General features: G+C 34.7%; 3 protein-coding genes and 1 non-coding gene across 4 annotated transcripts in view; all 4 read left to right on the top strand.

Moving 5' to 3' along the window:
- Positions 1-18,619: 18,619 nt before the first annotated feature.
- On the top strand, positions 18,620-31,023 carry LOC119837120 (protein Cep89 homolog). The gene is made up of 13 exons (XM_038362625.1): positions 18,620-19,016; positions 19,510-19,720; positions 20,339-20,505; positions 21,162-21,399; positions 23,047-23,182; positions 24,107-24,240; positions 25,068-25,163; positions 25,598-25,891; positions 26,352-26,511; positions 27,402-27,590; positions 27,868-28,018; positions 28,866-29,053; positions 29,768-31,023. The coding sequence occupies exons 1-13, from the start codon at positions 18,987-18,989 to the stop codon at positions 29,913-29,915; spliced, it is 2,142 nt and encodes a 713-aa protein (XP_038218553.1). The 5' UTR covers positions 18,620-18,986; the 3' UTR covers positions 29,916-31,023.
- A 5,611-nt stretch (positions 31,024-36,634) lies between these two features.
- Positions 36,635-48,513, top strand: LOC119837132 (venom serine protease-like). The gene is made up of 10 exons (XM_038362643.1): positions 36,635-36,750; positions 42,038-42,109; positions 42,465-42,602; positions 43,280-43,406; positions 43,979-44,082; positions 44,598-44,799; positions 45,134-45,197; positions 45,868-46,001; positions 46,343-46,494; positions 46,964-48,513. The coding sequence occupies exons 1-10, from the start codon at positions 36,739-36,741 to the stop codon at positions 47,138-47,140; spliced, it is 1,182 nt and encodes a 393-aa protein (XP_038218571.1). The 5' UTR covers positions 36,635-36,738; the 3' UTR covers positions 47,141-48,513.
- On the top strand, positions 41,634-41,705 carry Trnac-gca. The gene has a single exon. It is a non-coding gene; the product is annotated as a tRNA-Cys (tRNA).
- A 534-nt stretch (positions 48,514-49,047) lies between the features above and the next one.
- Positions 49,048-60,617, top strand: part of LOC119837138 (centrosomal protein of 104 kDa) — an 18,880-nt gene continuing 7,310 nt past the window's right edge. The window contains exons 1-12 of the mRNA XM_038362658.1: positions 49,048-49,277; positions 53,311-53,469; positions 54,031-54,166; positions 54,663-54,750; positions 55,288-55,480; positions 55,917-56,128; positions 56,584-56,760; positions 57,280-57,439; positions 57,750-57,837; positions 58,273-58,417; positions 58,732-58,958; positions 59,497-59,634. Coding sequence (XP_038218586.1) covers positions 49,238-49,277; positions 53,311-53,469; positions 54,031-54,166; positions 54,663-54,750; positions 55,288-55,480; positions 55,917-56,128; positions 56,584-56,760; positions 57,280-57,439; positions 57,750-57,837; positions 58,273-58,417; positions 58,732-58,958; positions 59,497-59,634 — 1,763 coding nt within the window. The 5' untranslated portion in view covers positions 49,048-49,237. The remainder of the gene's footprint in view (positions 49,278-53,310; positions 53,470-54,030; positions 54,167-54,662; positions 54,751-55,287; positions 55,481-55,916; positions 56,129-56,583; positions 56,761-57,279; positions 57,440-57,749; positions 57,838-58,272; positions 58,418-58,731; positions 58,959-59,496; positions 59,635-60,617) is intronic.

Here is a 60,617-nt window from a genome sequence, read left to right as displayed (position 1 = left end):
GACAGATTCGAAATTCAAATGTAATATTTTTTTATAATTAAGTGTAACAGTATTTATGGCCAGACTAAGTAGATATACGTATAGCAATGTATTTCTTAAAATTACGTCCATATTCCAAATCAGATTTGTTAATATGAAAATACGCTATCATTTCACTGTAACCGCCTTGACCCTGAACTTTGGTTCGCAGGTGTGAATCACGAATGAAGACACATACCAGGCATGTTTAGTGTTTACGCAGCTCATTATACCCACCGCTAGCTCGAACTGTGTTATTGTATTTCTGAGTATTACAAGAATTTTTGGTTCCCATGAGAGTTGAATGGAATTATTTATGTATTAAATAAAAATGTTACAACTCTTATTTTTAATATGTAAAACGCAACGGTGACTGGCTGATCTACGCATAGACCAAACTATCCACGAATAAGATTATACCATACATATTATAATATTATACCCCAAAATGATCAAAGTTATAGTACTTGGTAAATTTATGGTTCACGCAATGAAAATTTATTTTTACCACGCAGTCGAAGCTGCGGGCAACAGCGAGTATGCTATGTACTAGAAAATATGTAGTTAATACACTTGGAATCCCTATTCCTTGAGTCGAATAAGTTTCTTTCCCACCAATCATAAATAACCCTTCTAATAACCATTCCAATAAGCATACGCAATAATACCAACTAAGCACGGCTAGCAAGTCAACGCTGTCGCTCGTCACAAAAATTTTATATCTACCCTCATTAAAAGATAAAATTCAAAAACATATATAGCGGTTGTTACAAGCTTGAATGAGTTTATGTTTTCATGCATATATCTTCTTTCGTTATGTAATAAATATGAGTAAATAAATAAAAAAAAAGTGGGCATCTTGAATTTAATGATACGTGGCGAGTGGCATTTATCGAGGCGCTTCTAACACCTAGCCCTATTTATCTATGACCTAACAACCTATGAGGTCAACCTAATCAATAAATCATAGATGACATCAGCCATATACCGCCTGCACAGTCGGGTAGTTTCCATCGAAATAGGCCGTTCTGAACTATTTAAGACAAGCTGCGCCCCGCGGTTTCACCCGCGTAAGTCTATATGCCGTAGGAATATCGATATAAAAGTTGCCTCTGTGTTATTGCAATTGTCAAGCTATCGACGTACCAAATTTCATTGCAATCGGTTCAGTAGATTTTGCGTAACGAACATCCATCCACACAAACTTTCGCGTTTAGAATATTAATTTAATATCTATTCAGATGTATCAAAAGGCTATTTTAACACGCTTTTATTAGCTTCATCTGTATGTTTATATATTACCAACTTTCTTAGACTCAATTTTAACCTACTTTAAGCGGATGGATTTAACTCAAACTTTGTACACTTATCAAGGATCATTGACAATACCATACAAACAAAAAACTCTTCAGCTTTATAATATTAGTTAAGCAATAAGGCCGCCTCTTGTACAAATAATGTTCTTTTTTCTATTTACTGTGTTCTTGTTGTTTCTTTCTAAGTTTATACACTAGAGCATTATAAGTAAATAAAAATATTAGTTATTTATATCACTCTTTCAATCAAAATCACCATCGCCTATACTCCAATATCGCTCGCAATATCACTACTCCTTACATTACGTCACCAATGACGTCACAACACCGCATCGACCCCACGTACAAAGGTCAGGATGTGTCTTTGACACTTGATCACCAGATAGCCTCAAATAAGCGTTCCATTATAGCGTTCTCAATACCTTTAAGAAAATATTGAAACGTATTTGAGGTTATGATACCGCATTTCAGGACACAGCCTATGTTTCTGTCCGCGGCTTCATTCGAGTTGACAATTCAAACAACGACATATCTAATCAGCGTTAAAAATTTGTTAGGTAACAAATAAATGAAACAGTTTATACACACTACAATATAGGCCAAACGCACGGCAAAACGGCAGGCTGGGTCTGGTTCTAGCTATATTCCAGGATTAACCAGTTATTCCATAACATACCTTCCAAAGAAATACCTCAAATACGCTCCATAAACATGCTAACAAAAACTCGCTCAACGAGTTCTATAAATATCCTCGTTTTGCGACAATCTTGATAGATCTCGGCTCCGTGTATACTGGTTTATTACAATGGACTGTATCACTTAATCTATCATACAACAGAGAAAGTCAGTTCTCCAAAAAAATAGACTTAAAAAAGGTAAATAATATAAACAACGATGTTTCTTCGTAAAGAACTAAGCGATATATTATTATATGAATAAAACAGATTTAGTAATTAAAGACTTCTTAACAGATTTTAAACGCGATTTATTCATAATATTATTCACCCGAAGTTTCGAACACTTTACAGCGAGCTTGAAAAAAGGAGAATTAAAAAATCGCGTTTAAAATCCGTTAAAAAGCATTTAACTTCTAAATGTATACTACTCGTGTAAAATCAAACACAAGAAAAGACTAAAACAGATTTGATTCAAAAAAGTACCTGAAGTGAGACAAACATAAATATAAGCTTTAATGATGGAATCAACTAAATTATCTCATTTGCTCTTAAGTAAGGATTATTAAATTGTGGCGATCCTGATCACTATAATAAGATAAACTCTTATAATTGTTTTGCCACCCATCCTTGATAAGCTTACAAAGTTTGAATTAAAATAAAATAGAATGATTTATTGAACAAATTATATATTTAGAAATTAAAAACTTTTTAACGGATTTCAAACGCTATTTATCTTATAAATTAAATGTTACATGACACATGGACCCCAGACTTCCAATATAGCTTTCGATGTATTCAGGAGTCTGTGTCTTCCCGATACAGTAGGTACATAAAAGTTCAATTTCAGATACAATTAGGTACATATAATTGCTGCTACATACATATGAAATTTAAATTCTATCAAATAATATTCTCGTGTCACATTTTTCGTTGCCATACCGTCCTCCGAAACGGCTTGACCGATTTCGATGAAATTATTTGTGCATATCGGGTAGGTCTGAGAATGGACCAACATATATTTTTCACACACCTAAATGATAAGAGCACGGCAGAACGTTTTTTTGCCGATAACGAACGTTTGCCGGGTGCAGCAAGTTATTTAATATAAATTATGATATCTTATTCTATATAACACGTATATTAACAATATCTATATTAACAATTATATTCGTCCGTTTAAAGGAATAGGTTTCATAGCAACAGAATACAAAAAGGTGAAGTTAATAAGACGTTTTAAAAACCCCAACACAAGACATATTCGCTGAAACCACTAATTGTTAGGCCTAATTCTTAGACAATACAATGGAGGTCAGGACCAGGACAATCAATGAGGGCCCCTCTTCTAACCTAGATAGCTTATCAATTAATTTAAATACATAGAAATGCACTTAGCGTGGCCTTTCATTATCGGCTCATTATCGCTACAAGGTTGACACAGGTAATCTTGTGTTACGTATTAAGTAATCTATATACAAAATAATAAAATTATTTAAAAAAAAGTAAACATTATTTTTGTATTATAGCATTGAAATCCTATCCTACTCCTACTATCCTATCCTATCCTACTTCCTACTAATATTATAAATGCGAAAGTTTGTAAGGATGTGTGTGTGTTTGTTGATCTTTCACGCAAAAACTACTGAGCCGATTGCAATGAAATTTGGTACGTAGACAGCTGGACAACTGGAATAACATATAGGCAACTTTTTATCCCGATATTCCTACGGGATACGGACTTACGCGGGTGAAACCGCGGAGCGAAGCTAGTATATACTACTACAAAGAATAAACAAACCAAGGCGTGGACACAGTCTATTTACTCTACCGTTTCCAAACTCTGACCTTCCAAGTTCAGTAAACACGTAACCACGGTAACAGTAAAAATCCATAAACGTTGATTAAATATTGACTAGACTAGCTGTCTAGACGTAACGTATGCACTAACTATACCTACCTATGCGCTTGGTAAACAGTTTAAAATTGTCAAATCCACTCATTTTTATTGTTGTTTACAATTGGAATTTATATCTATAGTCTGGGACTGCAAATATATTGTTTTAACAGATCATAACTATTCAGTAGTTCTTTATTACAATAAAAGGAGTATCCCAGTACTGATTTCTATTAACTGTCAATACATAAAATTTAATATAGTTTCGTTAATGTCATGATGGAAAGAAGGAATGGCCTGGGAGAAGTGAGGAAAGGGAAACGACTTATTAAGAATTACGTATGACTTTTAAATTAAATCCCTACTAATATTATAAATGCGAAAGTAACTCTGTCTGTCTGTCTGTCTGTTACGCTTTCACGACTAAACCACTGAACCGATTTTGATGAAACTTGGTATGAAGATGGGAGCTAATCGTGGGAAATAACAAACCATACTTTTTAATGCGAAGAAAATACTCCTTACCATGTCGCGCGATATTATAAGCGAATTCTACGCGGGCGAAGCCGCGGGCAAAAAGCTAGTATAATATATCCTACTAATATTATAAATGCGAAAGTTTGTAAGAATGTGCGTGTGTTTGTTGCTCTTTCACTCAAAAGCTACTGAACCGATTGAAATCAAATTTGGTACGTAGGTACATAGCTGGATAACTCGAATAACATATAGATAACTTTTATCCCGATATTCCTACTGGATACAGACTTACGCGGGTGAAACCGCGGGGCGCAGCTAGTATCATAATAAATTCCAAAAAATGCGACTATCATTCCCCACCTCACTTGTCTTTCTACATTTGTATAAAAATAAACCTTCAAAGGGTCCGATTTTAATGCAGTAACACAATACACTGTAATCAGGAATCCATATAATTGACTTAAGCAATACCTACTTGTGCTTAATGTACTGGAAAAAGGAAAATAGCGGTAGATTTAATAATTTCTTGTTTTTCTACGTTACTAGCTGACCCGGCAAACGCTTATTCTTATCATTTAGGATTATAAAAAATACACGTTGGCTGATTCTCAGACCTACCCGACACACAAAATTTCATTTGAATCGGTCCATCGGTTTCGGAGGAGTAACGTAAATAACACTGTGACTCGAGAGTTTTATACATAAGAAGGTTGTATGTCACTACTCTACACATGCAAAATATGAATTTATTATATAAGTTATAAGAGCGTTTTTATTTTGTAATATTTCAGTATGTTGGCAAAATCGTACTTAACAACAAGCTATAATATTTTTGAACACGATAATCTTTTTAAAGACGACAAATCGTCACGACGTATCGTCTCACGGGAGAGATGAATGCATCCTTTGTGCCCGAAGGTCGCCGCGAACAAATGCATTGTTATTATTTAAGTATTTCTCTCGTCTTTTGTTTAATCTCTTCTCTTTATGTATTAGTATACTTTATTTGAACCTTTCTAGAAACTTCCGAACAACATTTTATTGTTATAATAAAGAATAAAGACATTAGAGTTCTTTTAAAGGAAATTTAGTTGAATAAATATTTGCGTTTATTGTTCAGTGAATAAATTCTAAGTTAAGGATCTTACTAGACAATTGTAATTACCTGTGCGTTTAGATAGGATAGATTTCTGAACGGATCTAATACCTATACGGTTTGTTTGTTAATCCTTACTAATATCATCAATGGGGAAGTAAGTCTGAGATGCATGTAGTCTGTCTGTCAGACTGCATCTTCTTCACATCTAAACCGTTGAAACGAATTCGATGAAATTTTGTGGATAGAATTCGAGCTACAGGACGGTTTATATCCCGGAAATCCTGCGGGAATGGTTCTATGCGGGGTAAACCTCAGTCTTAATTACCCTTTGGTTACTTGGGCGAAGCCATTATTTAACATTATTTAACACTTTATTGTACTGGTATACAAATAAACCTTAAATATAAAAACTTAAAACTAGACCAGCACAGAGTGCGACCCTATCACTAAAGAGTGATCTCTTCCAGGCAACCCACTGTGTATAGAAATAGTAAAAAGCAGGAGGTAGGTATTAAGTACATAAATATTTTAACTTAGAATATCACATATACATATAGTTATTATTGTTAACAGAATTATTAACAGTGTGTTAGTTATTATTAACAGAATATATTGTGTCTGCTTTATTTGTTTCCCATTTTTACCATTACAGAGCTTTTTTTTAATCTCTACCGAGCAGCATAAGTTACATTGTTCAATGCCCGCGCGATGCACGTACCAGTACCAGTGCCTTGCTATTTATATAGCCAATATTATATTTAAAAATGTTTAGAGATGTAAAGGGGTACCTGGATGGAACGAAGTTACTTTCGTTTCTATAAGAGAGAGAGAGAGAGAGAGTCAGACATACGGAGAAACATGCGCAAGCCGCACAGCTTACAATAGCTTACACTAGCTTACTATAGCAAAAAGTGTCGTTTCAACTTTTCGTGAGATTTTTTTCCGTCTAGCCCCCTTTGACAATGCGCGATGAAGAACTTCGTTCCAAGAAGTAAGAAAAAAAAAAACAAAATTTAACAGTAACATATCATACAAAACGTTTCCACCATAACATAGACATTGATAAATAAACTTCACGGTACTAAATTGCGTTGCATATTTATAATTCGCTTTTTACGCTTCCCTCGCCCCATTAGCGATATAAATAATACATAATGTTACAGCCTACAGGGTTTCTCCCATCTTTCTATATTGAAAACAGTATTGTTGTAATTGTTTATGCAAATATAATTCAAATGCCTAACATTAGAAAAACATTTATACACTTCTAATATCGTAACTAATATTATAAACTAGTTTTTGCTCACGGTTTCGACCGCGTTTAATTCGGAGTAGTTCAATAGATCATATTATACGTAAAAACCTCTTGAATCACGCTATCTATTGAAAAAAAAAACCAACAAAATCCGTTGTATTGTTTTAAAGATCTAAGCATGCACACATACATACGTTCTGCCCCTAGGCAGACGCGGGAAGCGACTTTGCTTCATACTATGTAATGATGCGAAAGTTTCTGTCTTAATTTACATAACACGCTGTTACGTGAAATTAAGACACTATGTTTTAATATGATTTTTGTGTCTGGATAGTATAGTACGGGAGCTAGAGAGTAACATATTATGCTACTTTTAATTTGCGTGAAACATCTCATTACCGCTAGAAGGAAATTCGTTTAGCTATACGGGTGAATCTGTGAGTTTGCATACCTACCTGTAGTGTTTGTATCTATTAAATAGATATATACATTGTCTCATGTACACCAGTAGATGGCGTAGTTGTCGATCAGTCAGTCGTGTAACGTATGTGGTCGGGGATCGACGTGTGCCTGCGTTTGTACTGGGTGTAGTGGTGAGCCAGTGAATTCTCAGTGTCCCTGTACTAGATTCCCGAAGAACTAACGGCAGACGTTACACTACCAATGTGATACTTGATTTTTAATTTAATATGTAACTCATCGAAAGCAATATACAATGTAATCTTATTAAAGTTTTCATAAATTTCGATTGAAATATTTATGATCTATCCGTCGGCTAAAAAACAGTTTATAGTATATAACTTAACAGTTTTGTTAAGTTATATAAAAGTTCATTAAAACATTAACATTCCAGTTATTGTAGAATTCCTTCAAACAAAAGTAATACCACAAGTTACCACAAAGACTTATTAAGTCTCGTGTCCCCTTCTAAGGTTTGTATTATAGAATATAGGTTATGGATCTGCCCTTTATTACTGTTTCCCTGGTCAATTATTATATTCACCAAGCAGTTTATTCTAGAATAAGTGTTCAAACGTACAAACTTCTAAATTAGGTACGACATTAATCATTGCTTCCTCCCCACCAAGTAGGAACCCCGAACCACTCGAATAACCCACACGCCCTACCCACAAATGAACCTATCCATTTAGGAACATTTGGAACATTACTAAAAACAACATTCATTCAATCCAAAACATCCCTACAATAGAAATAATCATACAATTCAAATAACCGTCGTCCAATCGAATAAAGAACACACAACATAGCCTAGGGAGTTCCCAAAGTAGCTAATTTCCGGACGAAACAGGTCCTCACTGGCTAATGACGAATACCGAACGTAACGGCCTGCATCCGGCGCTAGCTCGGCCATAAACTCACCTGCTTTTGAGCTATTGTGTATCTTTCAATAACTAACGATTCATTGATAGCACTTGGCTAAATTCCTAAAGATAGAACTAGCTCTGCTTAGCCATAATATAATTAACACTTGTCGATGAGAATCATGATTGAACACGAAGCGATTGACTTGCTAAAGTGTGTAGAAAACACTTGGCTAAATTGCTAGATTTTAGAATACTACTTCGAACACTACTAGCGAGTGGCGTCAGTCTCCCCGTGACCACGCTAGCTGTAAAGTGTTGGAAGCGTCGAGTTAATAATATAATGAATAAATCGCGTTTAAAATCCGTTAAAAATTCTTTTATTTCTAGTTCTGACGTCATCAAGTTCACGATATAAACTTCGCTTTTTATTTCCTTAGATGCTGATTGCTCAAAAATCTTAAATCTCAAGTTGCATAAACACTAAATTTTTCTATACACTATATTTATATAAACAATAAACAAATATATTTATATACTCACGATGTTGTTTATTCAGATAAAACCTCATTCACAGCGCATGTAGTTGTATATATAGTGTGTTTCACAGCAGAAGCGATTACTTCCCACAGTAACGGTTCGACGCCATTTTACATCTCAAAATACGAATATTTATTGTTTGCAAAACACTTCCCACGATATTTAAAAATAATTGCCTTTAGACCATACGACATTGTACGCTACGACACGACTATTTTTTTTTTAATTTTATTTTTTGCAAAATACATAGACATTGTGTTTTTTTATTTGAATTTCACTTTGAAAATTTCAGCCAGCTCGCACCGGGAAAGTACCACAACCCCTCAGAAGACCGGCGTGAAATACTAGCATGCTACTGTGTTTCGTTCGGTGAGTGGGGGGGTCCAGAGGCCTGAGGCGGCCCATATCCCTTTCCTTAACCTTCCCAGTCCTTTCCTGTATTCCTCTCGTCAATCCTTTCTTAATTCCCTTCCAATGTAAAGTTGACAATCCTTTTGTAGAGGCGTATAGTCTGCAATCGACCTTACGCCTCACCAAATGTTCATGGGCATGGGTGGTAGCGCTTACCATCAGGCGACCCACCAGCTCCATTACCAACGATGACAATAAAAACAGGATTTAAATATATGAAAACAATATATTGCAATATAGCTTACTATCTTACCGACACGGAAGGGTCGTATCAATAAAATCGTACCTAATAAATGCTTGTACTAACAGGCTTAACATTTTCATTTAAGAGATATTAAAAAAACAGTATCACATAATACCAGTTCTCTAATTACCCAGAAATATGGCGTATTATTTACGTTTATTGCATATTTTAATTAAAACGTGTAACATTTGATAGCCATTAGAGACAGGTTTACGGAGTTTAATGTACCTATTTGGCATTTACTTGTTATTTACATTAAAGATCTTACTGGCTCCTAATCGCAGTATATTAATTCCATGATAAACCAAATTTCTATCATGTTTTGTATGTGGGAGTCGAGCACGACTTGGGCAACCTCGCACCGGGGAAGTACCACAACCCCACAGACAACCGGCGGCGGCAGACAGACAGACCGACGGATAGAGCGACTTTCGCATTCTTATTATAAGTAGGGTTCCATCACACTAATCACACTAATATAATAAATGTGAAAGTTTGTTTGTTAGGATGTTTGTCCATCGATCAAGTTGAAACTACTGAACGGATTTTGGTGAAATTTGCTATACAGACAGGGTATGCTGACTTGGGTGATATAATACTGTTTATCCCGATTAAATGTTCCTTTGGGATAAAACAGGAATTTTGATATCCGGGCGGAGCCGGGACGATAACAGCTAGTACTATATAAATGCGGCCAAAGACCTGTTACAAACTGTATGCGACTATAATATTTGTTCGCAGGTGTGAATTCCTTTCATGTAGTTACTTTCCATTAAACTGTATCTATGTACATATAATACGCAATTTCAAATTGATATGGAGTTCTTCTTTCGAACAATTACCCAACAAATCAAAAAAAGAGAAATTAAACATATCAAAGCTTTATTGCTTTAGGTTTTAGCCAACCTGAATGGATCCGGGTCCATTATGAATCATGCGTTATATTAATTTGAATAGGGTTTATGATCCGAATTCCAATAATTACCTCATTAACCATAAATTAGGTTTTAACACACTTGTAACATACCAGCTATTCGCCCCGACTTCGCTCGTGGTACATATATAGACAATAGGACATTTAAAAAAGAAAGAAAGAAACATTTATTTATCAGGGACAGCACAACACATCAACGAAAGAAAATATACAAATAAAAAGCAACAAATAGATGAGTACATAGATATAAAATTACACGTAATTAGGTTCGCGAGGAGAAGCCTGTGTTAGTTCCCTATTTACTATAATAATAACTTTATTTAGTGAAATAATCCTACTTCCCTTAAATTTGTAAGGATGCGTGTGTGTTACTCTACTGAACCGATTGCAATGAAATTTGGTACGTAGACAGCTGGACAACTGGAATAACATATAGGCAACTTTTTATCCCGATATTCGTACGGGATACGGACTTACGTGGGTGAGACCGCGAGATGCATCCAGTTTGTACATAAATCTATGTCAATAAGGAAATGTAGGATCAAGGAAAACCAATCACAATAGCACTATTACATCTATTGTTAATAGTCATTAAAGTGAAGTCATTGCGACATGATATCATTATTATTAAATATCTGACCTAGGGCTGCCACCCATACTTTATAATAGAATAGTGGCGTGGGGTGCCCCTTAGGCACATGAAATCGAAAGAGTAGAAGAAATTCGATTACTGTTGCAGGATCACGGGTGGCCGAGAGGCTAGGCATTGCTACGGTTAGGCAAAAAACGCAGGTTCGAATCCTGCCTCGTGATCAAATTTTTTCTATTCTTTCAAAATTTCTCATAGAGTAGTATTTTTTCGGGTAGTAGAGCACTTTATGAGAACAATAAAGGACTCAGATATAAGAATTTTTAAAGCTTCATTAAAGTGGACCACGCCAGTATCTTAAACAATGATTATTAGAAATTATTATTGATATATTGTTCTATGTTCAGTCTATTTCTAAAAACGGTTTAATAAATTTCAACGCGGTTCTCCATGGCATAACTAAAAATAATACAAGATAGACTTGGGTGATAGAATACTTTTTATCCCAATTATTTAATTGGGATAAAAAGTATTCGGTATTAAATTTAATTGACCGCCTCCTTGGCACAGTGGTTAACGCGTGAGCGTAAAACCGAGGGGTCCTGGGTTCAATTTCTGGTGGGGACGCAAAAAAAAAATGTCTCGGTCTGGCAGGACACAGAAGGCTAATCACCTACTTGTCCGTAAAGAAAATCGATCAGTGAAACAGATGTACATCATCTGCCCCATACCCCAGTAGGGGACACGGAACTTCACTTTTTTAAATGCTCCCTTGGGATAAAAGGAATCTCGATACCCGGACGGAGCCGGGACAAGCTTCTAACAATAAAAAATTTCTAACAATCAACTGCTTCAGAATAAAAAATTAACACACGAACAGCACAACTTTCACATGATCACATCACCTTGAGTCGTAACTTCATTAAGAGATAATGGTGTGTTGTGGCTTCCGCATGCTTAAAATACGCAGACGTTGAAAATCATTTAATACTCTCTCATTTACTTTTTGCGGCGGAGAAACAGCTGAAATTCCTGTTGCCAATCCTTTCCTTATCCTTTATCCCTTAAAAGCGAGCAACGCTGAATGCGCATAGGCACTACCTACTACCTCTGCGAATGTTCATGGGCAGTGGTGATCGCTTACCATCAGACGAACAGTCCCCTATTACGTAAAAAAATAAAATAAATAAATACTACCGGATACCAAGCCCTTAACTGTTATTGCTTTTATTAATAAATACACATCAACGTAATTGTTTTTTAACAAAAAACTACACCGCTCTCAGTGTCAACACTAGAACAAATTTAAATAGACCACATAGTAGGCACCAGCTTTCAAATGAAATAAGAAATTTAAAAAAGGTTCACCCAGTAAAAAATTATGGGGTCACAAACACAAAAAAAGTCAAATTAATAGCCTCCTTCCATTTTTCAAATCGGTTGAAAATGTGTGTTTTTATATTTCATCAAAAGCCTAAAAATCAAACCAAACCAAACCAAATTATAGCAATACCATCCGCTATTATACAATTTCCAAACCATTCAGTATCCTACTAATATTATAAACGCGAAAACTTGTAAGTATGGATTGATATATAGATGTTTGTTACTCTTTCACGCGAAAACCGCTGATCGTATCTGTATGAAATTAGGCACAACGATAGATTATAGTCTGGTTTAGCACATAGCCTACTTTGCACCCGGGTAGCACACGAATGACGCCGCGGGTTACAGCCTGTACTTCCATAAAACACATCACATTCACTTTAGCTCAACTGGTCTGTCTAGAATATAGATTCTAGCCCGTATGGCGTGGGAGGAATACCCTGCGAAAGCTCTCATAATGTACCCGATTACTATATCGTAAATTGGACTGCAATTCGATTTCACTTTGCAAGGTTTATTAGTTTCTTTTTATAATGCGGGTATTCGATGTTTTAAGCGGGGAGAAAATACTCCTGACATCTTTTTATTCTTAGTTTATATCATTTTCAATGATGATGATGATGATGATGATGATGATGATGATGATTTTATATCATTTTCAATTAATGATGCTTCATAAAAGAGAAAAACATCACCTGCGTCATATTTTCTTGTAATAAATTTTGAAATCAATATCGTCGACTAAGTTGTCTATATATCTTAATGTACTTTGTTTTGTTTTATAAGTTAAGTGTTTGATTTAATTAGCGAATTTGTATTTTGAGCTCGAATTATACGTAAGTGTAAGGGATGCCAAAGCTAGGGAAAACCCGTAGATCAATACTTCAGGAGGAGCTTGACACGGAATCATGCACGTGAACTACCTATATATTACAGACTAGCTGTTCGCCCCGGCTTCGCCCGTGGTACATATAAATCCTATGTCACTCGGTGAAGATGTAGCTTACAAATGGTGTAAGAATTTTTAAATCGGTCCAGTGATTTCTGCGTGAAAACGTATACACATACATAAATACAAAAAAAACTTTCCTCTTTAAAATATTAGTGTAGATTAGAATAAATTAAAGTTACATCGGTTATCATTGAATAAAATAAAAAAACACCCAGAATTAATAACAGTTTGTTCTTTCAAGCATTGAATCTTAAAAAGGCGAAATACACGAACAAATTATTTACTATCCTATCCAAACCATCGAGACTAATAAAATTAAAATAGATTTATTGTCCCGCAACGAAAATAGATTAAAAGAAAGTGCATTTATCTCCGGATCCTCTCTTGTGTCACACAGACACTGTTTACCATCGTGTGTACCTAAAATACACTTTAAGTGATCTAAATATATTTGAAAAGAAAGTCGTGTTAGCTATACCACTTATTATTCAAAACGGCCGAACTGATTTTTATGTGGTTTGTTGGATTTGGCTTCGCTTGGATTAGAATTATCCCAGCTACTAACTAACTACTAGTATTATTACTATTGATATTATAAATGGCAAAGTAACTCTGTCCGTTTGCCTGTCTCTTCACGCCTAAAATACTAAACAGATTTGAGAAACTTTTTTACCATGATAGCTTGAGATCTAAGAAAGGTCCATATAGGATAGGCTTTATCAACGGTTTTAAAAAAATACCACGAGAGCGAGTTTTCCTTTAGAAAAAGGGTAAAGCCGCGGGCGAACATCTAGTATATATAACTCATAAATTTCTTTTAAAAGGGTCTGATTTATAAAGCATTTAAACGTTTTAATACTAAAATTTAAAGATAGCAAATAACTGTTAAAATTTTAAAAACTTTACAAAATTTTATCTGAGCGCAGCCAGGGCGAGCAGCTTGTATAAAATAGAATTGATACATTTAACCGATTACAAATAGAAACAACAAAATATAAAAGTGATAAAATAAAATTGGATTATATTACAAGAATCGTAATTTAACTGAGCGATTACTAAATGTGTTGCAACATTAAATTGACAATATAATTACTATCCGGTCGTATAAATCAAGCAGCTGAATAGCTACTCGAATTATATTTAATTATCCTGGATAGCATCCTTCTACAGTCTAGATATGAAACCTTTACTAAGGGTCATCGACCATGTGATTGTACAATGAATACAAATTTATCGAATTTGTCACCCCTATTTCGTAATCGATAATTATGTAATTATATATACATGTAAAAGGGGAATCAGTTAATTGCCAATAAGTGTTACGTCTGGATTGTTGAATCTTGAATAAATACATACCACGTGAGTAAGAATTTAATATCAGAATCAAATATTTCTTAACAATAATAAATACTTTAAAGATAGAAGTGAAGGTGTCCATTGCGCATTCGCATCAAAACAACGAAAACTATTTCGCACAAATTTTATTCACACGACAGTTTATTCCCTAATATTACATTTATTTTACGAATCACAGACAAGGGCCGAATCTTACAATACAATAACTATATATGTACATATACATTTACGACGACCCTAGATAAGATAAAGTTGGCAACCCTATTACCTTTACACCTGGTTGGCGTACACAGCTGTTCACATCACCTGCTTGTACATACGAGTGGCAGACATGTGCAATATAAGCAAATAAGCGAGTAATAAGCACATATTGTCTATTTTACGAAAAAAAATTAAAACGTAAATGTAAAATGGAAAGTTTTGATATGTACATGTATGTACTATCGATTTAGGGCTGTGCAATCGTCAATTAAATATTAGTAATAATATATGAAGGATATGGCATAGTACATATTAATATTTTTTGTAATCATTTACACGTTAACGAGAAATACCCTTCATCAAGTGTATTTATATAAACTTTAACTGCATTTTTATCTATAAAAATAATATTTATCCCCGATACTCCGTAACATAAGAAAACTCGATTATTAAACCACTAAACACATGCGAAACGCACCTCAAAATACGACTAAAACAAAGTTGTGATATGCAATTTAGCGAAACAAACAAAACTTATCATTCTGGACCAATTGATAACAAGATCGTCCTTGCGACCTACACTCGTTACGATAGCCTGCCTAATTAAATTAATGCCGTGTTTATTTAACCCGATAATTAATTTTCTATTTTTATACAATCTGTGACGCATATAAGACGATAAGACGTCATTGAGGCTTCATATATGCACCTTTTGGTACTTGTCCATGTATAGCCGAACGTTCGTATGAAAATTATATGTATTACATACTTCATATTATATAAAGTTGTAGTAGAGTAAGTAACGGTTGGTCCAAGGGACCCAGGCTAGTCTAGAATAAATTAGCACTGCCGCACGGATTCACCAAACCACAGCGAAAAGCCAATATATAATATTTCTATAGTTTAAGTACCATTCTGGTACGTAGACTACAGCACTGCCAAGTACCACCAAAATTCGTTCAGCGGTTTTTGTGCGAAAGAGCAACAAACAGCCCACAATCGTCACAAACATTCACGTCAATAATATTTAATATGAAACAGGACAGAATAGTATTAGGGAAGAATTATATGTTTATGGATGGAATACTTAGTTCTACACATAGACTACAGATAACGTTACATAATATAGGAAATCTCAATCAAATTGGACATAATTTTCCTGTTGCCTTGATAAAAATCAAGAGGTTAGCAAATCTTAATGTGATAATTTAACTTTTTGAAGCAAATAACTGTTCGTAATTAGAACATTAAAACAAAGAACAATAATTTAATAATAATGAAGGTTAATTACGAAATATGTTAACGTATTTAATACCTACTTCTACTCTAATGTTTTATATAGGAATTTATAAGTAAAAAACAATAAAAATACATAATTGTGCTAACAACGTGATAATATACCGGAAAGGTTTTATCTATGGTTACAAATATAGACTAAGTTTACGTACTCGACCAATTATTTAGAAAAAATAATAATAGCTTCTAAAATCTAGATAACTTAAATTAAATCGGAAATGTGAAACGATAAGGAATTTCCTTATTTTTTTATGTACCACGACGTTATCACACGATATACTCGTATTAACAATTCGAAGGTACCTACCTAGAAAGCCGGTATTCACACGATCATACAAAATACATTGTCAGTGTACCCACATTTATAAAGTATGCATTTTAATCCGCTTTCTTTAAGATTTCGTTCCAGATTCTACAATAATACCATCATAATGTGGAACTTCTTGAACTGGATAAAAATTTAAAGTTATAATATATTTCAAGAGACATCAACCCGTCGCAAAATTTTGAATGTAGAATTACGAATCTATTTTACCTTCTTCCTGTTTTAAAATTTTATTATCTATTTAATATTCGAATTTCGAACCTTAACCGTTTACCGTAAGTTATATTATAGCGAAGTATATTGCTATCGTATTTTTTTATTTGACAACTCATTATCGCGAAACATGAAAGTAGAATAAACGAGGTCGCTGGTAATTAATCACTAAAAACCTACAAGTACCTAAATGTTAGTCATTACTCTATAATAACAATTGACTATTTAATATCACATTTACTTAGAAAACAAAATGTATTATCAGTGATAACACTCAGATTATATACCAGGACAAATGATTACATATATATTTGCGTACTGCACTGACCTGCTATTCTCAACACCGCCCTGTCTGCCGGATCCAGCTGGAGAATGGACAAAGGTTTGTCCTTTGCCCATTCCTTTAGGCTAAAATCGTTTTCAAATTCCATGTTTTTGTCATCCAAAACACGCAACCTTGCGCGAACTCGCGTACATAATTGAATCAACCCAATGCACTAACGTCGTTTGACACATAAAAAACACCTTTTCAACAACGTCACACACAAACAGGAGGTAAACAAAACATTACACTCATTGTAAAATACGAAAATCAATACCGAATACAAAACTCACGAAAGATACGGCACTGCGTATCTTGAATTTGTAAACTCTGATAGTTCACTATATACACTGTAACTGAGCACTATTAATTAACTTGTATATGTAATTAATTGAACTTAATCCATATCCCAGGGGACTGGGCGAACACAAAACAAATTAGGTTATCAGTAAGTGCCGAGCGTCATACACCGAACCGGCGGCCAGACATGATGTGACTGTGTAGTTCAGTAAAATGCCGCATGTCGCCGTTGTAACTCAGCTGTTACCGCGCACGCTCACACTTTTTATTATGCGGCCGAATTTGATCGTTCTATAGGTTGATACTGTTAGAATAAACACGTGTAACATTTAGTTTGACTGGACTATATCCTTTCTTTTGCAGCTACTGCCATCTCTGATCTTTTTGCCAACTCAAATGACGTTTCTACAGCTAAGTGTGACCAGACTACATTTTATATTTTCACATCATAATATTGTAGAATTGTATGTATACCTAACATATTATTATACAGTTTTTAATGTGATAGGTTAAAATACTACGAGAAAATTATTGCAGAATTGTTGATCCCTTAAACAGAGATCTTTAGTGTGGAAATTGAAGTAGGAATTTACTTTTGTGCATAAACGAGGATTAAAAATTCTCAATACTTGTACAATGTACCATTCAAAGATTAGTGCTTATTATGGAAAAAAGTATAACGTACATATTAACAATTATGTTTGTTACAGAATATCGTAATATTCATCAGTCATGTACAATTGTCAACATAACTTTTAAGCAAAAAGTTTTCTAAAATATTGTGGTCGCAATGAGATTGCATAATTACTTAGATTGATGGCAAAATTATCTTTATTAAGAATCTAATAAAAATAAATTCATATTTGTTTCTACATGATATTATATATTAAATATAACATAATATGATTGTTTGATTTCTACATCTATAAGTGCTACAAAAAAAATGGTATCTTATTATTTTACTCAATTTTCGCCCGCGTCTTAGCCCAACATAGTCTTAAACCAGCGTACAAAAATAATACTCTGCGAATAAAATGAATAAGAACCTTTGTTAAACCGAGAATCATAATACAAAGGTATACAAATACTTTTTTTTTAATGAGAACCACTGGAGTGCGCTCGCCGATTGCTACTGCGATACACTTGTTTTACTTTGCCCGTGGCTTCACTCTTCACTAACATATTTTGACAAAAGTATAGATTTCTTAATCACTATAACTTAATCTTCCATATAAATAAAAAATATTTACGCGTATTTTTTGCTTAAATATACAAATTATTAGAAATGTTAAATCCCATAATTTTTTACTTCTAAGTAAAACTTGTATCACATGAAATACAAAGCTTAAAATCTCAATTAAAGAATCATGATAGTAATACTTATAATAATATAAGCCTCCCAATATTTAACTGAATAAAAATGTTGGTAACTGGTATCCTTTGTTAGTCGGTTACCATAGTAACAACACTGTCAAAATATTTCAAGTTTGAAATTTGAAATATAAATTGCCCTGATTTTCATTGAATATTGATACAGTATCTCATATCAGTTTAAACATAAAATGGAATTTAATAACAATTTACGTATAGCTCTAGAAAGTTATATTTTAATAAAGCAGGATGATACTTAAAAATTTTCTCTACCTATGAAATCAACAAAAATCTGGAACTTTTGTTTTGCTTGCAGTGCCCTAATTTAAGCAAGTTTTGTCGATACATTTGCTAAATCACAATTCTGACCTAAATATCTTTGACCTAAATACGTGTCTTTGTCTTTGAACGCGAATCGGTGCAAAATCAAGTGATTATTTACTAGATATGGATGAAATGCTGTACAATTTTATTCGCTCACGTGGAAGATAATGTCTGATTTTGGGCATTCATCACCATTGGTAATTCATTTCATATAGTTATTATTATGCACATACGATTTCATAATATTTTGACGTTTATTATTTTAAGGAACTTGATTGGAGTCCAAATCTATACTGCTATTTAATATTTTCATTATAATTCAAACATGGTAAATTTATAAAAAAAATTTATTACTTAAGTAACATGTAAGGTATTTTAGAATTTCTAGTCATAGTTTAAATGTAGGTTTGATCATAATATAACTTATATTTATTTTAATCAATGTAAATTAAAAGAAACATAATAACCATCTTCTAAAAAGCACAGAACATTAATCTACTTAAGTAGATAAAGGCTTTTACTGACTGACTGTTTTTATTTTGATATAGTGTGTGCAGAGCCAGGGCTAATTGCTTGTGTATCATCACTTGTATCCAAAAAGAATAACAGCTAAACACTTCCTATAATCATATTTTTAACATTATCTGCTTCTACTTATCTGCATAATGTATTTTTATTTCCATATTACAGACATCTCAAAGACGATCCTCAAAAGACAGCAAATATGACAGGACAAAGCTGACATTCAGTGGTAACTTTACTGACAATCAGCGTCACTTTGACATAAACACGGATAAGGAGAGCATGCGGCAGGAAATATTGAATGCTGTGCTGACGAAAACACAGCAAATGGCGAAAGGCGACCAGAATCCCATGTATGAGGATCCTAAGGATGTCATAGGTATGAATATTTATAAATGTACAGTAATTTTTAAGATTCAAATCTTGTATATAAGCTGCTGTTAAATGTGCCCTCACTCGCGTGGTACTCAGGTTACGCCTATGTGCTAATCCAGAATATATCTTTGTAATAAATTTCATATTGATATGATAAGCTGTTTTTGTGGGAATGAATAACAGACATCCATACATTGATACTTACAAACTCACATACTTGACTGTTTATAATATACGCTTAGTAAAAGCAATGATTATAGTAACTATATAAAAGATTGACCTGATGCCCATATTTGTTGCCGAGCGATCAGTTAAACAGCTTGGTCCTTAGATGGCTGATAAAGCTACTTGGCTGTGCCATATGTACATTATATTTATATTTTTAATAATAATAAGATTTTACATAACATTAATACTTATAATGTGTATTTACATTATAAGTAATTTGAATATAGATATAGGTTCTAATGAAGTGTTATCACCTTTCTTAACTATTTTATTGTGTAATGGATTTTATGTTCTTTTTTCTTCCTTATACTCGATTAAATTAAAATCAAGTATTGGGATATAAATACGTCACTATAACACATAATCTCTAAAATATTCAATTAACATTTTACAGAGAAAAGGCCGTTAAAACCGCCGCGAAAGCGTCACATACACGCAGTTGCTATCACATCGCCGCGGACTAAAGAGAAATCTATGAAGGATCAGAAGCGAAAGCTGACGAAGAAATACGAATCACTCGTCACGGCTCTTATGGACAAATGTGAAGAAAATTTAACTGTGGTCAGTTTGAATAGTGGTTTTGGACGATCGCGTACTTAGCGCGCGTCAGAGCACTCATCTGACGCCGCGCTATGACGCCGTGATGTGACGCTGTAATATACCCTCAAACCGAGCGTCAGCGCTAGCATTACGTAATGCTAGCACGTCAGGATGTTAGGAAGCTTTGACGTCGGACGATGTAGTATATAGAATAAATTTTATTTTGGCATCCAACTGAATTTGTGTAAAATTGCTACATGCTAAATAAAGCAAATCAATCCGGTCTGTATCCGAAAATTTATCCCAGCGTTTAGTACGCATTCTTTATCACAAAGCCATATTAATAATTTTAGAAAATAGAATAGCTAATGTAAATTAAACGTAGTTTTAGGGAAATGGGTATAAAAATTGTCTGATATTGGATGTACTTTTTAAACAATATGAGCTGATTTTTATGTAATCTGTCTCTGTTTCTGTGTTTAAAAAAAAATGAGAAATCTATTTCATTCCATCTATCTATGTCTATAGAAAAATATGATTATACTTTTTTTCTGACTCTCTTATACACTGTATAAATTTTATTAAACCATATTACACACTGTATAAATATTATTAACCATAAATTTTATTATTAAAATGAAGAATTTAATTAAGCAAGTTGTGCATATATTTTACAGATATCAGAAAAGGATGTCCAAATATCAAAGCTTAAGGAAAAATTGAAGGCAGTTCTCGAATACAACAGACTGTTTGCTGACGAAAACGACAGGATAAAGTCTGAATACGACGCCATAGTGAAGTACGTGGACGAATGTAAGAGAGTGATTAAGGAGGAGAAAGAGAAAGCGGGAGAGTTAGAGAGGAAGTATAACAGACTGGAGGAGAAGGTAAAGCAGTATGAAGTGCCCGATAGAGGTAAGGGAATAACTTGTTAATATTTGGAGCATATATCTAAAAACGTAGTCAGTATATTAATGTACTGTGCAAAGCAACTAAGAATAGGAGCGATTCAGCGCTTTTTTTGTGACGTCGTTTTTCTAGCTTTTTTTTTTTATAATAAAAGGTAATTTCTATAATAAAAAGGATTTAATAAAGTTTAGGCTAGTATTTTCTTGTGTTTGGTTTCACGCGAGTATTATACATTTAGAAATTAAAAACTTTTCAACGGGGAGTCTCCCCGTGACCACGCTCGCTGTAAAGTGTTCGAAACGTCGGGTTAATAATATAATGAATAAATCGCGTTTAAAATCCGTTGAAAAGCAGTACCGTCTTTACCATAAGGGCACAAGGGGCCAGTGCCCAGGGCCCCCTTCCTCAGAGGGCCCCAAAGGGCCGACAATTTCTCTCACATTTAATCTCAAAATACTCATTACACTTTTCTCAATGCCCGAATATTGATTATTTTTAGATTTATTCGAATCAATATATTTATATGAATTTGAGTGACATCAAGCCTACAGGGTCTCGGTTGTGTGCGGTATATGGACACGGTAGCTTCTAGCTTAATTTAAACTTAATGCGCTTTTTGGCTGTACTAAAGGGCTGTTTTTGGTCTGATATAACTTACCAGACAATTACTTGAGTTTATAAATTTTATAATCTATAATGTCTATTTTCAACTTACATATCATTTGATTTTTTATTCATTTATTCAGTAATTTAAAAGTATTTCTGAACGCATCCTACCTAATTTACTAAGAACACCATCTAGCGATCATCCATGCAAACCGCTCCAATGCCAAATTCAAGCGACCATAAAAAATATCGACTTTGTCTCTGGTTGGGCCCCGGATAAATTATGAAAAACTTTCAGTCGAAACTTTTTACCTAAAGTTATTACTCAATATATCACTTATTTTCACAGAAATGTCGTGATGTAATGTAATTTGGGTAAAATTAATAGAACTATTGATTTGTTCGTTTAAATATTATTTCATTATGTCGAAAAGAACATATCTAAGTGGTTCACAAAAGAGAAGAATTTTTAGCTCAAAAAGAAATCACGGAAAAACCTTCAAAATCATTAATTATATTAGATTAGATTACCCATAATAAAGCAGATCACAGTAAAAAAATGTATTTCACTTTCTTTACATTCCAAAAGGGCCCCAGCACAGTCTAAGACGGCCCTGTTGAAAAGTTTTTAATTTCTAAAAGTTTAGGCTATCATGTTTATATTCAAGTTTTAAGTATAAGCCAGGCACAATAAATAATCAGTTAAATGCAAAATATATGAAGTAAATCGTGATTTTCTAATGACACTTGACACGTAATTGACCCATAAAGATTTCAAACGATCATTGACATTCCTTTTGTTTTGTGGAATCTTAGTTTCGGGGTAAAGTACAACAGTGAAAATTCTTGTATCTTTAACTTTTAGTTTTATTCCATTTAAATGCAATCTATAAAGATGAGATAACATATATGTATATAATATCACAAAAAAGATCGATTACTGTGGCGGGATCACGGGTGGCCGACCTAGGCGCTGCTTTAAATATTTATTTTCAATGCTTATATCTTTTTGAGCTTTCACCAGTAATTATGTTCTATGGTCTCCAGAGCATCCAGAATCAGCCATACCTCTAGTCGAAGTGTGCATGAGCTGCAGCAGCCGGCAGATCGTGCTCAACCAGTGTAGGGAGCACAACGCCAGGCTGCAGAGGGACTTGCAGGCCCTGAAAGATGTTTTATATCGGTGTGTATGTACATAGCTGGATGGTGGATAGTTCTGTGGGGACTACGGTTTAGTGTCTCAATACCACAAAGTGTTGTGGTTAAGTGTGGTGCATAAAGTGTAGTCGATAGAAAGTAGTCTCAACAGTTTAGTGTGTTAATCACACTAATTATTAATGTTATAAAAGTGAAAGTTTGTTTGTTTGGATGTTTGTTCGTCAATCCCGCTGAAGCTACTGAATGGATTTTGATGTTCGGTAACAGATAGTGTATGAACTGACTTGGATGATACGATTTTGAACTATTGTCCCGATTAAATGCTCCCTTAGGATAAATCAGGAATTTTGATATCCGGGCGGAGCCGGGACGAGCGTCTAGTACCACAAAAAGTGTGGTACATAAAGTGTGGTGTATAAAAAGTAGCTTCTAAATTCTATGTTTTTCATAATTTATGTTATCGTATGATAGAATATGTTTTTAGCACACTTTTATTAGCTTCACCTATATGTTTGTGTACAACCAACTCCTTTAGACTCGATTTTGACCCACTTGAAACGGTTAGATTACTGATCCTAGGTCACTGATCCTTGTATATCCCAGTACAATAATTTCGTTATCTCATTATCCTGATTGGGATCGTCAGAATTCAATAGTTTCCTCTGAAAGTAAGACAATTTTGTTGATACTATAATTGAAGCGCGTTTTTCGTTAACTAACTTTATAGAAATACTAGCTCGCCCCGCGGTTTCACCCGGGTAAGTCCGTATCCGGTAGGAATATCGGTATGAAAAGTTGCCTATATGTTATTCCACTTGTCCAGCTGTCTACGTACAAAATTTCATTTCAATCGGTTCAGTAGTATTTGCGTGAAAGAGCAACAAACACACACACACATCCTCACAAACTTTCGCATTTATAATATTAAGTAGCATTATTACCGTTTCAGTTTAAACATTCAACTGTCGCGGTATCAAGAGAAATTACGCAGTAGCGCAGAACCTTTGGACGGTAGAGAGTTGAAGGTGGACAAATACGAGGGATTCGATTCTATACTCACAGCTAGCTTTGGCCAAAAACATGGTAAATATTAATTTTTTTAGTTTCTATTACCATTCAATGTAATTTATTAATCTATACTAATACTAGCTGCACCCGGCAAACGCTGTTCTGCCTTACTCTTATCGTTTAGTGGTATGAAAAATAGATGTTAGCCGATTCTCAGACCTACCCAATATGCTTACCAAATTTCAGAGGAATCGGTCAAGCCATTTCGGAGGAGTATAGAGACTAACATTGTGACACGAGAATTTTATATATAAGCTTATAAAGCTGAAGAGTTTGTTTGTTTGAACGCATTAATCTCAGCAATTACTGGTCCGATTTAAAAATTATTTCAGTGTTAGATAGTTAGATAGCCCATTTTTGAGGAAGGCTATATGCTATATATATACCACGAAGCCGAGGCGGAACGCTAGTATTTAAATATATGTAGGACATAATTAATTATTTTTCTCTGTAATATCAAGCGCCTTCAAATTGTTAATAGCTGGTCTCTTTATTCCCAAAAACCATTGTTGATCAAAAATGACGAAGCCTCGAAATTTCGGAATAAATATTTTGTTAACTAGTTCAATATAGGTATCGGTTTCTCTAGTAAAAATTAAAATAAAAAACATATTTATTGACATAAACTAAAGTATATCTCTTATACAACCCACTGACTAACTAACTAACTACTAACTAGTTGGGAACTGTATCGCTTGTCGGTGGCTTCTCCCTTAAAACAATGTTACATTACATTTTTTGTCTAATTAAAATGCTATACACTTTTTCAAATTTCGAATTTAAGATGGCGCACAGCGCAAAATGGCGTCGTGGGCGTTTTCAATTTAATTTTTTGATTACAGAGGAAGTAAACGACGTCCAATCAAAAACAGGCACAGGCGAAGATACAACAAAACGATTGGTGGATTTATCTGGATTGTTGAGTGCGCAGGCTTTAGGTAATGTAACTATATCTAGAGTAATATTTTTGAAATGATAACTTTTTACGGACGGGACGGTAAAACGCGTTATGGCGCCAGACCGTCTGGTTCCCCTTGTATTTAATTTGTTTGACTGATCGCTTCTGTCGGGCGTTCTAAGAGAGAGACGTGCTTTTTTAGTTTTATGGCATCAAAGTACTTAAGAATAAATATTTGAGAAACTATTAAAGAATGCACAGCCCGAACTACTGAATCGATCGGGCTGAAATTTGGCATGCAGGTAGCTACTATGTGTAATATGTGTGCATCCTCTAAGAAATAATTTTGATAAATTCTACTTCCAAGTGAATGAATACGGGATAAAAGTTTGTTTTGTCACGCGGTCCAAGCTATGGGCAACAGCTAGTCTGCCAATAAGATTCAATATTCATCAGTTTAAATATCATATCCAGCCCCTCTCTTCGACGCATACCAGGAAAACCTCCAAGAAAAGGACAATCTCATCATGGATTACGAGAAACAATTCGAGAACATAAACAAAAAGTCAAAACAGATTGTCGCTGACAATAAGTCGCTGCAAGAGAGAGTGAGCAGCCTAGAGCAGGAGTTGGCGGAAGCGAGACAGACTTATAAGAAGATTAAAGTGGAGAAAGAGACGGGTGATATCGAGAGAGCTTCGCTTTTGGAACGCGTTGAAAGGGCGGAGTCTAAGTTGAAGGAGGTCTATGAGTTGTATGAGGATAAGAGTAAGTTAATACTGTTTTTAACCGACTTGGAAAAAAGGGGAGCGTTCGATTATGTATTTTTTTTTTGTCGAAACTTTCGACTCGGTGAACTGATTTTAGTGATTCTGATTTCCCATTTACATTTGTTCTTGTTGTGATAATCGAAAGGTTGTTTAGTTTTTTCTTAAAAAAAAAGTATGCTAATGATAAAAGCAAGTACAGACAAGGGTTTGATATCCGGTAATATTTATTCATTGTTTATGTTTTTTTATTGAAATACCTTTAAAATAAATTTAGTTTCCTTTTCCTCACCCTTCCCAGGCCATTCCTTTTTTCCAGTCGACAATTCTTTCTTTATCCCACCCCTTAAAAGCGGGCAGCGCATTCGCAGAGGCACTACCTCTGCTCTGTTCATGGGCGGAGGCGAACCACCAGCTCAGTTGCCCGCTGTCATAAAAAAAAAATAAAATAAAAAATCCAGTGGCGGCCATGATGCGAGACTACGAGACGGTGCACCGTGAGTATTTCACGGTGAAGAATGCTCTAGAAGCTTCCACCAGCAAGATGGCGCAGTACGACGCGATGCGGAGCAGCACCGTGCCGGCGGACTTGCACGAGAGGAGGTTGCAGGATTGTAAAAGGTGATTATACACGGCTCGACTCTTAGCTAGGGTTTATTTCTTAATTGAGAACTGTTTATTGTACAATGCACACGCAGGAAAACACATACACACACATACATTGTTCGTTAGGGTTGTCGACAGTTGTGTTAAAAATATGTTTTTTTTTTTCATAGCATCGTACTCTTTACTTTTGATCTAAAATAAAGTATAGAAAATACTATTTTCAGCAGGAAAATGCTTAACGCTGTAAGTGTTAGACTTAGACGCTTACATAAAATAGTTTTTATTTAGTCAGAGGGCGTACAATGCAGCGTAGCTTCTTAAAATTTCTAATAAATAAATATATGTCGGAAGTTGAAAAATTCTATGAACAAACTACCGTTCGCTTTTTGAAATATTGTTTTATACTGTGTTTGGACCTAAATATGTATTTTTTTCTAAATTAGTTCGCAACCCTACTCCTTATCGCCTATAATAAGGACGTCCAAAATGTCCTACCGAAAATGTGAAAAATTCATGCATATTGACACCTTATTTCGTGGCATTAAGTTTCAAAATGTGTGTACGCTGATTAGAAATCTCTGTCTAATAGACACGTAGACAATTATTTTATAGACAATTATTAAGGGTGAAGCTGTTTGCTTATTGTTCGTTTTTTTTTCAACTATCTAATTAAGAATTACGTATTACATGGTATTATGAATCTAACTGAATATTTATCGACGGTTTTCAAAGTCTGATCTGATGAATCTGATGGTTATTACAACTTTGTGCTGAGGTTATTGGTAAATAAATTATTGTTTTATCTTGATACACGCAAAGTCTTTTTGTCATTTTGTTACAGATGAAATTAATTGGTAAAATAGCAAATATTCGCTTAGATTCTCATTGTTCATACAACATTTTAGGCTATTAGACGAGCTCAAACACCAGTACAGCATGGACTCGGAGAGGAAGAGTGAGCAAATGAAAAAGAGTCAGGAGGAGTTGAGGAAGAGTCAAGAAGAGTTGCAACGCGTTCAAGAGAAGTGCGAGCTGGCGTGTCAGCAGCGTGAGGCTGTTCAGGAGGAGTTGAAAGCCGCTTTGAAGAGTGTTAAGTGAGTAAGAAAGAGTGGATGAAGTAGTGAATAGAAGTAGACGACTAAAGGAATTTTGACACACTAATATTATAAATGTGAACGTTAGTTTGTTTGTATGTTTGTCCGTCAATCACAATGAAACTACTGAACGGATTTTGATGAAATTTGATATACAAACAGGGTATGACCGGACTTAGGTGATAGGATACTTTTTATCCAGATTAAATATTCCCTTAGGAATCTTGATATCCGGGCAGAGCCGGGACGAGCGTTTAGTTTATTTTACTTCTCGCAGGTTATACCGTCGCGCGGCGCTAGTGTTCCGCAACCGCGCCCGCTCCGCCGCCGCGAGGGCGACGCGAGCGAAGCGAACGCGAACCGACACCAACAGCGAACCGCTGAAGCAAGCACTCGCTGCTCTGGAGAAAATCAAGGCAGAGATTAAGGTACTGAAACTTCTACTTCACTACTTAGTATGAAACATAGTCACTTTCTGTCTCTGTCTCCCTATTTCCCTATGTATGCTTAAATCTTTGAAACTACGCAGCTGATTTTGATGAGGTTTTTTTTAATAAGTTTATATGTTTAATGACATTGCGCGAAACCGCGGGCAGAAGCCAGTTACAAATAAAGCGATCTTATAATTAAGAGTGAACTGTAATAACGCATACAGACTTGTGATGGATGTACCTAGGTTCGACAGTGCATCGGGTATATTTTTACAGACGTCATTTTCTTATTCGGAGGTCCATATAATTTTTTTCACCCTTTCCAGTTCTTAAACAATTAAATTGTATTCAAAAGTAACCTCTACAGCAGTAAACTCTAGCCTCCTAACCATATCATTTATCTGCACATCTCATGATTGTCGAGCACGCTTCGGCACGAATTGGGCCAGCTCGCACCGGGGACGTGTCACACCCCCATAGAAAATCGGTGTGAAATAGTAGCATGCTACTGAGAGTGGGGGAATCGGTGGCGCTTTTCCTTTCCGCACCCTGCCCAGTCCATTCCCTCTTTCCAGCCTCCGATCCGTGCCACACCCCCACAGAAGACCGGCGTGAAATAGTGGCATGCTACTGAGAGTGGGGGAGCTGGTGGCGCGTTTCCTCTTCCTCACCCTGCCCAGTCCACTCCTTCTTTCCAATCGTCGATCGTTTCCCTATCCCTTACCCTTTAAATGCGGGCAGCGCATTCGCAGAGGCACTACCTCTGCTCTGTTCATGGGCGGTGGTGATCGCTCACCATCAGGCGAACCACCAGCTCAGTAAGCCGCACATGGAACCCCCCAAGGTGGTGAAATCCCGCGCGTACACGTCGCTCGAGGAGCTGGAGCGGCGCATAGTGCAGCAGGAGCGGCGCGCGGCGCACGCGCACGCCGAGCACCGGCGCTCGCTCGAGCGCGCCACGCTCGCGCTGCGCCACAAGGAGGACATCATACGGTCGCTCATCGACAAGGTGGCTGACGTCGAGGAGGTCCGGTGAGCGACGCTGACAATAACACTTACGCTTACACTCTTATCAATGACTAGCGGTCCGCGCTGGCTTGGCTAGTGGTACATATATAGCCTATAGACTCCTCCTCAATAAATGTGCTATCTAAGACTGAAAGAATTTTTCAAATCAGAATAGTAGTTTCTGAGATTATTGCGTTTAAACAAATAAACAAACTCTTTAGCTTCATAGTATTATCAATGATACTTACACAAACACTTAAATTAACATTAACACTCTAGGCATGATTGACATTTACAGTAACATTACATACTCACATTTATATCCTTCCTACTAATATCCTACTTCCTACTTCCTACTTATATTATAAATGCGAAAGTTTGTAAGGATGTGTGTGTGTTTGTTGCTCTTTCACGCAAAAACTACCGAACCGATTGCAATGAAATTTGGTACGTAGACAGCTGGACAACTGGAATAATATATAGGCAACTCTTTATCCCGACATTCCTACGGGATACAGACTTACGCGGTTGAAACCGCCGGGCGCAGCTAGTTACTCATAATACAAAAGAGATCTCTTCATTCATCAACAATGTGTGATGACAAAAATTCCTATTAATTATAGAAGTTAAACTACCATCTATAACTATCCTAGAAGTAATTACGGTACAAATGGTTCCCGAATCTTTTTCACTCCACACTACCTTCATTTAGTTTAATATGAGGATCTGTATTTTCAGATTAAGCCAAGCTAACGCCCACCGTCTCCAAGGCATAGTCTCTTCTTCATCAGACGCGTCGAAGACACCAGAGAACTCTGGGAAATCCACGAAATTGGTGCCAGGGCCTGGAGGTTATTATCAAGAAGATAGGAGGAAAAAATCTTAAAATAGTTTCCTGGATGTTTCAAATATAGTCAAATGGCTGATATTTATGAGTCAGATATAGAGTACTGATTAAGAAGCTAGAAATAAATAGTGGTTTAATTTATTCCCTAGATTACATTAAACTAGTCAGCACATAGAACAATTTTTTAGGTTCACGAATAATAATGAAAAATTATGAGATGAAATCTTATGTGAAATGCTTCGTTCTGTTAAAAGTAAACTCTTGTATGGTGAACAGTTATCTAAGATGGCAGGTGTGTATTTGTTAAGTCGTTTCAGAAATTTATTAGCTGGAACAATTTTTTTTTTAAATACTTATATTAATTCCTGGGTTAACTATATTAATTTCCTGTAATTATGAATTTGATTAAATAAATTATCGCTTTATCAATGTTTAGGTTTTATAGTAAAAATTTTAGTTGAAATTTTGATATTTTCTTTGACAATTTTAAAGTCCTCGTTGTTTAACAAGGTAATGTTTTTGTATGTAAAAGACAACATTTGATTATAGACATTACTAGTAAAATATGATTTTCTTCAATAAAACTTATCTAATATTATGAAAAAGCCAAGAATGTCATACGACAGAAATAAGGTTATTTTAATGTCTCCTCAAATTAGCATTTTAATCGATTTGCATTATATCGATATTATGTCTTTATATTTGTACAAAAATAACTCTGTTTTTTTTTTTTCATTAACCAATCGCATCGAAGGATATAATGGAACAATGTGGCAACTAATTTCCTTTGACATGTACAATGTTCTCTATATTAAAACGAATAAATATTAAATATATATATAATTATATTCATTAGTTTTTATGACTTTTGAATACAAAGGCAACGCATTCGCAGAGGCACCTCCTCTGCAAAGGTTCGTGGGCGATGGTGATCGCTCACCATTAGAACCACCAACTCCGTTGCCCGCTATGATATGAAAAATGTATTAACTATTAATAATGTTTAAAAATTATGTAAGTACATATTGCAGTTAAACTCACTGCCTTATGTAATCAATAATTTTGATATAATGTTACTGTAACTATTCTTCCAGTAGAAGGATTATTTATTTAAAAGCCTCTATAATTAATATAAGACATATATTGTGAAATCAGTAAATAAATAGATGATGGGTATTTGTTTTATTTATCTATTATATGATTCATCAAATACTGAATAAAATAGTTATCGAAAATATGGAACATTTACCTTTTAATCAACTCAAAAAAGTTTCTATGTTCCACAATATTTTTTTTATTAATTATCATATAACGAAAGAAATGGGTAGTTATTACGCAAATTATGTTTATTGTTCTGGGGGGCCGCCATGACTTCTTAAAGCAGTTCTCTTTACAGTATGGGAAAGTGATAGGTGAGTTTAGGTTGGAATTTTGTATAGGTTCTGGCAGTATATAAGTCTATAATCTAAGCGTTATGGCCTTTAAGTTTTAGTTAGACTGGTAAAAGTTTATAACGTAATGGCAAATGTTATGGTATTACATTCAAACATCCGACAGAATAAAAGAAAAATAACAATTAATTTACAATAAAAAATTGGAGAAAGTCCCTACCAAATACGAAATCTCTCTTTCCTTCTTTCTTCTCTTCCTTTCATATGAGGTTCCTTCAGATATTGTATAGAAAAAGCATAGCTAGCTAGTAACATGGAAAATCTTGAAGGAAAAGAAATGCCTAACTAAATGTATCTGCAACATAAGTGTAACTGAAAGCTAAAAGCTAAAAGCTAAAAAGCTAAAGCGTAAATCTAAAGTCAGTTTTACAGTTGCCTACAGTGTAGTGGTAAAAAAGGCTTTTTCATTCATAGTATTATATTATCTGTGACTCAGGCATAACTTGGGTTAATGACCATTTTTGGGTAATTTGAAATATACATTTTTTATTCTACCTAATACTTATTAATAACAATATCGTAACTTAATACCATTTGAACAAATAACGCAATTGAATTTTAAAATTTTGAATTTTAATAATGAAAATAATATTTACATTCAAGCTGTAGGTGTTATAATAATTGTTTAATTAATATGACAATACAATAGATATATTATTAGCTGGTTTTGAAAACTCTATTCATCAGGACATCGTAGTATATAGTATTATGTATTTATCTACTCTTTTTCCTACTAGGGATATAAAAAATAGTTTACGAGCTTCGCTCAGAGGTAAGCTAGGTTATATACAGATTACAGATATTCGCAAACAATTCCATGAAGGTCGGTTTATCCGTTTCGGAGGTCTTTCTTGACAAAAATCTGTCAAGAGAATTTTAAATCGTTATGTCTGTATTTATTATGTGCTTGTGTTTGTACGCTATACTCGTTCTAAATGTCTGGTTTTATTTAAAAAAAATATTGTTGTTATAAGCGAGTTATAGTCCGTCTGATGGTAAGCGATCACCACCGCCCATGAACATTCGCATAGCTGCGGCCGCCGCAAATCGTTGCTCGCTTTTAAGGAGTAAAGTACAAGGTTTGACGACCGGAATAAAGAAACAAACTGGAAAGGGTGAGGAAAAGATTCTGTAGCTTATAGGCTTTTATCTCTATCTTTTATAGCTTATGACGTGCAGTCACGTCTTATTCTGGTACATCAGCAACATTGCCCAATGCGTTCCGTAATCTTCGCGTTAAAGAGTAACAAACGTACAAAAAGATTAATATAGGTGCTTACAAACTTTCACGTTTACAATATACTAGCTTTTGCCCGCGGCTTCGCACCAATTAAATCGGAGTAGTTTAAAAGATGTTATTATACATATAAACCTGCCTCTTGAATCACTCTATCTATTAAAAAAACCCCCATCAAAATCAGTTGCGTAGGTTTAAAGATTTAAGCATACATAGGGACATAGGGACAGCGAAAGCGACTTTTTTATAGTAGGTTTGTAGTGAAGCAGGATATGAAGTTTTCATTGCATCTAAGGACGTCAAAACATTTTAAACACCCACATATTGTTAGATTCGCGAATCTCAAAGTAATCTTATCATATGAGACCTTCACAAAAGAAGGTTGCTTCGAGGGTTAGTTGTATCATTTTTATTTAAATGCAAACAAATAAATGTGAAATGGATATCAAACAATACTTATATGTAAATAAGTATAGGAATACATAAAATATCATATAAATGAATGCATCAAGTTTAGCTCAAGTGATTACTTGGGTACTTATAGAATAAGTAACTATTATAATATAATAATCCTTTAGATTCTAAGCATTTTTCTATGTCTGTCATCATGATTCTAAAGTTTAGAATAATGGCTTGACTTTAATGCATCAATTTCATTGAAAATTAATACACTGTTTTCTTATATAAAAATCCCATGTTTTTATGTTCGAAATAACATTATTTTGAAATGAGTATATTATACGTACCTACATTGTGTTTTACATAAATAGCAAACTAAAATTGATATTCATTTTTATTTTACATTCTATAGGTATTATCGATTTTCCAATGAACTTTTAACCACGTATTTGAAATAATACCTTAGGTACTTGGGACTTAAAAAATTAAAAAAAACATACAAGTCTTTTCCTCGAAGAATAAATACGTATATATAGATAATAAAAATTCTGTTTAGCTTCTCCGTTTTTTTATCATATTCTCTCAAAGAATCCATTACATTGTAAATGTAAATATAGGCGCCCTTATCTGAAAGGTCGGCGGCATGTGGGCTAGCTGAGTTGATATATGATCGAATCCATGATCAACATATATAACTCATCTCTTTAAGTAAAAAGGGCTGTGACCGAGACTTGTCAAGCTAAGGTGGTTGAATTTAATGATTTATTTCATTTATATACCTGACGCTCGTCCCGGCTCCGCCCGGATATCAAGATTTCTGTTTTATCCCAAGGGAGCATTTAATCGGGATAAAAAGTATCCTATCAACTAAGTTAGCTCATACCCTGTCTGAATACCAAATTTCATCAAAATCCGTTCTGTAATTTCTGCGTAATTGACGGACAAACATCAAAACAAACAAACTTTGTCATTTAAAATATTAGTGTGAAATGTGATTTGTAGGAAACACCAGCAGTTATACAATTAATAATTGTTCAATTCTTGTATCGATAGTATCCTGCATAGATGCATAGATGAATCGTTCCACCTAACATCAGGCAACATTTGTTGGCCTCCGATTTCAAATGGTCTTAATTACATAGAAGTCGCATATTGTCCACTGCTTAAATCGGTAAAAAGCATAAAAAAATATATTTGAAAGAAGACTATGATACATGTGACTAAAATTCAAACAACCATTTGGTTAACGTAGTGGATTATGGTTAATTCATTTCTTAAGAGGTATCACGAATGACTACTCACCGGTTTAGTTCTTTTGGCGGTAATGCCCTGGACTAAGGGCAGCCCTGAAAATCAGTAATACTATCTAGTTATGTCAGGGCTAGTCATCGACCTACCACAATACACATAATACCTAAGTTTGATGGAATTTTCCTCACTAAAAGTCTAAACTACACGTACTTATAGAAGTGATCTAACGTTCAATTATTAAACTATCTTCTTTTCAATAAATAAGTATATAAATAAATAAATTTAATGAATGATATATAACTTATTTGCTTAATTAGAATAACTAAAAGGTAATTAGTAACAGTATTAGGCTTTGTGACTCCGGATGCGTGAGCCGGTACTGCAAGCTGCGGTTTGCTATAGGAAGAAATACTCAAAGACGTTATATTTCGTAAGTAATAAATATTAAATAAATTCACATAATTTAAGATTTATAGGATAAATGTCAAATCTGTATTCATGACATTGTATACAGGATAACAATACACTTGAACGCCCTCATTTTTTCCTTTCTCTTTTTTTCAAGACCTACATTATATGCGGGTATTTGGACATTTGTTTTGGTCTATTTTCATGCTGGCATGCAGTGTCAATCTGCCTCAGATCTCGTAGAAAAAACCGACAAGGAGCAGACAGCGTCGCAGTTGTCACAACTCAATAATATAGTAATGATGAAAACTAAGTTTTTTTTTAACACGAGATGACGATTTGCAATATCTCACAGCGAAAGCAGAATCTACCATTTAAAAAAATATATATAACTAACTCATATGCATATAATAGTTTAAAAAACCTGGCAACAATAAAAAATTAATAGTCTCCCAAATTCAAGTCTTTCGGGACAGCAAGGGAATCCAACAATAATGTAATAAATTTTACCACATAAAACGGCTGCAAAGAGGCTCATTTTAATCTATACTAATATTATAAAGCTGAAGAGTTTGTTTGTTTGTTTGAACGCACTAATCTCAGGAACTACTGGTTTGTTTTGAAAATTTCTTTCAGTGTTAGATAGCCCATTTATTGAGGAAGGCTATAGTCTAATATATGTTCCACAGGCGAAGCTGGGGCGGAACAACTAGTGGTATATACAATAGATTTTAGGCGTACAGAGAAAATTAAAGATTGCTACGAAATTAAAACCCTGATCTCTCTATAACAAATAATAAAAGACCTGAGAACTGTCCTTTAATAATTCCTTGCTATATCACGTACTTAAGTTATTAAGTTATTGTATGACAATTTGATATGAACAATTTAAAAACACAAATTATTAAGTTCTCTGATCCCTCCTATCGTCATAATATCATTGGCCTAGATATTCATTATAATTGTCGTTAACATTGATCTTAATAAAATTAATAATAACCAAACATCTAATGATATCTAAGAAGAAAATTCCCATGTCGCACAGTGCGATTAATTGAGAATAATAATATTTATACGCAAATTATGCAATTATTAGATCACTGTATTGCTGGCTTCTCTTTTCAGAAACTGCACTCCAACCCTGTGGTAAACCCTATTAATATTATAAATGCGAAATTTTGTAAGGATGTGTGTGTGTTTGTTGCTCTTTCACGCAAAAACTTAAGAACCGATTGCAATGATATTTGGTACGTAGACAGTTTATATCGTCCAAAGACTAGACACTTGAGTTATTTTTTGATTAGGACCTAAAATAGCACAAAAACTGTGTCACATGATTGTCACTTGTAGAAATGGAATCGTTTGACGTTACAGTTAGGTATAGTGATCGCCGGATTGCATTAATATAGTTTGGATAGCACTTTTGCATTTTTGTATATATAACGTTTTCGTACAAAAAGCCAATGGAAGATTTCAAAATATCTTTCCCCATTAGAAAGCTGGAACTTCACTGTGTGACATAGGCTATATGTACCACGGGCGAAGAGTATAATAATTAATTAATCGCATTGTTAATAATATAAATCAATAAATTTATCAATGATTTTTTATTTGCCACATTAAAATACCATGATTAAATCGTTTCCATGACTTGAAAGATATATTTATAATTTCACATCACTTGCCATTCGTACTTTCCATTAAATAATGTGTAATAAAAACAACCCAACTAATTTCACTCCGACTAATGATATAAATTAAAAAACTATAATTATTTACCTATGACAGAACGTACCTACGTTACCTACGTACTTGAATAAATTCAAAACAATTGTACAACCAAGTTACGCTCATAGCATAATGTCACAAAACATATTTGCGACACGAATAATGACAAATATGTCTGAATAAATTGTTTGTTATCGCCAGGCCTTATAGCATAGATTAGTGCCGCATGTGTTATCAGTTGATGTGTAAATGATGGATATAAAACAATTAATAGCGTGCCATCTCTCACACGACTCACTCTTTGTGGGGGAAACTGACGTTTCGATTTTTTTTTCGTTTTTTTTTTTCGACATCGGATCGGAAGGCGGTATATGTGGAGTATAATCGCATGATGTATCTGGTAAGTTTCATTGACGTTCGAATTATTAAAAAAATATGTTTTTGAATTTAGATGCGGGAATTTTTATGTTTAATAAATATTTATCACGTCAATGTTGGTGTATGAAAAAATGCTAAATAATAAACAAAGATATCTAATAAACAATTATTCAATTGTAGAGTTGTAATAGTAAAAATATGTATTTTTTACACAGAAGTATGACAAGGCTAACATTATTATAATTTTGAAGGATTCTTTTTAATGGAGGCATTAAAATTACTATCTCGTTGAAATAGAACCATACAAAACTTTTTAACATAAATAATCTCCAATAACGCGTACCAACATTACCGTACAATTTCTTATGAATATGAAATTTCTAACAGTTAGTAGCGATTAGTTTGGCAAAATCGATAGCTCTGGGTTCAAATTCCGAAGAAGACTAAAACAAAGAACCATCTATGGAAAGGGACCATGCAAACATTTATTTACTCACTACACTAACGATTCGGAAAACAATTTCTAATAAGTCTCGTCTTAAATAAACTCTGTGGTTGCTGTGTTGAAATTATATAGATAATTTTAATATTTTTTTTTATTTATTATTAGAGCCACAAAGAAATCTTACCAAATATGAATAATAAAAAAAACAATGGTTTAAAATAATGTGCGTATGTATACACCTTCATAAACTACAATTTCAGTTAAAACTGTCTAATTAAGTTGCTTTAAGTCTTACTAAAATAACATTCCTAAATATCTATAGATATACGTTTTGCTTTTGTTGACAGTAATTCCCCATCGAACTAAGCTTTGTCATTTTACTTTAACAATGAATAGAAAACCGTTTTTTCCAAAATTACGCACTTTTTTTTCTCTACAACGAGTAAAGTGAATGCGGTTTAATTTTGAAATCGATGATGGCCTAAGATAGCATAAGATATCCATCTATCTAGTCATCATAGTCTATCATAGTCTAAAAGAAGCAAGTACATAGTAAAACTGATTTCAACCCCATTTTACTGGAACAAGAAACGATGGCGAAAATATTAATTACGTGATAAAAGCTCCTAAAATTATTATCATAATCATATGCTTCAAAATAAACTCATGTTAAATTTTTGTATTTACTTTAACACTAAGTATTAATATACTGGCTGTAGACCGCGGCGTTACTCGCATGGTTCCCGGGTGATGAGTAGCCTTTATGCTAATCCAGTCTATAATCTAGTTCTGTGCGAAATTTTATACAGATACGACATTCCGTTTTCGCGTGAAAGAGTAACAAACATCCATACATATGTCCAAACTTGGAAAATTTCGCGTCAATGATATATGTAGGATAAAATGTTTTAAAGAAAGACGGACATTTCCGTTGAAAGAGTTTCAACTTCCATAATTATTCAAGTTTAATTACTAATCAATAACTTATACGCCAATATACTAATATTTTAAAATGCCGTAAGCGTTCAAACAAGCCTTAGTGTTTACGCAAACGTCCTTAGTGCACAATATCATACCGTCTTCCCCATTTCAAAATAGAATCTAGATGTACAGTACATCTAGATATTCTATTTTACATCATGTTCTACGGCTACCATCCCTTCGTAGTGGACCTACCATTAATGCGCACAAAACATTATCAGTCATCTTTTATCAATCTAGCTGCGAAGGAATCGAACGCCCTGCCCGCATCCGTCTTTCCAGAAGAATATGATTTAAATTTATTCAAAGCAAGTCTCTACCTAGGCATATCTACTTTCCATCAGCTGGGATTGCAGTCCAATGCATGGCTGTCTAATGTAAAAAAAAACTCAAAGATAGGTTTGCATCCTCTTCCCTTAGCCAGGTCTTCCGCCGAGGGGGTCGCGGACGTATTTTAACCAGCTCCCGTGGCCCCTTCACTCAAGTGGCTCGACGGAACACAGTGGGGTTTTGGTCGGTAAGAATCCTACATAACCCACGGCTCCATCCCCGAGGGCCGTGGGTATCTATGCAAGATTTCCCCACTATAATCCCCACTATAAATAAAAGGTCCCCAGCTTAAGCCCCATTTTTCAATTACATTTTGAATACAACTTTATTAATCATCGTCATTTAAAGTTTACACAATTGTCAAATATTCAATTTATTTGGCAACATATTGTTATGCTGATTATAAAAATGAATGTTGTTAAAACTGTTTTAATATTGTTATATTAGGCAAATTAGCTGTATGTTTGATCATTGAAATATACATGATAGCGTGAAAAATTGGCTATTGACATTACACGTTCTTACATGATAGGTATATAGGTATGGTTGGTTAAAATAAACAATAGTTAAAACTAATTAAAAAACACTTTTTTTATAGAAAACTGAATTAAAATAATTTTGTCAAATTAGTGTATAATCTTCGGTCTTCCATAAATCTACGAAGGTTAAATGAAATCTGGCCGTTTATGACCGCCGAAATCGCGTCCAAAGGTCCCGGTTACAAACATACAAACATGCAAGTGAAGCTAGTAAAAAGCGTGTGAAAAATCTCATATTTTAGTGTTTAAACTTTAATTTTGTAAGTCGGCAATCCATTTGTAGAGGCGTAAGGTCTGCAATGGACCTAATGCCTCTCTAAATGTTCATGGGCGGTGGCAGCGCTTACTATCAAAACCAAAATGGTCTGTATCATTAAATATAATATAATAATAATAAGTAGTGTTTTCTAATATTAAAAAAGCTTTAACAGCTAACATAAGCGAGAAAGACAACTAGATTACTGCTGTAAATGAAGCTATTATTACAAATATAAACAAAACAATATACGCTTTGATAGAATCAAATAAGTCGTCTTCTTTGCCTATACAGATTATAGTAATCAAATTATTTAATCTCAGCGATCCTTATCATGATAATGCGATTAACTCATAAACTTACTGTATTGTCACCGATCCTTTATAAGACTAAGTTCGAATTAAACCTATCTGTATAGAGTTGGTCCAAAATCGAGTCTAAAGAAGTCCGTTACACGCAAACATACAGAATTTAATAAAAATAAATAAAAAGGCATGTTTTAAATCCATAGAGTCTCATATACATATCTATAAATACAGCTATTATCCATACACTCAAATGAAATTAGCTACGAAAGCTCGATAGATAAAATAGATTGAATTGTCTCTACATTTTTCTTCTAAATATTCTACTAGTACTACTAATACTATAAATGCGAAAGGATGTGTGTGTGATTGTTGCTCTATCACGCAAATACTACTGAACCGATTGCAATAAAATTTGGTATGTAGACAGCTGGACAACTGGAATAACATATAGGCAACTTTTTATCCCGCTATTCCTACAGGATACGGACCTACGCGGTTGAAACCGCGGAGTGCAGCTAGTTATGACATAAATCCAAAAAAAAGTTCTATTTCTTTTAAAACATTATAAGATACTCTATTTCATCGATCGCGTCATAAATAATGTTTTATTTCTGATATTTATCTATCAATTATTCTATATTAATCTATATTAATTTTGATTAGTATCTCATTCTAATTTGATTATTATTATTTCAGCATTACTATAATTTACAAATCATCTTATTTTCTTTAAATTGTTATGATTGTATTTTAAAGAACGATTAAAGAGAAACCAGAGTTTTTATTTTTCATTAGACAGACCAGTAAACCAAAACAGTGGGTTATTAGTCGGTTGGAATCTTATATTTTATTATTCTGTGACATAACCCACGGACTTTCCCCGGGCACCGTGTATCTATGATAGATTTCTAGAGAACTGCATACAGATCGCTTATATTTCGGAATTTAAAACAATATGTGTCTTTAATAATAAAAACGCCTATTTTTCTATCAGTTCAACAACCACTTTCTGTTTTCAATGATAAGATATTTCGAAGAAAACATCGATTACATCTTAATTTGATTATTATTTCTTTCATGTTTGTAATATTGATATAATTTATGAAATGTTGTGTACATTTGTAAGATTAGGTTGTTACATATTGTTTTTGCTGCTCTTTCACGCAAAAACTACTGAACCGATTGCAATGAAATTTGGTACATAGACAGTTGGACAACTGGAATTACATATAGGCTAGTTTTTATCCCGTATTCCTACGGGATACGAACTTATGTGGGTGAAACCGCAGGGCGCAGCTAGTTGTTCATAAATTACAGTAATTTTCATAAAATACATTAGTAACATTACAATTGACAAACAGTTTATCCAAATGTTAGGTTATATTCAATACACCTTCTAAACAATGCTTAAATTAGTAATTATCTTGTAAATTAAACATTAAACATAATTGTAATTTTGAACGTATATTACACAAGGTTAGTATTTTAGTAATTACTTATTATTTAACTAGTTCTAACTACAATCAAATACTTTGTTCCTACCAAAGATACCAATATAACATAATACTATACTAGTCCTACTTACATAAAAGTGTAATTAGTAATTATGTACATTTTTTTAATGCGATCTACCGGTATTGTGAAATTCGGAAATTATTGTAAACATTATTGATTTTAACGCAAATAAACATTGTGTTATCCATGTTATTAGTTGTAATGTTAAATGAATATAAATAAGAATAAAGCTTTAAATGCTTCGCAATGTGTGAATGGGGAAAGCGCTTTTAATATCTACATCACAAACTTACTGATCAGTCGTCATAATTATAGTAACTTTATTAATGATAACGGCTTGTGTCCTATGTTGCGTATTCGTCACTAGAATCTATCGCACAGACATCACTTCTCTACAATTAGGTTCCTCCAGTTTTCATCGATCTTACAACTGAGTTTGGTCTGTGAACAGTTTTTCCATTTACGTAGGTAGCTCGTATATTAAAGATAACTTGTTCTAAAATAATAAAACTATTCGAAAACTCACTCATCGGGGATATAGCTCAGTGGCAGAGCAATCGACTGCAGATCGATAGGTCCCCGGTTCAAATCCGGGTGTCCCCTTGCAATTTCTTATTGTAAATTCCGTAACTGGCTTTTTATTTAGTGTTGTGTTTCTGTGTGTAAATCAATGTTTTATAATATAATCCTTATATTAGTTAAACAGATTTTTTTTAAATTTAATGTTATTACTTATTAAGTGGATACAATAAGAATTGAAGACAAAGAATTATATGAAAAAGATTAGCTCAAATTTTGCTTATAAATTAAATCCTTGTATAAAAATTAATTCCGGCGGTGCTGGTAGCTTAACATAGCAACCTACCAGCTCGTTGGCCAACAACGTCATTAAAAAGTAGACAGATATTATAATAAATAATGTTTTCTTATTGCAGGTAATTACTACCCTGGTGTCTCTTGCCAGCTATGTTAACGCTCAAAGTGCCAATTGCGATTTTGATCAAGAAGTGAGTTATTTCTCTTCAAGTATTTTACCTTTTATTTTGCTTGCAACATAAGAAAATAAACATGTTTTTGCGTATTCCTAAAAACGAACAAAAATTTAGCATATAATGTATTAAATTCTATTAATAGAGATTTCTTTAATTTTAAATTAAGCTGCGTATGTAGTTCAAACTAAAGTTTTAAATGTATTGATAAGTAACATAAGTATATATTGAATATTAATATTATTCTTCTCTATCGAACAAATAAACCTAAATCAATATAAGACTTTAGAAGCGGTGGTGGTGTGATCTCTTACCATCAGTCGAGCCACCACCTCGGCTGCCAGCCCTAATATAAAAATTTATTTGATTACAGATAGCAGTAGGGCAGACCTATTACATTTACAACCCTAACTACCCTAACAGTTACGCTCCGAGTACGGTATGCAGGTGGATGCTGCGATGCCCCCCAGGATATAACTGCAGGTTGGACTGCGATCTTAATATGCCTTCGGTGAGTGTTATTAAAACTCAATATTATCGCTGTGTGACTAAAGGCGGATTTTTTAATACTAGAACTGAATTTCAAACGTTTATTTATTCAATTAGACTTCTTATAGAAGCACTTTTTAATCGCCATAACATAGTGTAATAATTTACCACCGGTTCGGAAACCAGGTTCTACAGAGAAAAGCCGGCAAGAAACTCTGTAGTAGCTCTTTTAAAATGTCAATTTTAATTTTTAAATCTACATAATATGTAATGTGTACCTAAAAAAATGCTAAGGAACTGTACCGTGGTTCATAAGCGACAGATTTCCATTGATTTTGATCTTCTCTTCTTCTCCCTTAGTTAATCATCAAATATCGCATATAACAATATCAAAAATGTGTGTTGAATATTCGAGTTTTAACATACTTTAGTGGATAACATTCTTCGAGTATATTTATAATGGTCACCGAAGATTCATCAACACTAGCCCATATGTTCCCACTGAAGAGTCACGGGTCTGCCTTTATCTTCTACGCTGGCCAAGTGCGGGTTGTGTTTAGTATTGTAAACCTTTTGGAGCAGTAGATTATGTATGGCACATTGTGTGTTATTGTGATGTATGTATATATTATTATTTATGTATATGTATGTACTATTATCCATCGATATAAACAACTTCATTTGTTCCACTTTCAATAGACGTACATGTGTTCCGGTGATCACATCCTCGTCTCTAGATCGGGTGACCCTCAGCTAGTGGCAGCTGAACGGTACTGTGGTGATGGAGTGTTGAACGTTGTCTCCATGGGTCAAACAATGAGCGTGGGTGAGGATTGTAACGTTATTATTCATTTTATCTGACAACTGAGCTGGTGGTTCGCCTGGTGGTAAGCGATCACAACCGCCCATGAACATTCGCAAAGGTAATGCGTCTGCGAATGCGCTGCCCGCTTCGACAGTGTCGGGACTAATTATCCTACTAATATCCTATTAATATTATAAATGCGAAAGTTTGTAAGGATGTGTGTGCAATGAAATTTGTTACGTAGACAGCTGGACAACTGGAATAATATATAGGCAACTTTTTATCCGGATATTCCTACGGGATACGGACTTACACGGGTGAAACCGCGGGGCGCAGATAGTAATATAATAAATCGCGTTAAAATCGATTAAAATCACTTTAATTTATACGTGGATATTAACGTTATTTATCAACCGAGTTAATGAAAAGGATCAGGTTATCTATAAACTTTTGAATGGGTGTTCAGATTTTTTTTTTTAGTAGAACCGGTTTCTTCTGACTAGTTCTGGTTATAAGAAGACGGTTAAGTTTTTATGGTAATATAGTTATTTTTCCAAATCTTTATGTCAATATGCATTTATATTGTTTTCCAGGGCTTGAAACCACTTACTACACGTCCGGTGGCAACTTTCTTTGCGAAGTGACAGCTCAAGAACCAGTTACAACGACAACCTGCAAATGTGGTGTTAAGAAGACTGTAAGTTGTTAGTGTGTTAAGGCTAATTTTTAATCGACCTCAAAAAGATTTATCAATTTGACTTTATTTTTATCCGTCTTCGAGAGAGGGACTTATGTTTCATAGGGTGTATTTATTTGGAACGCCCTATTTCATGTCATCATAGCATGACGTATTTTTATGCGCGATTTTTGGTCAATTCTCAAGTTCAGCTTTCAAGATTTTGGGCAAATGGCCAAAGTGATATTGTTGTCTAATATTGTTGTTTTTAATTGTGTTAATGAAATGAATGACGTTGTAAAAACAATTGTTTATTGTATATCTAGACTAATATTATAAAGAGGAAACTTTTGTATTTTTTGTATATTTGTTTTCACGCAAAAAACACTGGACCGATTTGAAAATTTCTTTAACCATTAGAAAGCAATTTCACTGAGTGACATAAGCATATGTGTACTGGTGAAGCCGGGGCGGACAGCAAGCATAATATTTCGACCCGTAAAGAAATAACTGCTATAAAAAGCTTCTTATTACAGACCCGTATTGTCGGCGGTGAAGACGCAAAGCCCAACGAGTACCCAATGATGGTAGCCGTCATCGAGCAAGGCTCGTCCACGGTCATGTGCGGAGGCGTCATCATTTCCGAGACATACGTGCTAACCGCCGCTCACTGCGTTGAAAGGAAGAACTATAGAAATATCGGCGTCGTGGTCGGGGAACATGATTTGTCTACTGGAAGTGAGTTATGGCACTATTTTTCAGGTTTTATAGAATAATTTAGTTTTAACATAATTGCCGAATGAATAAGGTTCGAATTTTCTCCATTCTGAAAATTTAAATCATAAAAATAGGTCTCATCTGGTGACGGCTTGAATCGTAGAAAATCCTATTCTTAGCAAAGGCTTATTTAATGAAAAATCTAACTTAAGTAATTGGGTATTATAATTATTAACATAAAAAAAATCCTTGGAAACCCGACATGGATGAATTTCAATCTTTAAATATATATAATATAGTATATATATTAAATATGCTATAAAATAAATGTTAAATTAATTGGTTATCTTTTCAGCGGAGACCCCTTATACAAAAGGTTACCGAGTAAGCAGGATCGCTATACATCCGTATTATTCAAAGTAAGTATCGCATATTTTCTCGTTTTGTAGTGTAATGTTAACAAAATAAATATATTCTTTAGTATAGTAACATTGTTTTCGTCTCCAGTACTTATCTTTGTCAATAATATAAAGTTTGCTTGTTTGATTGAACGCGCTGATCTTAGGTTGTCAATAGGAATCCAGAAAACCAATACTATCCTTTCTTTCCTTTGGGATATCCTGGCTAAAGCATCCAAATCAGTTCTGTGGTTTAGGCGTGAAGAACAAACAGACAGACAGACTTTCGCATTTATTAGATTAGTTGTGAAGTAGGGATTAAGGCTAGATCTGTTTAAACTATGTATTAAATCTCGTTTTTTATAATCAAACTTCTCTGTAGCAAAAAGCTTGAAACCTTTATTTGGTTGGTTTGATTTGGTAGGTTAAACTATTTTTAGGCCCCTAAGTGTGTGGGTGTCCCTGGGTATACTGCCAACAAGCAGTTACCGTGTCGGCTAAGCCCTAGGTATGTGGGAAGTCTCTAAGTATGCTAGCAACGTACATTTACTGGGTCGCTACCCGCTAGGTCTCTGGGTATGCTATCCTCATACATTTAACCTGTCTGCAACTTCTAGGTATATGGGAAGTCTCTGGGTACTTTAGCAACATCCATTGACCCTGTCTGCTAATACCATGTCATATTTTGCAGTGTCACTTATGATTACGACGCTTCGATACTCACAACTGCGCAGCAAATTGTGTTCAGTGACTACGTGGGCACCGTCTGCCTCCCCTTCAGGTACTCGCAGTATGACTTCACTGGGGAAAAGCTAACTGCATTGGGTAATTATTGAACTTTCCGTTTGTTTAGACTCTTATTATTTATCCCTTTTTATGGTTACATTATGGTTCCTTTGTAATTTGGCTTTAGGCAAGTGTGGTAGAAATCCGACCATATTGCTAAAAGAAGACCTTGATTGTTATTTTTCTCTTTAAATATAATGAGTTAATCATAGTTAAATATTATTTTAATAATAGTAAGAGCAGTGAACTCGTCTTCTTATTGATATTTCCTGTTTTTTTGATTTTCAAGTAAGCAAGTTTTGAATGTTATATAATTAGTTTTAATATTTCATATAATATTAGAAAGGAAGCTTTTCACAAATACATCTGTCTCCTTTCAGGTTGGGGAACGCTCTATATAGGTGGACCAACGCCAGATGTCCTTCAGAAAGTGGTGCTCGATGTGATCAGCCAAGATGCGTGCAGTAGAAGAGTCAATTCGCTCACACCTCGTCAGCTCTGCACGTATACTCCAGGGAAAGATGCCTGCCAGGTAGACATCACCATTTGACTTGACCCTAATATTTTAAGGAGACAGACAATGGCGTAACCACATTATAATAACTTATTATTTTCGCTGCGATAACTGACAGATATCCGGAAGAGTGGAATTAAAATAATTATCAAGTAAAATTTCTATCAAATATAGATACATGGAGGCGCTGGCGATAGCTGAGCGCTAGGGCCGTCATCATTTATAAATAAAATAAATAAAATAAATAAATAAATGTGATTTCGGTGGAACACGGTCCATATTGTCAGTGTGGTAGCATTAAAACTGAAAATAATCTTTCAAGTTGGAAAATTATTTATGGGTGGACCAAATGAAGCTATACCACCTTTTTTATAGTGGGGAAACCTTTTTTTTATTTTGATACCCACGGCATCCGGCGAAGAGGTCGTGGGTTATGTCGGATTCAAGCTTTACCATTCTACTTTACTCAACTGTTCCTCCACTCCAGATGGACTCCGGCGGGCCTCTCCTCTTCACCGCAAGCAACGGTCTTCTCTACAATGCAGGCATCGTGAGCTCTGGATCCCTCTGCGCTTCCGCAGGCAGGCCGGGAATCAACACGCGCGTCACAGAAATACTACGGTGGATCTTGTACATTGCGCCAGCTAATTATTGTGTTAAATAGAGTTAAGTGTTTGTCGATTATGTTATTGAGAGAAGGATAGTGCTATTCATTATTATTTATATCAGACTAAACAATGTTCCAATGCTATTTAGATTGCTATGGGATTAAATGAACATGCTGGTAAAATGTGATACAATAAATGCTACTTGAAATAATCAATATGCATCACCGTTATATTTATACTAATAGCATAAAGCTAAATAGTTTGTTTGATCGTGGTAGTCTCAGAAACTAATGGTCTAATTTGGAAAATTCTTCAAGTGTTAGATAGTTGAATTATGGAGGCTATTATACGTAATGTCATTATATTCTACATCATATACGGCGCGGGTGAAATCTTGGGGCACAGCTTCTACCTCATGATAGACTAGCTTTGGCTCTTTGTACAATATAGTGGATTTTCTGCTGGTATAATAATATGATAAATTATTATGGCCCTCATTATTAAGTCAAACTAAGTATACAATGTTATCGAATAAACTAAGAATAGTTTGAACCTTAAACTTGAAGCAATATTGTTCATTAGATTCCTACGATTGACAGTAGAGGAATGTACAGATACGGTAATACTTTAAAGGTTTTGCCCGCGGCTTCGCACGCGTTAAATTCTGTAGTTTAATAGATGTAAACCATATATATAAAAACCTTGTTGAATCACTCTATCTATTAAGAAAACCCACCAAAATCCGTTTCGTATTTTAACCTTATTTTATATTTATATTATTACCGTAACCCACATTCAATATGATGTAAAATCTTAATTGTAAGTATGTTGTCTTATCCAGTAAAATGCCAATTGAAGTGAAAACAGACGATTCAAAGATATGTAACACAAATGGAAATGAGAAATGAAAGAAAAATTATTGTTTTTGTTTAAATGAACGACAGATATGCAATACAGAAAAGAGTTTAGGATCAGCCCCCAACCTAAAGGCTTTCTATAAGCGTAAACTTTAGTACAATAGATAATGTATGGTATTGACATGCCCTAATAATACGTCACGTATATTGGTAGACAAGTATTATTTTCCTATTCTATCAAACGGAACGTGAAGTGAAACGACAAGAGAGTAGTCCATCATTAACAACGACTAATTAATAAAATTTCGAAAATCTTTAATGATTGAAGATCGCGTATTATATATTGCATTTAAATTGTTATGTGTCGTATATCACATTGCAATTTGCTATTTTAGTGTCTTATACAAAGTTGCAAAATTGTTGTATCTCTTTATAAATTGATGTATTGATTTACTACGATGTATTGATGTATTGATTTACACTAATTCTGTTTAAAAGAATTGGCAATTTTAATGCACTTATATTTAAGAGTTAATTAATTTATTAATGATTGTTATTTATTCAGTAATATGTTACAAACAAATAAATGCGTATTTTATTAACTGATTGTTTTAATTCTATTATGATTATATAACAGTTTGTAAAGCACGAAGTACTGGATATAAAAAATAAAGATATCAAAAACATAACATTTTGTTTCTAAAATAGCTTTATTTCTCATGGATTATTACGAAATATGTAATAATCAAATAAATAAATATTAATGGAACACACTTTCACTTTTAATGCTAAATTTGGGGTGATGAAACAAACTTGTAAAGAATACTTCTATCTATAATTAAAGCTAACATTGTTTTTATTATAACCCCAGCAATTATGGACAGGCACTTCATGGTAAATGAAGCCCATGACAGTCATCAGCCCTTAACTATTAGTAAGATATTTTAGGCGGGATAGAATATCAGACAGATAGTTATAGACGCTAGAATGGAATTCTAAATAATCCGTGCGCCCCCCGCTAGATGGCGCTTTTTAAATAAAAAGCCTCACTCCACTATACAGAAGTATTGATTTTTACCATTCTAAAACACCGCTTTCTTCGTCCACACCTCCACCCCTATTTATTTAATATTATATACTTATACTTAGTTTATCAAAACCGCAAGCAGTGATGTGAATCCAAACATTTTTATAAAATGATAGAGTGCTATGTTTCTTGACAGATTGTAAAAAAAAAAAAATCTTAAAAATATGGAAGAGAAGATTGGAATTTTCAGAGTCGCCAGATAGACTAAAATGCCAAAACGCATACCGTTCCACGTAGTTTATGCAACAAGTAAGTAACTAACTTTTTAGTTTATAATTTGGTTAAAAAAATCCCAATTTTTTCGCTAATTCATGTAATTTTTTACTATTATATAACAAATAATCGCGTTAGATTTGATCTTTTGCTCACTTGAAGTGTTTTGCAAATTATAAGCTCTTTTATATCAACCGATGGTATACCTTATAATGCATAAATATCATTATGTTATTTTATAATAGTTTTACATATAGTTACGAGTAATCCGACTTATATTATAAATGCGAAATTTTATAAGTACGGATGGATGTATGGATGTATGGATGTTTGTTACTTTTCCACGTGAAAACAGCTTATCGTGTCTGCATGAAATTCGGTATTAAGATAATAGTCTAAGCACATAGGCTACTTTTACCTTGGTATTACGCGAATAACGCCGCGGTTTAAACATAGTTCCCAAATAAATGTTACGTACAAACGTACGCGTAAATAAGCCTTTTATTCTGTTCTTTTAGGACTTTTAAATAGACTGTTATCTTGATTTTTTTTTTTTTATGTCATAGCGGGCAACTGATCTGGTGGTTCGCCTGATGGTAAGCGATCACCACCGCCCATGAACTTTCGCAAAGGTAGGGCCTCTGCGAATGCGCTGCCCGCTTTTTTGGGGTAAGGGAAAAGGAATGGATTAACGACTGGAAAGAAGGAAAGGACTGGGACGGGTGAGGAAAAGGAAACGGGCCTCCGGCTCCCCCACTCAGCGTACGAAACACAGTGGCATGCCACTATTTCACGCTGGTTTTCTGTGGGGGTGTGGTACTTCCCCGGTGCGAGCTAGCCCAATTCGTGCCGAAGCGTGCTCGACTCCCACAATAAAAAGATGATAAGTCATATTATGTTATAATTTAAACACTGTTATATGCCTGTTATATGCTCGCACAAGTAACTTTGATGGAGAGTTAGACACACTAAAATTAAGATCGATATTGGAAACCTAAGTATAATAATAAAAATGCTTAAACCAGTAAAGTAGGAATATAATACTAGCTGTTCGCCCCGGGTTTGCCCGTGCTGCATATATAGCCCATGTCACTCAGTGAAAGCTGCTTTCTCATGGTGAAATTTTGAAATCGGTCCAGTGGTTTTTGCGCGACATCGTTACAAACATACAAACGTTTTTTTTTTCACGTTTTTTTACTTTACAATATTAGATATCGATTCATAGATTATTAGCTATGTAAAATTAATTATTCGTTACATTAAACAATTTATGATATTTATTGATTCTTTAACTTAAGTTCCCAAATTGGAGAAGGTTCTCAATTCAAGTATATTTATTATAATGTTTTAGTTTGTTGTGGTAGGAGTTTTAGATTCTGGAGTGATACGGTACCTCCCTCCTCAAGGACGTCGTAACCTTTTTTGTTGAAACCATTTTACATCTAATTCACGACGAATCACTGTATCTCTCTTATTTCTATATTTTCCTTAAGTAAGAAACGCAATACTTTGAGTTTTCAGAAATAAACAGAATAAAAATTTTGTAACAAAATAGAAGTCATTGAATCACACTTATGAAATCCATATCCAAATATTTTTAATTAATATGTATTTTGAGGTTATATCGACTGTGATTCAAATATTTTTAATAAACCATCAACGCTAGACCGCACCTGCAATGCAGTTGCTTCAGAACAAATTAAAGTGTAAGGATGCAATTATGTTAGTAATTACAGACTAACGAAGTTTCTTGTGCTCGCTTTTATATAACTTTTAACGATTTTCGAGCTTTAAATTTTCATTTGCGGATATTAGAACTGGGTTAATCTATACTTCTCTATTAAAACCTACTTTTAATATAAATTGGAAATATCTCTATCCGTCCATTTCCTTTTAATTGCTAGTATTTAAACGCGTTCTAAAATCGTTAAAAAGTCTTTCATTTCTCAACCTTCGTTGTCTTTTCACCAATTTCATGCGTGAATGCCATGATTAAGGGTGAACCAGTATCATTTCGATATATATGGTATTAAATAATTTTAAATTATGTTGAAATTACTGTTTTATTAACCAGTTCCGACACTCAAATTTAAAATGAGAGATTTTGGTACATGAGTAATGATATAAATAAAAAAGTATATTAGTAGTTATTTTTTATATCGCTTAACGTGAGAATTTGCTCATTAATTAACTAAGAAACTTTGGAAATGCCAAATTGGTGCGTGCCAAATACCAAATTCCATTAATTCCCGCCAAATACTGTCGTTGCTTCTATCGAAATCCTTTCAAATATTTCATTACTGAGAATAAAATAACAAAAAAATCGAAATTAAAAACTTTTTAACGGATTTTAAACGCGATTTATTCATTATATTATTTACCCGACGTTTCGAACACTTTACAGCGAGCGTGATCACGGGGAGACGTTAAAAAGTTTTTAATTTCTAAATGTATAACACTCGCGTAAAATCAAACACAAGAAAATACTAAAATAACAAATGTTTGACTGGTTCTAGTACACACGCTGACCGCCGGTGCTGACAGCCGAAACGTATGAATCTATGAAACGTGTCATTCTAAAACGCTTCATAGAGATTAACACACGTTCATTCATATTTTGTATTCAGCCTGGCTCTAAAACCAGCCCTAAAGTATTATTACTTACTAGCGGTTTCCCTCGGCTTCGCCTGTGGTACATATATAGCCTATAGCCTTCCTCAATAAATAGGCTACCTAACACTGAAATAATTTTTCAAATCGGACCAGTACTTCCTGAGATTGGTGCGTTCAAACAAACTCTTCAGCTTTATAATATTAGTATAGATTATTCATTATTGAAAATGATTAATATTTAACACAAATTTAAAGTCCGCGAAGAGAAACTCGTATACTTGCTTATAAAATATTAATGCTATCATTAGGTTTTCCGATCGATACCAACGACCTATACGTTCCTACTTGTATAGCTAACATCGGTTATACTGAATCTACGATAAATTTACAAGGTTAATATGAATTACTAGCTGTGCCCCGCGGTCTCACCCGCGTAAGTCCGTATCCCGTAGGAATATCGGAATAAAAAGTTGCCTATATGTTATTCCAGTTATCCAGCTGTCTACGTACCAAATTTCATTGCAATTGGTTCAGTAGTTTTTACGTGAAAGAGTAACAAACATCCATACATACATACTTACAAACTTTCGCATTTATAATATTAATAGGATAATAGCTGTATTGGCTACGTGGTTTAAGTATATATAGTCTATGCCTCTAAGGAAATAAATTGTTTAAATTAATTTAGTACTTTATGTGGGTAAACATAAAAAACACACGAAAACATAAATGTTTCTTTTTTATAATATTAATTTAAATATTGTTTACTAGCTGCGTCCCGCGGTTTCACCCGCGTTAGTCCGTATCTCGTAGTAATATCGGGATAAAATGCCTATATGTTATTCCAGTTGTCAAGCTATCTACATACGAAATTTCATTGCAAATCGGTTCAGTAATTTTTGCGTTAAAGAGTAACAAACATGCACACATCCTTACAAACTTATTACTTACGCAACGAATTTTGATGGAGATTCTTTTAATGCAGTGCAATGGAGCTGGTGGGTCGCCTGATGGTAAGCGCTTCCACCGCCCATGAACATTTGGAGAGGCGTAAGGTCAATTGCAGATCTTACGCCTCTACAAATGGATTGCCGACTTTAATTGTGAAGGCATTAGGAAAGGATTGATGAGAGATATGGGCCTCCGGTTCCCCCACTCACCGTACGAAACACAATAGAATGCTATTATTTCACGCCGGTTTTCTGTGGGGATGTGGTAGGTACTTCCCCGGTGCGAGCTGGCTTAATTCGTGCCGAAGCGTGCTCGACTAGTAATAGATAGAGTGATTCAAGAGGAGGGTTTATATGTATAATTACATCTGTTAAACTACTCCGAATTAACGCGTGCAAAGCCGCGGGTAAAAGCTAGTTTATTATAAATTTGAAAAATAAATATATCAAGTAATCTTAAGAGTGAAAAGCGAGCAGATCATTTCAAAATAGAATACAATTTCCAGGTGAAGACAGCTCATATCCAGCATGCGAGCTGAACTCCCAAGGGCCGGCAGTTCGCGGGTGGCGAAGCGCTGGGCCTCCGCCCCACGAGCTCCTGCTCCGACTCTCTGCTGTGACCAGCATTCACAAGCTACAGCTGCTGGCTCATCATCAGCTCATACGTGAGTTGTATTTTATCTACACAGCGGTGATGGAACCTGTCGTTATTTTATTAACTAGTGAAACTGGAAATTTTTAAATAAATAATAAATAAACTAGTGAAATTAGAAATTTTTAAATAAATCAAAAATAAATAAAAAATACAAAAAAATAACACGTAATTCACTTAGTATTGGGTGGAACATTCCCTTCCTTTTTCATACTCAAGTTTGACTTACTTATGTGTTAAAAAATTTCTACCCACATATTTTGTTTGCGTTGTTATAACAGTGAATGAGATTCATTTTCTTGTACTAGCTATTCTGTTGAGGTTTTATTTAGTTTTTTATTTTTATAATATGGTTCCATTAATCTGTTATGGACTGACGATTGACTTCGGAATCCCTTAGCTATTTTAAACAAGTTAACTTAGTATCTTATAACTTCTTTCTAGTGTATGATCGGTTTTTGTGCTTATTTAAAAATACTAAGATATTCAGTGGCGGAATAATATCTTAGCATTCTTAAATAAGCAAAGTTTGTGTATTATTAACTTATTTCTAATAAATGAACGCTTATTCCAGCGGCCTGCGTAGAGGTGCTTGTATCTGGTGGCTTACTGTCAGAAGGAGCTGCCACACCCTGCGGCGCGACCTACACCAGCGTGGGCAGAGTCACCCTTGTGAGACCTGCACCCCAGGCTCGGACGAGGGAACTTAGGTAGGTATATAGTCCTTTAGTACGTGTAAATTTTATGTCATTGAAAAAACCCAGCATTCACTCCTATTGCCCGGTAATCGATGGAGCAGTAGGCATGTGTGAAGAGAATTCAGAAAGACGGTATTTAATACCTACCTCCTGCTTTTTACTATTTTTTTACACAGTGGGATGCCTGAAAGAGATCACTCCTTAGTGATAAGGTCGCCTTCTGTGCTGGTCTAGTTGTAAGTCTTTTATTTTTAAGGTTTATTTGTATACCAACACAATAAATTGTTAAATAAAAAATAATAAAGATGGATACCGACTCGATGGCAGAATCATAGGATGATGATTTACCATCATTCGTATATTATTCATGTTTGTTTACTGGCCACGGAATTGGGGACGAAATTAGCATATAACTTTACACCTATTCTACACAGATACTTCAATATAATCAGAGTGGTCAAACTCATTTATTCCATGACTTGCGAATATCAAATATTATTATTTGCAGGTCGGCAGCTCTTCCAGAACCAACTGTAGCTAGGTTTGTGAAGCTGAGACTATCGGGACCACATCCACCGGCTAAAGAAGATGATCAGGTATTTGGGAGACGATAATTTATTAAATTATTATTATACGACTAAAGATCGACAATTTTGGTTTGTTTGTTAATTAAATTCAAGTTAAAAACTTATTTCTTATTTATGTATTTTTTTAAGACATAGCGGGTAACTGAGATGATGGTATACTTGATGGTAAGCGGCCCCCGACCATAAACATTCGCAGAGGTAGTGCTTCTGCGAACGCGTTACCTGTTCTTAGGGATAAGGGGTAAGGAAAAGATTGAAAGCGGAAAGAAGGAATGAACTGGGAATGGTGACGAAAAATAAACGAGTGTCCGGCACCCCACTCACTGTACGAAACACAGTGGCATGCTACTATTTCACACCGGTTTTTTGTAAGGGTGTGGTACTTCCCGGGTGCGAGCCGGCCCAATTGAATGCAATTAATGTAATTACAAATACAATTGAAAATGTGTTATTAATTACATATATACAGGATAAGTCGAGACTATAGGAGCTATGGGCGTCTGCATTTTTTATTATCATATCATAGATGAAGATTCTGATCTGTAGGTGGCGTTAATGGCAGTAAACGTTCTCGGAGATGAAGTGGAGGAAGAAGAAAATAAAGCAGATAACAATGCAGCCGCTAAAGCAGAAGTCAGTTTCTCTCCGTATGACGACCTAGCGTTCATAATGTACGTCGACAATGAAATAGCTGACTTGGTGAGGAACTTGGATGAGAAGAAAAGAATCGCTGTTGCCGGTAAGTATACTAATATATACATGATGACTAGCTGCGCACCGCGGTTTCACCCGCTTAAGTCCGTATCCCGTAGGAATATCGATATACAAAGTTGCCTATATGTTATTTCAGTTGTCCAGCTATTTACGTATTTTTTTTTCAAATTTCATTGCAACCGGTTCAGTAGTCTTGAGCAACAAACACACACACACACACACACACACACACACACACACACACTCAGCCTTACAAACTTTCGCATTTATAATATTAGTAGGAAGGATAGTAGGATAATATAGGATAGGATTATGAGTATGATGAAATACACTTTATCAATTTCAATTTCTCAATTTATCTGATTAATTTTAAAGATTTTTTCGTTAATTGCTATATCCACATCTTAATCCGTGAATATGTGTCTAAATAACTATTTATATATACTTTTCTCGATCCTCAGAGGAGCGTTTTGAGTACGCGAGACGTCTTAAGTCCGCGGGGTCCGCGCTGGCTGCAGCCGGTATACGTATCGGCCGGTGGCGGCTGCGCAAGCGCACGGCGGCCGCGCGGGACGACTTCGAGCTTGCGCGGCGCATGCGCGACCGGATCGCGGACGCGCTGGTTGGGGTCAAGGAGGACCCGGAGCTGTTGCGGCTATTTGAGGAAGATGGGGTGAGGTTCCTTTCTAGTTTCTTCTCTGAATCACCTGCATTATTTAATTGCAAATTGCCACCAAAATTATTTTAAATTTCTTTAAATAATATAATTGACTGAATTGTATACACTAAAGAGCGATTCGCTATTATGTTCCACGTTAACCAACGGCCGAGTGACATGACACAGCCCCATCTGAATTTTTAATGTGTTGCATCCTCTTTTACTTTTTGCACTGTCTATTAGCGACTCTATCTGCTGTTATAGCGAGACTCGTGATATATTTTTCTATTGAAGCATTTCAATGCTATAGAACTAAAAAATAAAAAAGTATATATCTTATACTTTTAGTACTAAAGGTACATTATTAAATAGCAATTTTTGTTCGATATGTTATTGTTATATTAAAGTTAGTAATGATTTAGTATTTATTCTTATCATGAGCACATCACAAACTAAAATTTTCTCTCCAGCCGGACTCCCGCAACGACTCATCCATGCCACAAGCTTACGACTTCTCCCATCACCTCTCACCGTCCGTCGCGGCCGGCGCGATGAGTCTCGACATCCCATCACCAGTACCACCGATAGAACATGATGAACAAACGCAGTTCAACGGCGTTGATGATGAACCTAATCATATTTCTGCTGTGAGTTGTTTAATAAATTATAGCTCAGTAATATATCTTTCTTTTGGCAAAAGGTTTTCGAAATCGGTTCTATTGTTCAGGAGGAACAAACTCACATCTAAACTACACTAAACATCTTTTATAAATTTAGATCATTTGACAAACTAATTAAATCTCTATATTCGCATATATCGTCATGCATTGTCGCCAGAAGGTTATTCATGCTTGAGCTGAAGTTACTTTGGTTAAAGTTACCGACATTTTAAATTTTAAATGATGGAAAAACTACGTAGCCAGGCGATGAGAAAGCGGTAGATACCTTAATTATTTTTATTAATGAAATAAGATTTTTGCGAGTAAATACTGACCGTATATTTCGATTACTTATTCGATAGCTTTATAAAGTATTTATTTTATTGTATCCATTTGACCATCTATAGTTGGAACTAGTAATCATTTTAAATTACAGTCACCCGTCCAAATGCTATTGTGTACATTCGACCATCTGGGGTTAGAACTAATAACCATTTTAAATTATAGTCACCCGTCCAAATACTACACGAAGATACCCAACCAGAACCAGAAGTTACACAGATAACACAAGAAGATGAAGAGAAAGTAGACGGCCAGAAGAAGGAAGAAGAACTGCGAAAGGAGACAGACAGTCCGCGGAGGAGCGTCACCCCTAACGCTGCTAATGGTAATAATATAACTGATTGTTGGTATGCCTTGATGTCTATATAATATGTAGGCCTGAACAGATATGTATGTAATTTCATGAAAACATAACTTTAACGGCTGATGATAATGATGATGATGATGATAACTTAAAGAGGTATAAACCATATCTAAGATATAAGATATGACTAAACATGCAACATGTGAGTTAGAAAGAAATACAATTGAAAAATGTTATAAACTGTCATTTTTAAAAAGGACGAAAGTGACAGATTAGATGCTATCGTAAAAATATTTACTTACACTATGTTTTATATGAATTGCATTTACAGGTTCCCTGATACGAAGAAGAAATAAAAGTGCCGGCCCGAGATCAACTTTCGAAGCGTACGAAGAAAGACTTTTACCAGCTCTTAGACAGTACGTTTGTTTTTATTCAATTATTTGTTCATTTGTACAATCTTAATATATAAATATATATGCATAGTTACAGTGAAGTATGTATAAGTAAAATGACTGATAGCCATCTAGTTATATCAGTTGTTGATATTTTCGCCTGTGGAAGCCAATCCATCTGGACCGTTACGGTACGGTACCATACCATAACGGTCCAGCGGTATTAAGTAGGAGAGTATGAAGTAATATTATAGCCTAGTAGTAGTAGGCTTCGCCCGAAGTACATATATAGCCTATGTCACTTAGTGAAGTTGCAGCTTTCTAATGGTGAAAGAATTTTGAAAAGATCCAGTAGTTTTTGAGTTTATTCATTACAAACAAACAAACAAAAATGCAAATTCTTCCTCTTTATAATATTAGTGTACATATACATATTATTTAAGCTATTCTGATATCTAGTTCGCACACAAACGAGTACTTACGTGAGGCGCGCGAGGAAGAAGGCAGCGCGGGTGGCACGTCCCACACGCGCGCCGTCCACAAGCTGAATGAGCGGGAACGCAAGCAGGCCGCGCTTCCAATACTAATTTTTGGATACCCTCTTGTGAGTTGATTGATTGTTCTTATAGCATTATGTGTCAGTATTTCTGCTACCACTGTAAGGAATAAGCCTATACGGAACTAATTATATTTAATTTCAATTTGAAATTCTATTTCTTATGATTGGTATGTCTATTGATAGAGTTAGTTGTTGTAGTTTATAATGGAAAAGTTTATTACTCGAATTGCCGTGCACAAAGTAAAAATGTTTCTTAGTTAACTGTAACTTTTTTTAATAACTATAACTCTGGCTCTGGTAGAACATTATTTGCATACATTTTAATTTCCACTATTTATCACTAACATTATTAATTACAGGTAGAAAAATTCTTCTCCAAAAACTACCTAGACAAAGAAGAAGGTCTAGCCAGGCTCCGAGCAGAGCTGACCTCCCCATCCAACGGCAGCACCAAAACCTCTCCCAACAAAACTGCAAGAGCGGCCGCCATTTTGCTGCAGAGAGCGCTACGGGACAAAGTATTCTCAGTGTATAGTCAAGCGAATGAAGTGGTCAGAGTACTTTTTAAAGACTTTGTGCCCGATCGGTGAGTTTTCTTAGATTGTTTTTTTGTATGACAGAGCAAGCAAAGGAGCAGGTGGGCCACCTGATGTTAAGTGGTCACCACCGCCCATAAACACTAGCAACACTAGAGGTGTTACAAGTGCTTTGTCGGTCTTTTAGTGATATACGTATGAAGGCAATTTTTCCAAGTTTTCTTAGCTTAATAAGCGATAACCAGTAATGTATGTGCAGTGGGGAAAAATTCAATCTTATTTGACAAATGAAGTCTTTTATGAGATGGGGGTAAAACTTCTTTAAATTCTACGCAGTTGCAATTGCGCAATTGTTGTATAATAATAGATGAACAAACATAAATACAGGTGTACATCAGTTTTTTCGTTTCCTGTATGGTTATAAAAATACATAATAGTTTCTTAAAGACATTATTTTTGCTTTTTGGACATGCAAGTATAACCTCGATTATATAAGCCCTTCTTGTGCCCATGATACTTTAGCCTCTACATTCCATAATAAGTTTAAACTGTCCTATTCCTAACATCAGCATTTGTTGTTGTCCCCAGGGTTTGCGCAGCGGAAGTGGGCAGATGCTTGGAGCGGATCTTGCCGGAGCTGCTGCGAGCTTGCGGCGACCCCGCGCCGCGCGTGCACTCCACCGCGCAGCACACTGTGCTCACTGTGGCTGACTGCCCGCATGTTAGGTGATATATCTATATCTATATCCATATCTATACCTATATCTATATCTACATCAACTATCTACGTGTACATCTATACTAATATACACATAATGCTGAAGAGTTTGTTTTTGTTTGTTCGCACGGGCGTGCTCATTTAGTATATATATATGTTCAACATTTTTAAATTTCGGCCAAGTCGATTTTTAATATGGATTGCCACCAGGTGACCTCCTTGTCAGCCAGCTCTAAAATGAAAAAAAATTAAACTTCCAGAAGTCTTCACATTATACCGCAACAGCTGGTGAGACCAGTGGCAGCATCTATGCATCCAAGGTTAGCGCTGTCTCGTCTTCAAATGCTGGAACAGCTCATATTGAGTCATGGAATATCAACTGATAAGAACAGGTATGTAATTGTGTGGGAAAGGCAATTATATTCAATTATATATATAATTTTAAATTACCGGAAAAATATAACCAATGTCTCTTCTGGATAAAATGTTAATAATAAGTAAAGTTAAAAAAATCTAAAAATCACGCTTTAAATTAAACATAGGATCACCTACATAGTCTCAATTGTTCTTACGTAAGGAAATTATTTTATCCTGGCGATCCTAATCAGAATCATAAGTTAAACTTATGAGATTATTTAACTGGCACTGAACCTTGATAAGTGGTAACATACAGGTGAAAAGAGTAAAGATCGAGTTTCTTGCCGATATTTGATTAATCAGAAAATAAGAAGTTTTATTGATTAATGCCACGTACACAGCGTGGTGGATTATGGCCTGAATCCTCACAGGAAACCTGCCCCTGTAGTGGGAACATAATATACGGGTTACTGCTGATGATGTAGATGACGATAATGATTGTGATAATTTTGATGATGACGTTGACCATTATGATGGTGACGGTGATGATGATGATGATGATGATGATGACGATGCTATGTCCCACAGCGGGCTCACAGTCCGGCGCCTCGCGGAGTGCGGCGCGGCGGGCGCG

The sequence above is a fragment of the Zerene cesonia genome, chromosome 26 (genome assembly GCF_012273895.1).
Source record: "Zerene cesonia ecotype Mississippi chromosome 26, Zerene_cesonia_1.1, whole genome shotgun sequence".
NCBI lineage: Eukaryota > Metazoa > Arthropoda > Insecta > Lepidoptera > Pieridae > Zerene > Zerene cesonia.
The sequence above is the reverse complement of the archived record's forward strand: the minus strand, read 5'-3'. Positions and strand labels throughout refer to the sequence as shown.

Excerpts from the sequence above, each read along its gene's own strand:
- LOC119837120 (XM_038362625.1), top strand. The coding sequence starts at position 18,987 with ATGTCTGATTTTGGGCATTCATCACCATTG. Across the intron at positions 25,164-25,597 it reads GTTGAGTGCGCAGGCTTTAG|CCCCTCTCTTCGACGCATAC; the intron begins GTAATGTAACTA and ends TATCATATCCAG. Across the intron at positions 26,512-27,401 it reads AGGTTGCAGGATTGTAAAAG|GCTATTAGACGAGCTCAAAC; the intron begins GTGATTATACAC and ends ACAACATTTTAG.
- LOC119837132 (XM_038362643.1), top strand. Across the intron at positions 43,407-43,978 it reads GGGTCAAACAATGAGCGTGG|GGCTTGAAACCACTTACTAC; the intron begins GTGAGGATTGTA and ends ATTGTTTTCCAG. Across the intron at positions 45,198-45,867 it reads ATACATCCGTATTATTCAAA|TGTCACTTATGATTACGACG; the intron begins GTAAGTATCGCA and ends CATATTTTGCAG.